The 72,089-nt window shown below is 42.3% G+C and overlaps 1 long non-coding RNA gene across 1 annotated transcript; it reads left to right on the top strand.

The window, feature by feature from the left end:
• The first annotated feature begins 40,091 nt into the window (after positions 1 to 40,091).
• LOC148684589 (uncharacterized) lies at positions 40,092 to 71,098 on the top strand. The gene is made up of 4 exons (XR_015951783.1): positions 40,092 to 40,418; positions 42,898 to 42,937; positions 43,597 to 43,827; positions 70,238 to 71,098. It is a non-coding gene; the product is annotated as an uncharacterized LOC148684589 (long non-coding RNA).
• The last annotated feature ends 991 nt before the right edge of the window (positions 71,099 to 72,089 follow it).

The raw sequence follows: 72,089 nt of genomic DNA, 5'->3' as shown, positions 1-72,089 counted from the left end.
GCCTTTCAGGGAGAGCAGGAAATACGGTCATTGCTTTTTTGCCATTGTGTTCTTAGCTTGGAATGTTCTGAACAGCTGCCTCCCGGAGTCAGTGCAAAAAAAGTGACCTATGATTCCCTTGCCCTCGAAACAATGGGCAGAGAAAACAGACCTTTGCCAAAATGTAGCAGATAACCCAGAAGGGAAAATGACAAGGAACTAACTGCCTTTGGCCAGGATGATTTCCCTCCCTGGCTTCATCAGAGAAGAGGTGGCTGACATTTTCCATTAGATTTGCCACAAAGTTTATGGGAAATGACATCAGAGAATCTGGGCACAGGTTTAGAGCATCCAGATGTGATTGATACCAATCACGGAAGTTTCAGATATATCCATGCACAATTATTACAATAGTCTCAGGAAAGCAGCATGCAGAGGGTGAATTAAATGTCATGTTCAAAAACAAGGGAAGGATTTTTCTCATTCCGATGAGTTGGTGCATTGTAGCATGGGAATGTTCCTTAGCAACAATGAGGAATATCTAACAACTGGGCTGATCTACTTAAGTTTTAAAGGCAGTGCCATGACTTTACATGACAAAGCAGTTTAATGACATTGCTAAAGATGCCAGAGAAGTTTGCCCAGCTCAAGCTTCACCCTAGGAACAAGCTTGGGAGGGGAGAGGATCAGTAGTGCTCACTTCAAAGGAGAGACACATATTACATGTACGTTTCTGGGCACAATTCAAAGTGTTGGTGCTGACCTTCAAAGCCCTATATGGCCTCAGCCCAGAATACCTGAAGGAGCGTCTCCACCCCCATTGTTTAGCCCGTACACTGAGGTCCAGCTCCGAGGGCCTTCTGCCGGTTCCCTCCCAGCGAGAAGTTAGGTTACAGGGAACCAGGCAGAGAGCCTTCTCAGTAGTGGCGCCCGCCCTGTGGAACGCCCTCCCATCAGATGTCAAAGAAATAAACAACTATCTGACTTTTAGAAGACATCTGAAGGCAGCCCTGTTTAGGGAAGCTTTTAATATTTGATGAATTATTGTATTTTAATATTTCACTGGAATCCGCCCGGAGTGGCTGGGGAAACCTAGCCAGATGGGCAGGGTATAAATAAATTATTATTATTATTATTATTGTTATTATTATTAACCTCAGACTTCTTCTCCAGCTCAGATCTAAGGTGGAATATATTGCTAGACTTACAAGTGAAAACTGGGACTGGGTGACCAGTCTCTCTTACCTCAACCGTCTCCCAGATTTCCTGCAACAGCTCTTCAAAACAGCCAGTCCCCTAGCAAATCAACATATATGTTTCCCACAGTAGGGGTTGCTTAACCTAGGGGGCTATTTGCCTAAGACTGCAACTGCCTACCATAGTGTTAGACACTAACAATACAGCTATTATTGAGTGTGGTAAATCTAGGAGGGTGGATTTGCTATAAATGGTTATAACATGTCAGATATTATGTGGATTTATTTCAAACTTTAATGGAGGGGGAATCTCATTGCAATTCAGTAAGAAATTGTGAGTGTGCACTCTGAGCATCTGTTGAGTGGAGAGTTTGCCCATTTGAGTGTGACACCCCTGTTCCAATTACAAAATTCTTGCAAATGTCTACTGTCTTCTTATACTTTCATTATTCTTTAATAATACAATGCTGCTCCTTTGAGCTGTTTGTACTGCACCATCTGCCTCACCCTGCAATTCTCTGGAAATTTGCAAATATGATTAATAAGGAATGAAATTAAAAAGAACAGCAGTATTTTATTTAGACAGATCCCATGAGACCACGGGAAACCTTGCAGCTCTTTGTCAACACATCTGCTTAATTATTTCATCATTCATTAATATGACTTCAATATATACAGACTACCCTGTCATCAATGATTATAACCAACCAGATGCATCAGCCATGAATTGGAAATATTCTGGGCTCTGCTAGGAGCAATGGGCTCAGATCTATAGCCACTTTAGATCTATAACCACCTTAACATTAAAAGTATTTTTTTTAATAAAGAATAGTGACAATTCCTGTCATATTTGACAGCCTTCATCTTCTTATAGTCATTAGAAGATCAATCAGCTATTTCTTCACACATGATAATGAAAACCCATTTGAAGCTAATTGCAAATGATATACTGTATACAACAACTTCCCTAGACATGCATCATAATGAAATGTGTTCTAGAAAACTTTAGAAGTATGCTGACCACAATTATTCTCATCTCAAAAAATGAACTTTGATTGTGTTTCTTTGTGTTGAAAACTGACCAAAAACAGCCTTAGTTTTATCTTAAAGCTAGCAAGCCAGTTAATAAAGAAAGATCTTTTTTGAGAGCACATTGTTCCTTTCTGATGTTAGCCTGACAATCTAATAAAGTATTATTTATTTGTTCACCATATTTATAAACTGGCATTCGTCGTAAGGAGCTCAGTACAACAAACAAACAAACAGTCATCAGAACACAAACAGTGTAGTTCCCTTTCCTGAATGGTTCAAACCCACATAATTTACATTTTGTCTTTGCACCACTGCATATAGCCCCTCACTGTATCCCTAGTGTCCTCCCATTCTCTGATATGGAAAAGACATTTCCCTTCCCTCTCTGCTTCTTTGTAGAACTAATCATTCATGCTGTTAGTCCAGGTTAGTTGGTACCTTTGCTTATGTGGCTATATCCAAATACTTTTCATGCAAAGTGGAGTCTCTGCCCTCTTGCTTTCCGCCCTGCCCCCTCCTTTTATCAGTATGCAAAGCATTGTCCACATGTAATCACGTGGCATAGCTCTGGGCCCAAGATCTTGGAAAGTGTCCCCCCCCCCCCGGGTGACACATGCAGACTTATGTGAATGGGTGCAAGTGTTGACCGAATATTTGGTTCCTGGCCCTTCCTTAGCTCTTTGATAATTTACTTTTAAGTCTCTAACTCCCCTTGTGACTTTATAAAGTCATGAACCCTCGCTGCTTTTTCTGGAGTTTAATTTTATAGATATCTATATCTGCCTTCCTTTCCCCATGCCCTCTCTGGCTCTTTCTCTGCACTTTTTAGTCTCCATTTCATGTTACTTCTCTCTCTGTTCCTGCACATCACTCAGCTAACAAAATGGCTATAGTTCACAACTTGATTCTCTCCTAAAAATCTTTTACTTTTAGCTTTGACAGAGGCCTGGGTTTCTGCCTCGGGTCCTGGTGAGAGTTTGCAGAGGCCTCACTCGCTCATTTCCATTTCCCTGCTGCAATACTCCTAAATGGGGCTCAGTTGTTGGTTTTCTTCTGTCACCTTTCTTCTTCTGTCAACACTTCTCTCCCCACACCACTTTGCTTCTCTTTTCTTTATGTCATGCCCTTTGCTTATTTTCACCAGTTTACCTCTGAATAGCAGTTGAAAGGTTGATCCTCCTAAATCTTCACCTGGCTTGCTCCCATCCTTTCTGTCTGACGCTGATCCTTGGGCTCACTTATTTTCTTGAAAGCTCTCATCCAGCATGTACAGTTAATGAATTCAGTATCCATGCTGATGTGGCCTCTGACCCACCTGCTATATCCTTTCTTCACTTTTCTTTTAGAGTTATTTGGTTCAGTTTGGTTATTGATTCCACACTATCTCTTTTTTTCTGGAATCCTTATCTTTTGTTCACACACTGCCTACAAAACATGGTTGTGAAATCATTGTATTTGAGGGCTTCTTCTGTTGTCTTCATGTGTGTGTGTGTGTGTGTGTGTGTGTGTTTTCAGATCTAGCTTGTGACAACAACAGCAACATAGTAAAAGGTAAAAGGTTAAGGTTAAGGACCCCTGGGTGGTTAAGCCCAATCAAAGGTGACTCTAGGATTGTGGCACTCATTTCGCCTTCAGGCCGAGGGAGCAGCCGTTTGTCCACAGACAGCTTTCCGGGTCATGTGGCCAGCATGACTAAACCGCTTCTGGCGCAATAGCAGGGGCGTAGGAAGATAGGGGCGGTAGGGGCGGGCCGCCCCGAGCGGCGGGCTCCAAAGGGTGCCATCGTGGGCACCCGCCCCACCCCCCAAAACGCTCCCCCGCCCCCAGAACCTGTGTTACACCCCTCCGGGAGGCGCACCCCACCCCCGGAACGTGCACCACGCCCCTCCAGGAGGCGTGCCGTGGCCCTGGGAGGCATGCCATGGCCCTGGAACGCAACCCCACCCCCAAGAAACACGCCCCCCACAGAATGGGCGCCAGCCCCCCGCCCCTGGTTCCAGAGCATGATGCTCCACCATTGCTCAATGGAACACTGTGACAGAAACCAGAGCTCACAGAAATGCCATTTACCATCCCGCCGCAGTGGTACCTATTTATCTACTTGCACTTTTTTGGCGTGATTTCGAACTGCTAGGTTGGCAGGAGCTGGGACAGAGCAATGGGAGCTCATCCCATCACAGTGATTCGAACCTTCTGATCGGCAAGCCCAAGAGGCTCAGTGGTTTAGACCACAGCGCTACCTGCGTCCCACAGCTATAACACACTACTGCAACAATAGCCAATTGCTATTTGGGCTTTCAATGTGGATGGAATGGAAGGATGCCTATTTGCAGATTCAGCCCATTTCATTGATTCACCAATCAGTGAAACTCCTTATAGAGTCAGTGTTTGTCACCTATGCTTTGATAGAGGACAATCTTAGCTGAGATTAAGGTTTCAATTTTATACAAATTTACCTGGGAGGAAGCCCATTTGTACACTGTGGGAATTACCTCCAAGTAAACATGCATCAGTTTGCCTAGCCCAGTTGCAGTGTGCATGCAAGAGCAATGTGGCAGCACATCACAGGGAGAAGACAGTGTTGTCCTGGGCCCCCATGACAGCGACTTCATACCTGCTCTCACTGTCTACAGAATGCAGGATGGCAGCCATTGCCTTTGCCTAGGTATATCATTTGAATGGGAAGGTTAGAATTGAAAAATATGTCACTTTGGCTCTTTCGCATTTGCAAGCTATCGTGACTCTGTTTGCTGAACTGCTGCATGTGCCAATCTTATAAAAGACATTTAATGCCTGTGGCTTTTTCTATGCAGATGTTCATACTTCTTTAAGGAGAGGCTTTTGTTCTCCTCTCTGTAAAAGATCAGCAATTACTCCACCCTAATTTTGCTTTTTATTAATCAGTATGTGTGTGTGTGTGTGTGTGTTCTTTTTGTCTTTTGCGTCAGTGTTTTGAAAGAATAAATATAGATATTTGAGTGTAAATTTTATGAATTGCTGTGACACAGAGAGCTGGCACACATGATCGCACTGTTTGTGGTGGCTGTTTCTTGGTTGTGCTTCAGTCAGCTGCCCTCTCTGGGTAAACAGGGCACTTGACTCATTTGTCTCATGCAGAAGATGAGATTGTACATGCCACAGCTCAGCCCACACAGAGGAGATTTGCTGTGGTATGCAAAATCTCAGGCTTCTGCTCATGACAAACAAGTTAGACACCCACTTGGCATGAACAGGCAGTTGCTACAGGTGCAGAATAGAATTGCCACCCGTTCGTGACTTTTATGGATTGTTTGTAGTTCAGGAACTGTGCCTTTAATAAGTAGAACAAGTGTTTCCCACAAACATTCGTTTTTTATTTTATTTTATTTTGTGCAATGAAAATGTAACTATCAAAATGCACTGTACAATTTGTACAGGGAGAAAGGTTGTTTTCTGCTGCTCCAGAGAAGCGGACACGGAGCAATGGATTCAAACTACAAGAAAGAAGATTCCACCTAAACATTAGGAAGAACTTCCTGACAGTAAGAGCTGTTCAGCAGTGGAATTTGCTACCAAGGAGTGTGGTGGAGTCTCCTTCTTTGGAGGCCTTTAAGCAGAAGCTTCACAGGCATATGTCAAGAATGCTTTGATGGTGTTTCCTGCTTGGCAGGGGGTTGGACTGGATGGCCCTTGTGGTCTCTTCCAACTCTATGATTATATGATTTTTACTCCACATTTGATTATCCACAGCTGATTATGTGCCCTGGCTCCATTGAAAGCAACTGTATTTGAGGTCGGGCAAGGCAATTTGGAAGTTATAATGGCTGTGTGGATCCCGAATGGCTCACCCAGATACAAAAGTCATCACTGGTGTGAACCCATTCTAGATGCCTTAGTAATTAATATCTCATTTACAGGGAGTGTCAGTGCTTTTTTTATTTAAAAAAATGTTTAGGGGTACTCTCATTTTCCTACTTATATTGTAATACTGCCCCTCGATGGGGCAAACTTAGATTCACAAAGTGTTTAGGGTTCTGCGTCCCCCTGCATCCCCCCCCCCCAAAAAGCACTGGAGAGTGTTTCTACTTATCTTTTGTTACCACTGGGAACAGGAAGTGACAGTAAGAGAAAAACCGACTAAAGGAGGGATTTCCTGATAGAGGTAAGATTTTTATTTTTATTTTACTGGGTATAGACACTTATCAAATGCCTTCATGAAACAAGGTTTTCTGGTTTGTTTTTTAATTTATGGTTTTGGCATGGGCCCCCTCTTTAAAAAGTTATTCATTATACAGTGGTACCTCGCAAGACGAATGCCCTGCAAGACGAATTTTTCACAAGACGAATGTGTCTTGTGATCTGATGGTGACTCGATTATTCGTTTTGCGAAAAATTCGTCTTGCGAATCGCGGTTTCCCATAGGAATGCATTGAAATTTAATTAATGCGTTCCTATGGGCAAAGAAAGAAATTTCAATGCATTCCTATGGGAAACCGCGATTCGCAAGACAAATTTTTCACAAAATGAATAATTGACTCACGGAACGAATTAAATTCGTCTCGTGAGGCACCACTGTAGATGAAGTTGCTGGATTTTCTTGCCTCACAAAATACACAGCTCTCCCATGATGCGCCCCCGCATGCGCCTGACCCAGGTGCCATCAAGAAATGTTCTGCTGCTGCTGAACATCCCTCCTTTTGTTGCAGTGTGGGGTTACTTGAGAAGGCTGGGTCCATTTTAATAGATCAGTATCTTGTTGCACAAGTGGTATATCAATAAGTGCCTGGGACTACTGCTATAAAAGGGCTCGGCTTACTCCTTGTAGAGCCACTTTGTGTTCCCCAGTGCCTTGAGGCCAGCCCCAACCTTGTTCCACCTTGCCTTGTCTCAAGCCTGAACTGACCACCCCACCCCTTTGGTGAGCCTTGTCCCACCACAGAGCAGGACAGAGTCATGTGAACTACTTTTCAAAGGAAATTTGTTACAGGAAACCTGACCAAAATGGTGTCATTCTTATCAACAGGAACCTTTAAAATCTTGTATCCATCATACGTTTCCCCTGTTAATCGACCTAGAGTGACCAATGCCATCCAGTCCAGCCTGTTTTGCAGCGGCTTGAAACCATTTGTGCTTACTCGCTTTCGCTTCCACTCCAGTAACTTTGTAGCTTTAGTGGAGTGAGTTTATCGCTTGTTTAAAAGGCTATGGCATGGAAACATAACCTCAGTAATGAGGGCTCTTATCCTGCGTCCTCTTTACAAGGAGGCCTTTTATAACCTGATAAAAATGCAGATGCCACCTGATGATATTTACCTAACGTCTCCCCTGGCTGGATAACGTTGGCCTAGGCCTTTGAATGGTCAGGAAAACAAGCATTCAGGTAAACACAAACGGGTGAGTGCTGTGGTTAAAGTCCCATTTTAAGTGACATTTAAGAATGTTTGCTTGAGGTAACTGAGGGGGAAATAATGTAATAGGATAGAAGGCATTTGATTTACTATTTACTCACCAGAGCTTTTAAGAAGCAATGCTATATATAATGTGATAGCAACCAGTGAGCAGGTGTAAGATTGCTTTCATTCAGTTTAACAGGTATCCAGAGCACTTACTGGACTTAATACATAGAGATCCCTTGTCTTTTTGCTATCATATGCAAAATTTGCCCTGTAAGTATTGAAATAATAATAATAATAATAATAATAATAATAATAATAATAATAATTTTATTATTTATACCCCGCTTATCTGGCTGCTTCCAACAAAATATTAAAAATGCATTAAAACATCAGACATTAAAAACTTCCCTAAACTGATGTTTAGATGGCATCTTACGCCGGTCAAACTTGCAAAAATCAACAAGTCTAATAATAAAAAATGCTGGAAGTGTAACATCAAAGAAGGAGATTATTACCACATGTGGTGGCTTTGTGAAAAGGTAAAAATCTATTGGGAGCAAATTTATAATGAATTAAAAAGATTGTTGCGATACACGTTCCCAAAAAGACCTGAGGAAATGTTATTAGGAATACTAAGTAGAAGTATAAAGAAAGGAGACCACAAACTTTTCATGTACGCCACCACGGCCGCAAGAGTTATTCTAGCGCAAAAGTGGAGAACAACGGAAGTGCCAACGATAGAAGACTGGAGAGAGAAGTTGATAGAATATTCAGAGCTAGCGAGGTTAACGGGGAGAATTAGAGATTAAAAACAACAAAAGTTCCAAAAAGAATGGGAAAAATTGTAATTTACAGGAAAGATTATTGTAAAATTTAAGTAAAGAAAAACCAAGGGAAAAAAATGGAAAAAGGGAAAACTAGTAGATGGCTATTACAAAATGCAACAAGAGTGTATGTAACCAGGACGTAAGCGTATAGTTAAGAAACTAAAAGGAAAAGGTTATCTGGTAAAACATATAATGGGACGAAATTAATCGGATGGAAATAAAACCGAAAGAGAGAGAGGAGGAAGTCGAGTTGGGGAAGGAGGGGTGAAGAGAAAAACATAGAGCAAGAAGAAAAATGCAATAACTTGAGATATAAACCCAGGTTGACAATATGTATAAAATGATAATTTTATGTGAGAAATGTAAATTGTAAATGGATACCTGTGGGATATTTTCTTTTTTTATTTTTGTGATTGGTACAGCTTTTTCTTTCTTTTTATGTGATCCGATATTGTATATAGTTGTAAAATCAATAAAAAATAATATGAAAAAAAAGTAAAAACTTCCCTAAACAGGGCTGTCTTCAGATGTCTCCTAAACATCAGATAGTTATTTATTTCTTTGACATCTGACGGGAGGGTGTTCCACAGGGCGGGTGCCACTACCGAAAAGGCCCTCTGCCTGGTTCCCTGTAACTTTGCTTCTCGCAGTGAGGGAACCGCCAGAAGGCCCTCGGCGCTGGGCCTGTGTCCGGAAGAACGATGGAGATGGAGACGCTCCTTTGGGTATCGCAAACCAGAACACTCCCGTGTTTGCAGCATTTGGGAGCCAATTTGTTCAACAACTAAGCCGTTCGACAACCAAAGTGACACTGTACACCACATATGCTTGATGGTATACAGTGGTGATTTCATTTGTTTATACATACATACATACATACATACATACATACATACATACATACATGCATACTGGCCCGGTTGCTTGTCTTAGAGAAATGTTATCTCTGGGCTCAGCCTCTTATCTCTGAAATGAATGCTTAACTTCTCTACAGAATCACAGAAGCAATGAATAATATTTTTTATACCATACGCGATGAGGAGATTTTTGTAGGCTACATAATCATCCATATAAAAACTTTTTAAAAATGCCTTCTTTACTTTATCATCATTTGCAGAGAAAGCTAAACGCTACGAGAAAAACAATTGTGTGTTTCTTCCCTTCCACCGACTAAATTAAAGTGCAATGTTTGTACCATAACTTTCTCCATACGAAAGATATACTGGCTGTTTTAGCGCAGCAATTACAGTTGTCGTCACCTGTGTCACAGGGGTCACAGAGATAACGGAGGACAAAACACAAACTTACTGACTTCTCCAGGCCCATATATTCATGCAAAGAAATAAAATGCATGGCTAGTATGTTAAATAAATCTGATGAGGCAATGTATGCATACTCCTTTTTATTTTCAAGTCTTCCTGGCATAAGTTCTTGAGCATATGAAGAGCATATGATCCATACTGGAAACATGTCACATTGGCTCAGTTTTTTTTTTATTTAAATGGAGCCCTCTTGCATTATGCCCTTCTTTACTCTCTTTTCCATCTTAATCAGTCCTCATATTTGTTAACAGAATCTTGCATTCTTTACTGGGAGCTCTTGCTGTTGTTAACTGGACTTTGGTTGGATCTAGGTAAAGGTAAAGGGGCCCCTGACCATCAGGTCCAGTCGTGTCCGACTCTGGGGTTGTGACGCTCATCTCGCTCTATAGGCCGAGGGAGCCAGCGTTTGTCCGCAGACAGCTTCCGGGTCATGTGGCCAGCATGACAAAGCTGCTTCTGGCGAACCAGAGCAGTGCACGGAAACGCCATTTACCTTCATGCCGGAGCAGTCCCTATTTATCACTTGCACTTTGATGTGCTTTCGAACTGCTAGGTGGGCAGGAGCTGGGACCGAGCAATGGGAGCTCACCCCATTGTAGGGATTCGAACCGCTGAACTTCTGATCAGCATCAAAAAAACGTTTCAGGAAAACACATTGCAACCCTCCTAATGGGAAATCAGGTTGTTGAAAGACTGAACTCTACAGCGCCATCTGGTGTCACAGTGTTATAATGCATTTAAAACACTTTTTTTACTAATGTACGGTAGCTGAATGCCCTGTTAAAAGACTTCCTTATGTTGCTCATCAGTGCCTTGTGTCTCTCAACAATCAGCAGCATGAAAAACTGCATATGCACAACACAAATTTATATATGGCCCCTACCACATAGCCACTGCCACCCAATGTCTGCTTGCAGGTAATAATCACTACTCACTCAAACACGAAGTTCTAGAAAAATAGAATTGTAGAGTTGGAAGGGACCCTGAGGGCCATCTAATTTAATCAGAGGCAATAGCAATTAAAGAAGTAATCCGACATGTGTTTTTTTCTGAATCTGATTAAGAAAATATTAATTTCAGCTCATGGGGAAACAAAAGCAATAACACAGGAACACATGCAGCTGTGTAAACCTCAAGCTAAAGTTTGTGTTCAAACATTGTTTAGTTTTTTTATAAAAAAAGATATGATCATGAATTAAAATGCAGCCTGACAGGTGTCTGATCACAGGATTGTGGTTCCCCGTAAATATGATCAAACATAACCACTATAGCAAAGCCAAGTCAGAGACCTGGAGATTCCAGGTCTGTGATACCTAGATCCATCAAAACAGAGCCTCTTTGTTTTCTCAGTGCCATGTTTGTTCCATGGTGGAAGCAGCTGAACAGATCAGATAGCCCACTTTGTCTGGACATCTAGATTTACTGTCCTTCTGAAGATTGAATGTTTGCTTGTATGTATATCTCATGTTCATCACACACACAAAAAATCCACTCTCAGTTTTAACAGTGTTTCACTTGATTTCAATAAGCCTTTGAAGCAGGAGTTGCCAACCAATGGTGCTTTTCAGATTTTCTTGGACTATTGCCATCATTCCTGACCATTGTGCATGCTACCTGGGGATGATGGGAGCTGGAGTCCAATAACACCAGGAGGGCCGGAGTTTCCTCACCACTTGGCTAAGTTGGGGGAAAGGAAGTTGGAAATTGCTTCTTTCTCTTTATGCAACAAAGTCCCTGGCAGCAGGGACAATGCCTATGTGTTGTCCTCTACTGCTGTAGATTTTAAGCAATAGTATGAGTGGGTTTGATGGGACGCGGGTGGCACTGTGGGTTAAACCATTGAGCCTAGGGCTTGCCGATCAGAAGGTCGGCAGTTCGAATCCCCACGACGGGGTGAGCTCCCGTTGCTCGGTCCCAGCTCCTGCCAACCTAGCAGTTCAAAAGCACGTCAAAGTGCAAGTAGATAAATAGGTACTGCTATGGCAGGAAGGTAAATGGCATTTCCGTGCTCTGCTCTGGTTCTCCAGAAGCAGCTTTGTCATGCTGGCCACATGATCTGGAAGCTGTACGCTGGCTCCCTCGGCCAATAAAGTGAGATGAACGCTGCAACCCCAGAGTCGTCCACGACTGGACCTAATGGTCAGGGGTCCTTTTACCTTTATGAGTGGGTTCATATGCATGTTTTTTTCTGAAAGAGTCAGAGTTCTCTAGCACAGATAGAGATCCTCTCCTTCCCAACTCCCAAGATTTTTGCTTTTGGTGTTTGTACAAAAGCACTGGAAGTTTCAAAAGCTGGGCAACTGGGAATCACCATGCTCCCCCTCTCCCCCAATTGTCTGAGCTATCAGAAACACAGGAATCAAAAGGGGAAGAATGTGGAGGGGGGATAATTATAGTGGGATGCACATATGACTTTCAATAAGAACTATAGCAGCTTTATCATGCACCTTTCAGTCTCTAGTGCTCAAACGCACACCCAAAAAGTTTGGAGCTCAGCCGCCTCTACTTGATAAAAGGCCTGTTCAGGAATGTGGAATATGTTGCTGCTGTTGTTGTTGTTTTATTGATACTCTGCCCATCTGGCTGGGTTTCCCCAGCTACTCTAGGTGGCTTCCAGCAGAATATTAAAACATAATAAAACATAATGTCTTCTAAAAGTGGTGTGGGTTTGTTGTTTTTTTAATCTTCTTGACATCTGATGGGAGGGTGCCACAGCAGAGAAGGCCCTTTGGACAGAGACCCCAATTTCTGGGCATCCCTGTCTCATCAACAACATAATCACAACCATCACCAAGTCAGCTTGGTTGCATGAGTCTGTAATAATCTCTCTCTCACACACACACAGCCTCCATTCCAGTATGTATTGGGAATACATACATTCCAGTATGCATTAACTCAGTGACAGATCATCTGCATTGCATACAGAAAGTTCCAGGTTTGATCCTCAGCATCTCCAGCCATGCGGGGCTGGGAGACATGCCTGCCTGAAGCCCTGGTCAGCGTTGACTATGTTCAATGGTTTGACATGTATACAGCAGCTTCCTCTGCCTTTAAGCTTTCACCAAAGCACTATGCAATTGCCTGCCTTCTTCCTTCTTCCTTCTGTTTTCCTTGGATGATGTGCAAGTGGCCCCTTTTGTGCTTGTGCTTTGTTTCTTTTTGCCATTCTTCACTATGACTAATATCCTTTATGGTACCTTTATAGCTTTCATGTTCGGACTATGCTTCCCCACTGCAGTGTATGTTGTCTGCAGCTGTGTCACGACTGACTGCTAGCAACGATACTCGAAGCTGCATAGGCAATGGGAGTGGAATTGGTCTCCCAGGCTGCTGCCACACTTTTACTCTGGTGAAAAGAGATATTGGCTAGAGCATGACTTAATTCTCTTTCATAAACTGATTCATTGAGGCAGAAATTTATATAATGGTTCATAGAAACAAAAGCTTTGCAGGTGAATAGCACTACTATTGGATAAGAGTGAATGACATCTTCATTCCAACCAAGGAGGAGTGAGACACCTGCCTTGGGCAGCAGAGCCAGAGGGCAGAAGGTTTGAAGGAAGATGCTATGCTATCCCCAGTAGCAAAGTAAGATTCAAATGACACTTCAGACACTTCTATATATGTTATTTGGGGTGGGGAACATCTTGTCTTTTACCTCAGGCAGCAAAATGTATTTGGCTTGCTCTGTTTCCACCTGCTCCAGATGTTCTTAAGGCAGGTTTCGAGTGATGGATATGCAGTTGTTCATGGACTCATCTGCACAGCAAATAAAACGTTTTAAATGTGTTGCAATGTGCAATATACAAATGTCACACTAGATGGTGGCAGTGAGCTATGCAAAATTCAATGTATTTTTTCAAAAAAAAATTAAAAGCATTTTCACAGCATTTTTTATACATGTGTAGATTCTGCCCATGTTGCCATGCAGGAAAAGTCTTCGCCTACCTAAATCCCCATATCTTTCTAAGTATCAAAGGCATAAAAGCCTTCGCTCATATCAAAAGGCTGGCCGCAACATTACAGCAACCAAACAGGTTTCTGGTTGCTCATTGAAATGGGTGATGTGCCTTCTTATCCAAGCAAAACGTTCTGTGTTCAAACAAAAAATAAAAAATTTCTTCCAGTAGCACCTTGGAGACCAACTAAGTTTGTCATAGGTATGAGCTTTCGTGTGCATGCACACGTCTTCAGATGCACACTTCTTCGTGTGCATGCACACAAAAGCTCATACCTATGACAAACTTAGTTGGTCTCTAAAGTGCTACTGGAAGGAATTTTTTTTTATTTTTTGTTTCGACTACGTCAGACCAACACGGCTACCTACCTGTAACTAGTTCTGTGTTCAGTTGGTTACAGAAAGATAGGCATTTTCCTCCCCACATGGATTGAATTTGGTAACAGACTGATCCACTTGTGCATGCCGACTTCCAATTATTAACCGCCTGCTTATGCTGTTTTTCATGACTTCCAATGTTTCATAACTGAATATTTTTTTCTGTCTCATTGCTTCTGTAAAGTTGATGGTGGGTGGCTGCATTTGGAAGGATGAGAAATGTAACAGTAACTCTAGGAACTAGTTTATTTTCCAGAAAAGGGATATGCTTCAAAAACATTTTGATATTCTGTTTTATGTTTCCACCACCACCATTTCTGGGTCATTGTGCATGGGAACTGGAAATGTTGGCTCTCTTCACCCACAAACTTTAATTAGTTACTAACCAAATTCATTGCATGCTTCTCGCACTGCCAGATACTTCCAGTGTGATGAAAAGTAGAGCCACTTTAGGTAGGGGATTCGTATCAATATGCCTTCTAATGAAGGTGATAGAGAAGCAAGAGAATATTAAATGCCTATTGCTCTTTGATATTTTGTAAGGAGGAAAGAAATTATTAGGGATCTCTTGGGTCCTTGAAAAAGCTTAAAACTCAGTGTCATCTTGAGGTTTGGAACAAATGCAGGATCACAATTTTAATAACAAAAAGTCAGAAAGCTAGTAGAAAACACTAGCTTTCTGCAGTTGCCGGCTAGCTGTTTCATAAGCTTGTGGAACTGCAGTGATGGTAGACCCCCTAAGGGACAAACTAAACCTATTTATTTGCTTTTGGATATTGGGGGGGGGCATTCATAAATGCATTCATAACACCACGGTGTTGCTAGTCTGAAATGAAATAGTTGGGGAATGGGGAAAAATAGAGGACATATGTATTTGCTCCCAATTATCTGATTGGTTTTACAATCATGATTTTGAGGGATGAATTGGCAGCCATTGCAAATGTAAGCTGGCCACATGGCTGGGAAAATTTAATAAATTTTATTAAATAAATTTAATAAAATTTAATAAATAAATGCCATCCCTAAACGAAGGGGTATTCCGTTAAAGGAACCCAGGGACTCAATGCTTTGGTCAACCCTGCGAGGGGTTGTTCCCGTGTCTGAGACCAGGAGGACGTCTGGGTGGTGGACATAGCATGTCCCAGCTTTCTGCCATTCCAGGTGTTCACCCTAGGTTGGCCTATGATGGAGTTCTGGGTCAGCGCTACCTGCCACGGTGCAGGGAGCTAGTCGAACCAGAGCCTATGCAACCACTCACTTGCTGTAATCAATAAAGTTCTGGCCTAAATTCTGCCAAAATCCAAACCAAAATTTGAGTCTTGTCTGAATTTATTTAAGGGGGAGGTTTAAAGGTCTTGACATGCAAAACTGGACTCCACAGAGTAGCTCTTATATTGTGATGGTCCTAATATAGCTGTGCTTTTGAAATTTGTTCTGTATCATTAATTTTAAATTGGGAAGATTCACCTGATGGGAACATTCTTTCCTATATCCCCAAATCAAGGATAATCTTATTTGATGTATTCTACCATAAAGGCAGAGTTTTATCATTTCTAAGGACTCTATTAACTGACAGAAGAAATATTACCTGCAGTCTAAACCTAAGCATGCTTACTCATGTGTCAGTTTCACTGAGTAATTCTGATTCCTGAGTAAATGTGTCAGGACTACATGCTTGTAGAGAGAATAAATTTATTTGAAAAGTGCTCTGTGGGTTTCATTTTTCGATAGCTTCAGTTTATGGTGATACAGTCTGTATTTCTGTTTAATTGGCCTCATTTCTCCAAACTTTCTTACGTCTTGCAGGCTTATCTCTGATATCATGCTATGCTTTTGCATGGAGAACAATCATGGGGAAAATATGTTAGGAAACTTCTGCAATCCTTAACAGTAGACGTGACTGTAAATGGACCAGGTGAAAGGGCCACAGAACCAATACTTTGATAGGCTTTTTCTCCCCTAACAAAGCTGTTCTGCATGAACACAGCTTCTGAGAAATGTTTGATGATCATAAAGAAACATCACTGAACAATGTAGTAATACAGTGTAGCTTAAAGGCCTGAAACCTTACACTTTTGAACTGTCAGGCAAGAGAGAAAGAAAGAGAGAAGTTCAAATACTCCTTCTAACAAAAACATGGATTATTTCCTGAAGATTTACCCCCTGCCAACAGAGTTAGAACTGTGTGATACCTTTTAGAATCTGAACATGAAGCTCAGTTACATTGAAATTGAGACATTTTAGGGCTATGGCATCTTAAAGGAACTTTAGTCTTCGTTTCCTATGTGGCTTGGCTATTTGTTGCACATTTATCCTGTCTTTCTCTGAGGAGTTCAAGGTAATGTGCATAATTATTTCATTTTTTTTAAGGGTGCATGAGTTGTTAGGGGAGGGGTATTTCCTCTGATGGGGGACATGTCATGCTCCTTTGGGGTAGTTTTTCCACATTTGGTCCCCACCCTGCACTCAGCTCTCTGCTGGGAAGTAGGGTACAGTATAAGCCTTCTACTTCGCCTGAACTCTTTATCAGACAACAATGAATATCAGGAGCACAAAAGAAGGCCAAGACTCTTAGGCAGCGATGTTTAAGGAGCATTGATTCAGTAGGCAAAAGTTTCATGAGTCTGCTACCGGTAATTAGATTCTGTTGTTGAGAATTACAGCATCTATTCATGTCTGCTTATGGACCACCTCCTATGAGCTCTTTGGCATCTCCTAAATTGTTGGAGGAATCGTTGCATCTTCTCAGAAAGCTAAACCTACAGCTGCTGTTTAAAAATGGTTATTGGGTGTTGTTTTGTTGTTTTAATAGATGCTCAGAATTTAGAGAGATCTGGAATGAGGAATTAGAATTAGAATCAACCTAAACCATGACAAATTGCTTTAGAATCTATACAGAATGTTTCTCTAGATTTCAGACTGATCCAGCAAAAAAGAAAGAAAGATATTTTGGATGTATCAGACTCCACTGTGCCTTTAGAGGAAGACACTCCCTAATACAGAAAAACGCTGGAGGTGTACATCTCAAAATGCATCCTAGAGATATATATGATGTGGTCCTTACACTTATACTTATACTTCAAGCCTGGAAGGATAAACACTCGCTGTCTGCTATACAATGGTCTAGGGACCATACCATGCTTGCTACATTTGAACATACTTTCCATAAATGTCAATCTTGTGTGGATACCTAATTGGACATCTGGAGGGCCCCTACAGTATTGGTTTATGTGTTTCATTTCAGGTGGAAGTACTAGTGTTTATTGTATTCTTAAAGTGAGCTGATAAGTCACTATGGGCTGTTTCTTTCCTTTTTTAAAAAAAAGTTCTTTGCTTGTTGTCTCCCGCCGCCTTTTTTTTGTTGAATTTGATATTTTTTTCAAAAAGAAACGAAAAATACATTGCAAAAATGAGCATATTAAGTGAAATTGTATATTAGGCTAAATATGCAGTAAGCTGGTTAATTTTCATCAGTATTTAAAAAAATCTCAAACCTATGTGCTAAACGGAACTTAAGAGTGGAAAAATGAGAAACTGAGAGAAACTAAAAATGGCAGGTCTGTCTCTACCCAAAACATTCTGGTTTTTTAAAATAAAATTTAAAATACTTTATTTATCGTTTTAAAAGGTTTACAAAATTTTAAAAGAAATTACATCGATCAAATCATAAGTACAACAAAAATCATTCAAAAAGAAAAATATTAGTTATACACACATATGGAAAAAAAGTATTCATTCACCTAATACCAAATTAAACCACAAAAACATATTAAAAGATTCACGGAAAAATGAAAGAAAAGAAGAGAAAAAAGAAAAAACAGAATAACAGAAAAAAACAGCAAAAAGAAAGGTTACTTCCTACTATTTACAACACCCTTCCCTTTATGTAATCATTTCCCATGCTATATCTCTCTACTCCTTTATCTATGTATTTTTATTGTTGTTATTTTTCTCTCCTCTCCCTTTATATCTCTATTTATAAGCATGCCACTGAATCATTTTCCAGATTCTCTTTTTCCAGATACTCCTGTACATATCTCCATTCTTCTATTATTATTTGCCTAGGCACATTCCTTATAATTGCTGTTAGTTTTGCCATCTTCAAGTATTCTACCAATTTCTCCTGCCACTCCTGAACTGTTGGCAACTTTTCTTCTTTCCAGTATGAAGCAATTAGTATCCTTGCTGCCGCACAAGCATAAAGTAAAATATTGGTTATATCTTTTGGTATACCTGTCGGGACCATGCTTAAAAGGAATAATTCGGGGTTCTACCCAAAACATTCTGTGTCAGGAACAGCCAACAGTTGTTGTTGGAATACAACTCTAATCGTCCCTGCCCCTTGCCCATGTGCTAACTAATCAGAGGCAGATTTATGGAAGCACAACTGATTTGCTCACACTGGGCATGGAGACTCAAGGACACTGCAGTTATGATGTAGAATGGAAGGCAAAAGGCAAGGGGTGCTAAACCTCATCGCCACTGAAATTTGAGATCCCAAATCTGCCACTGTTGTAGTGGGAGAGTCACCACATTGAGTACCCTTCCATCCTCTATCTTGAAGTGCCTGCATTTCTAAAACAGATAGTGATTGACATTCTACAAAGTGAAAATAAAAGTTCTTCCTTAATGGAGGGGAATCTGAGCTGTGTAGACCAAAATATGCTAAGATCGCAACCACATTTCAAGTTGCACCAAAGCTTTCATGAAAACTCATTTGGCTCTGCCACAAGGGCAACCAAGAATCATAGACTTGTAGAGTTGGAAGAGACCCCAAGGGTCAAGTTGGTATATGGAATATGGAATAAAACTAAACTAGAAATGTAAATAAATGCACAAAGACCATTCAGCTGTTTGGCTAAAGATGATTAAGCTGATGGGGATAAAGAAGGCCAGGTCCTAAATGGAATGCTTGGAATTTAAGCTCATGAATAAATCAGTGTTCCCTTGATACCAATTCAAGATAGCCAGCGGTTTAAGGCAGATAATATTCAAACACATGCTGGCATTTTCCTACGGTGCTTCCAAAGACAAATTGCTTGAGTTTAGTCACTGTGTTAAATGCCAGGTCTTGACAAAGGGACTTAAAAGGGGCAAAGACAAACGAGGCATTATAATAATCATTCTAATGCTTTTTGTTCAGGGTGTGTGTCATGTGACTGTCATTGTTTCTGCAGGTACAACAAGGTCCTAAGGAGGACTGGGCTATATCTGGTTTTCAACATCATAATATATCACCAGCTAAACATTGCAATATATTGATATATCCCAATGTCTGAAATAAGGATGGAACTATGTAGAGGTGAATAGTAGGGCTGGGTGATATCTGTTTTTCAACACTGTGATATATCACCAGCTAAACATTGTGGTATAACAATATATCACAATGTCAGAAAAAAGGATGGAGCTATGCAGAGGCATTGGCTGTCCTTCCCACATTGTGATTTTTGCATAGTGTGTGTGTGCGCGCACGCACACACACAATGATTTGTGATATATTGCCAGGCCAAAAATTATGAAACTCATATCATGATATGGACTTCAAACCAGTTTGGGATGATATATCACCCCACCCTACTCTTAAGCAAACTGGAATAGGATCCCCTTCAACACTCATACTGAAATGCAGTCATCTCCACTGCCCCCCCTTCATTACTTTTACCAGGATTATAGTGCATGAATAGGGCTTATATTTTGCGTCAAATTGTAGTTAAATATCACTTCATACTTAAGCAATAAAATGGTTAATTCATAGGATCACAGGAAACTATTTTATACCAAGTCAGACCTGTTGATCTTGCTCAATATTGGTGACACTGACTGGCAGCAATGTACTAACGTAGGATATCAGATAGGAGCTTATTTCAGCTTTGCCCATAACACCAGGTCTTGAACCTGATACTTTTGCACAGTGCCGAAGCTGCATGCTCCGCTACTGTGGGCGGAGAGCAGGCGGGGGCATGGCTGGTGCCCCGAGGTGTGTGGCGCGCATCCCGGGAGCATGGCATGCCGCCCACAGGGGTGTGGGGTATGCAATCCGGGGGCATGACATGCCGTCTGTAGGGGCGTGGCGCCCGGCGTGCGCAGGGGTGCGCAGCACGTGTCCAGGGGGCCTCCACGGTGGCACCCTACCGGAATAGTGGTGCCGGGGGTGGTCCGCTCCCTCCGCACTCCCATTCCTCCACCAGTGCTTTTGCATTCAAAGCATGTGCTCTACCACTGAGCTACAGCCCTTCACTGTGTGTGTATGTGTGTGTGGAAAAACCTTGAAAACTGAAAGGGCCGTGCAACTCTGGCTGTCAAGAAGATGGCTTCGTATAAAGTTGGGCACTGCCCAAACTCTGACCTCTGTTACTACTGAAAACCCTTGCATCTTTCACCTTTCTGCCCTACACATTTCACTTTTGGCCAAATCTAACCACAGCTTCAATTAGGTGTGACAACAGGCACAGATAGCCTGGAGTGTGTTGCAAAGCAACACACACACACACACTCCTTACAACCCCACACAAGAGATAAGTATGCTATTGAGACAAGCCTCTGACTCCAAACCCAGCGCATATGAAAAGAAAGGGGCTTATTATGAGTGATCATAAAAGTGCATAAAGGGTATTAATGGCAGCAACAGTTTCCTAATCTACAAGTGAATTTCCCTAGCAACCAATAAAGTGGTTGCTAAATATTGTGCTTCGTGTTTGTTTTTTCCTTAGGCAAATTATTCACAGAGCTATTTTGTGTGGTTATCAAGTAAGAGCAAGCAAAGAGGTAATCTAAATGTGGAAACAATAAGCGTCCACACCCCACAACCGCTGGCTGAGGCATACGTGAAGAACGGCTGCATTTCTATAAGGAGGCCTGGTATTTAACCCTGACAGCATAATCTTAAATAAGTTTCCATATGTCCAATGAAGTTTGCTCCCAAGAAAATGTCCAGAGGAAAGCCCCCAGCCTTAGTATTGGTTTTGACCAGGGGTCAGCAAACTTTTTCAGTCTTGGGCTGGTCCACTGTCCCTCAGACCTTGTGGGGGGCCAGACTATATTTTTTGGGGGGGGGAGAACGAATTCCTATGCCCCATAAATAACCCAGAGATGCATTTTAAATAAAAGGACACATTCTACTCATGTAAAAACATGCTGATTCCCGGACCGTCTGCGGGCCGGATTTAGAAGGCGATTGGGCCGCATCCGGCCCCCGGGCCTTAGTTTGGGAACCCCTGGTTTTGACACTTGTACTGTATAATATACAATAGGTAGGGATTCTCAGAAAATTTTTCATGTTAGATCCCCATTACATATTGAACTCATGGACCCAGTGCTGAAATGGATCCAGTTGTTTCTCGCCACCTGTGAAATGCTCCAGTGAAGCCCACCTGTAACCATCATTAGCTTCCTTTCACCTCCAGGTTAAAAACTTGTCTCTTTCCCCAGGCATTTGATAGATTATGATGCTTTTTGCTTTGTATTGCTTTTGCTTCTGTTTTGCTGGCTCTGTTTTATGCATTATGGTGTGGCTTTTATGTGCTATTCTTGTAATATATTGTGCTTTTTTATGTTATGGCTTATGCAAATTGCTTGGAGATTTCTTATGTGGCAAGTAGCTGGAAAATTAACATCGTCATCATCTCTAGCTGCAACCTGTGGGAATAGAAGCAGTCCTGAAACTGCTATGGAAGTTCACAAAGTGCAGTTCATTTGCTTATCTATTGGATTTCTTAAGGTCCCAGGGCAGCTTACAGCAATATAATTACGTATACAATTATAAAAACAAGTAAATTGTCTGAAGCTAAAATTGTGACGAGTATAGGGCTCCGTTGAGTTGTTTATGACTCAATTAGGAGCCACTAACTATCTGCCCAGCGCGCTTTCTCTAGCGCTTCTGCTCCATAGACCCGAGCTGGCAGTAAAACACACACAGCAGAGTTCTTCTTCTTCTCACACAGCGAAAGCTTGTATAGCCGTTGGATAAAAAGCCTCTTAAGAACACACAGAGTCCAAGGTGTTCTAATAACTACTTAAGTTTATTCTAGAGAGAAAAATAACAAACAACCTGGTGAGAGCGCAGACATCTTGCGACCGTCTCCCAGGCAGAAACGAAACCAAGTGATACATACAGAAACACTTCTGGTACATTCTGTAACATGATATTCCTCAGTGGTCAGGTGCTACAGTACACAGTTAACTCTTTGGTTACTTGTTACTCCTCACACCCCCTCTCAGCTGAACACTGGGGATAGCGGGTATCCAAACTTACCCCAAAACCAACCCTTCACAGAATTCCCCATGCCGTTGGAAACTCAAGGGTTTTGTGAACCCATCTGCTAGGTTCTCTTGGCTTGGACAATACCTCAACTTCACCAAGCCTACCTGTATGCTCTGACATACGTTTCGGAAGCGGATGTCTAAGTGTTTGGTTCTGGCCTTGAACTGTCCAGACTCCGCCAGTCGCAGAGATGGTTGATTGTCGCCCCAAACAGTGATGGGCTGGCTACAATCACCCCAGATTTCCTGGACCAAACATCTGTAGTACTCCAATTCAGTGCATGTCGCAGACAACGCACAGAATTCGGCTTCCGTGGAAGACATTGCTATTAGGCTTTGCCTGCGCGACCGCCAACCAATCAGGGCATTTCCAAACTTGACTACCAAACCAGTCACTGACTTCCTGTCCTCCTGATTGGCCCAATCAGCATCTGCAAAACAAGTGAGTTGTGGCTCACCTTGCGCTGACATCTCCAAACAATACTCTTTGGTCTCCTGCAAATACCTAAGCACTCTCTTAATGCCATTCCAAGCATGCACGCTAGGTTTCGATGCTTCTCTACTGAGCAAATTGACTGCAAAAGCAATATCTGGTCTGCTCCATTGTGACAAATACAACAGACTCCCTAGCGCTGACTGAAACACTTCAGGACTCTCAAACGCTACTTTGTCCTTCACTTGTGACTCTTTCACAAAGTTTGTCTCCATGGGTGTTCTGACCCCTTTACAATCAGACATTCTGAACTTCTCAAGCAAATGTTCAATCTTGCCTTTCTGACTGAGCAAAAAACTTCCATCCTCAGTTCTCTCTATCTGCACACCTAGATAAACATTCACTGCACCTAGATTCTTGAGTTTGAACCTCTTGCCTAGCTCTTTTGCAAACTTCTGCACTTGCATCTGGCTCTTTGCTAAGCAGATCAAGTCATCAACATAGACAAGCAACACTTCTTGCTGTTCTCCTTCACCTCTGAGATACAGACAACTGTCAGCTAGACTCTTCCTGAAACCTAGGCTCTTCAAAACAGAATCAAGACATGAATTCCAATTTTTAGCGGATTGCTTCAGACCGTAGATCGACTTGTGCAGCTTCCACACCTGACCTGGCACGTCACTCTTAAACCCTGGAGGAGGCAACATGTACAACTCCTCCTGGAGGTCAGAGTTCAAATAAGCGGTGTCCACATCAAAGTGGTTGACCACTAGGCCTCTCTGCGCTGCAGTCGCTAAAAGCATCCTGAAAGATTCCGCTCTCGAAGTCGGACTAAAGACATCTGTGTAGTGGATTCCTTTCTTCTGAGTAAAACCTCTAGCCACTAATCTAGCCTTGTACTGAGGCTCTCCAGTCACTGTGGGTTTCAGCCTGTAGACCCACCTACAACTGACTGCTTTCTTGCCTTCTGGCAGCTGTGTTAGGCTATACACACCAAGAGATTGCATGGATTTCAACTCTTTCTCCATTGCAACTTTCCACTTACTAGCTTCCTCCACTGACAACTGTTGCACCTCTTCAAAGCTTTCAGGCTCACACACTGCTAGGTTCGCCCATACACTGACAGCTGAAAACCTTTCAGGTGGTTTACCTTTCGTGGTGCGTTTTGAACGCCTTGGTCCCACATCTTCCCCCTCTAAATCCGAACTGCTTGTCTCTGACTGTGCCTCTCTCGGACTAGCAGCACTGTCAAGAGACCTACTACGCTTTGCAGCCCCCTCTGGGCTTGCTTTGGGTGAAGTGGGTGACCTACCACGTTTGCTGTACTTCCCAGGCTTGACCTGGGGTGAAGTCGGTGCGCTTCTGACTACTTGCTTCACTTCCCTAGGAGCTACACCACTTGGACCAGCTGCCTGACCTGGATCTGGTCCTGCAGCACCTGGAACTCCAGCATCAGCTACCTGAGTTTCCTCTTCCTGGTCAAAACCTGAAGACCAGTCAAGAAGAACTTCAGGGTTAGCATGAATGCGTCTCCAGCCCTCTTGTTCACAGAACGTAGCACTCCTGCTAATGTGAACGTGGGCTTGGTCCCCCTCTGCTGGTACAAACCTCCAAGCCTTTGAGTTTGGTTCGTAACCACAGAAGATCATTTTCCTGGATCTTGATCCTCCCTTTCTGCGCTTCTGCTTTGGAATTAGAACCCAAGCCTCACACCCAAAAGTTCTGAAATAGTGCACCTTCGGAACTTTGCCATACAACATGTAGTAGGGTGTGTTGTCCACAACTGAATTAAAAGCGCGGTTTGAACAATAATTCACAAATTTATAGCATTCCCCCCAAAACTTCTGGGGTAGTCCTGCATCAAACAACGTTGCCTCCACCAGTTCAGACAGCGTTCTAAATTTCCTTTCAGCTAAACCATTCTCCTGTGGACTAAAAGGAGCGGTTTTCCTGTGCCTAATTCCCTTGCTGCGGAAAAACCCTTGTAGTTCTGCACTCAAAAACTCTCCCGCCCTGTCACTCTGGAAACACTGGACAGTGATGGAGAACTGTAGTTCTACTTCGGCTACCCACTCTTTTATCACTCTGGCAGCCTCCCCCTTCTCTTTCAGTGTTATGACCCAGGAAAAATGGCTGAAATCATCCAGAAGACACAAAACATATTTTGAACCACCTAAACTTGACGTTGACATAGGCCCAGAAATATCCATGTGCACTAACTGAAATGGTTTTGTGCTCTTCCTCTCAGACCTAGGATAAGAGCATCTCTTCGTCTTCGCTTTCGCACATGCGCAGCATTGCAGGTGTTTTTGACATGGCTTGAACCTGCAACCTTTGACTAAATCAGGGGCTTTTTTCACATAAGGAAAAGACATGTGACAATATCTTCTGTGCCAAGCATGAATACAATCCTTATGGATAGCGCCCTCTGTGCCCTTTGGGGTATTGGCACTTTTAGCCTGAGCATCACCAGTGTTACTTCCACCTGCTTGCCCCCTCCCATCTAGGACAAACAGACCATCAGACCCAACAGTAACGCTTACCAGCTCAGCCCCATCTCTGGCAATTTTGCAAACACCATTAGCAAAACTTATTTCAAAACCCTCACGCAATAAGCAAGACACACTTAAAAGACCATTTTCCATGCCTGGTACAACATAAACATCAAGGTTAGTGTCTAAGCATTGCATATAAAAAACACCCTTGCTTTTAATTGTTCCAGAAGAACCATCAGCAAGATGCAGGCTTTTTTCATCTTCAAGTGGCCTGCAGTTCAGGATCTGTCCTGAAGGCGGTACAAGATGATGGCTGCTGCCTGAGTCGATAATAAAAGTGAAACTGTCCTGTCCTCTGTTTCGAACCGTTGCTAAGGCAGCAGAAAGACGGCTGACAGGCTTATCTGGAGTTTTCCCACGTCCTCTGCCTTGGCGCTGCTGGCTGGTCCCACGACCACGTCCGCTGAGTTGCCTGGCACCTGGCTGAGTGACCTTGGCTGCTTCCGGAGCTGGGCAAAATCTCGCTACGTGCCCCGGCTCCTGGCACCGAAAACAAAGCCTTGTTGCGCACGCACTCACAGTGGATTCCTCAGTGCTTTTTCCTGCACCCCCACTGGCTTCTCTGCGCCCATGGCCCCCCTTCTCAGCCGATTCTTTCTGGCGTCTCAGTTCCTCATCCGCCAAACTGTCCCAGGCTTGCTTAGCATTTTCAGCATTTTGCACATAGGGCAGTTGCGTAGCATCACAGCTAATGGCAATGGCACATAGAGCCTTATTGTCTTTTCTGGTTTCTGCTGCAAACCTCTGTGCTTCAGCTGCTGAATTATCAGCGACAGGGGTTGGAGGATTTAACACACAAGTCCACAAATCCTTTCCCAGCAACCACATTCTGGCCCTTTCTCTCCACTCTGCATAGTTGTCGCCATTCAACCTCTGGAACGGCACGACAAATGACTCCTGTAGCTGCTCCGCCATCTTGTCCACCCCCGGGCTCCGTGTCCGTGTACTCACTCAGAATAGCTGACGTTGCTCCTCCGGGTAGACTGCGGATCCCAGCCTTCTGGTACAGGGTCTTTCTGCTAGCGAGTGCATCTGTTGATTGCCGACTGCAAGACAACAGGTTTCTCCCAGCTAGCTCTTTACACCGGCTTTCTCCAAGGCTTTTACAGCTGCAATCACCTTTTATTGCTTTGGTGATTGATTAGGTTCTATGACCCATAACCTGTCACCCAGAACTTGTGACAGGTGAGTCCATGACCTGTTATCTCCCATAACCTGTGACGAGTATAGGGCTCCGTTGAGTTGTTTATGACTCAATTAGGAGCCACTAACTATCTGCCCAGCGCGCTTTCTCTAGCGCTTCTGCTCCATAGACCCGAGCTGGCAGTAAAACACACACAGCAGAGTTCTTCTTCTTCTCACACAGCGAAAGCTTGTATAGCCGTTGGATAAAAAGCCTCTTAAGAACACACAGAGTCCAAGGTGTTCTAATAACTACGTACTTAAGTTTATTCTAGAGAGAAAAATAACAAACAACCTGGTGAGAGCGCAGACATCTTGCGACCGTCTCCCAGGCAGAAACGAAACCAAGTGATACATACAGAAACACTTCTGGTACATTCTGTAACATGATATTCCTCAGTGGTCAGGTGCTACAGTACACAGTTAACTCTTTGGTTACTTGTTACTCCTCACAAAAATAGTATCACTTAAACAACAGTGCTCACCCTCCCCTCAGCCCCCCCCAAATAAAATACCTTAACTGTCAAACGGGTGTGTCTTTAGCGTATGACTGAAACGGTGTAATGAAGATGCTAAATGCACCTCTGTGAAGAGGGAGTCCAATAATTTAGGCACAGGGTTTCCCCAACTTGGGTTTCCAGCTTTTGGGCGACTACAATTTCCACCATCTGTGGAGATCTAAGTGTGGGGGACCCTGATTTAGGGGCTTCTCCTGGGCCACTATTACCTGCATTTCTGAGGGTGCTAGAACTACCAAGAGATCTCCTTCTCTGCCAGTCATAAAACCCAAGAGGTTCTGAGAAAATTGAGAGGGTCTTTCTCACAGAATCATAGAAACAAAGAATGGTAGAATTGGAAGGGACAGCAAGGATCACCTAGAATCTTTTGCTCAATGTTGAGACCACATTTGAAGCCTGAGTTATTTAGAATTTAAACATCAATGCTTTCTTCTGTGTTCTCCCACCACATGCATGTACATCATGAATCACTAGCCTCTAACTATGGCTCCCTGCTCAATATCATACCCTCTAATATTTCTCAGATGAAAATAGGGGCATCCCGTTCCATAATGATCATTTTACTATTTATACCCCGCACATCTTACTGGGTTGTCCCAGCACTCTGGGAAGCCTCCAATATATACAAAATCATAATAAAACGATAAACTTTGTTGTTGTTGTTTTAAAAAAATCCCTATATAGGATTGCCTTCAGATAGCTTGGGGGGTCGGATAACTCCATACCCTCCAAAATATCTCCAATGAAAATAGCGACATCCTAAGGAAAAGTGGGACATTCCAGGATCAAATCAGAAACTGGAATGGCTTCTCTAAAACAGAGACATCCCTGGAAAATAGGGACACTTGGAGGGTCTGCAATATGGCTCTATTGAAAAGTGACATGAGATATGAATGTTCTTTCTGTGGTGTTTTATGTGAGATGGCTCTCTAATAAATCATAACATTGGAAGGTGCCTTACCAAGTCAGATCATTAGGCCATCTAGTTCAGTATTATCTCTATTGACTGTCACCCACTCTCTAGGATTTCCGATAGGAGTCTTTCTCGGCCATACCTGGAGAGGCCGGATATTGAATCTGGGGCCTTTTTTCATGTAAAGCAGAGGCTGCCATCCTTTTTAGAGACTATGGGCACATTTGCTAACTGGGGGGGGGGGGCTGCCATATGCACCACAAGCAAGCATGCATACACACAGCCCAACCCACCCCGGCCCTCTGACATGAGTTGTGGATGATTTCAAGATTTGGAAGTTAAAACGGATCAGGATTTGGATTGAGACTTCAACAGAATGAGACAGCCTCTGATGCGCTTTGAGCAGAATCAGACTCTTTCAATTCATTGAATTAAATTCCAAACCAAATTTGCATATAAATTAGCACCTGCAAATCCGTGTCCTCTTTTGATTTCTTTTTTGAAGCATGCATGTTTTTGGAGATGTATTAAGTGCCTCTATTATATGAGACAGTAGTGCAGCAAGACTTTTATATCTGGACTGGATTTTGGTAGCAGGGTTTAAACCACTGCTCAGAGAGAAGGTTTGCCTTGGAACTGATTGAGTTTCTCTGCATGTTTAATTGAATTCTAGTTACATATCTAGGCTGTTCAGATTAAATTGGCCAAATGTGCCCCAAATCCCATTCCCATTTTATAGGGCTGAAAGATGGTGACACACCTAGGGCAGGGAAACTCATCTCTGGCTGAGTTAGTATTCTACAACAGTCAGTGAGATATATATTTAAAGTGCCTGTCACAAACTCTTCTTATTCACTATACAACTAACAGCTTTCAGATAGCTGGCTTGAAAGCCTAATGGGGATTAAATCTGTATTATTCTCCTCTGGGTGTCTATGCATTGTGTTAAGAGCAGGAAATGATTTCCATTTGATGCAAATTATTTCTGAATTTCAGTTCTTTGAATAGTAACTTAAAAGAGCCAGAGAAACTATTGCAAAAAGCAGATATCTAACATTTTTCAAGCTTAATGAGCTCAGAAACCATTCTGTTCCTTCAAATGTATTACATGAATAGTTACACCTGATAGAATGAAAGCTGCTAGATTTACAGTTCTCATGGCGATGCTTTTACCTTGTTATTTTAAAGTAGTGAACATTTATAAAAGATGCATTTTCTTTCCCCATTACAGTTCTCAGCAGACATTGTAACATTATCCTCAAGAACATCCGTGCTATTTCGCGTGGCAGGGGCTGCTCTATTTATAAACCTTCTGTCTTCATGTTCACTGGCAAGTCTACCTACTAATCTAGTCAGTCAAAAGTGCCTTGTTTGTTGTGACAAATACCCTAGGCATGTCAAGCTGTGTGATCTTGCTACAACTTGCAAGTTATGTAAGAAGAATCCATATATGAAGGGACATTAAAAAAAAAAGGTACACCAGGTGTTACAGTATATAGCTGTACCACAATCCAAGACAGATTTATGTACACTTAAAATCAATGGGATTAGATCTGTATTGAGATTCTGGCTGCTGGCCAGCGTATTGAAAGAGGATAAGTATTTGAAAGAGGATAAGTATTTGAATTGGAGTCGTTCAAAAGGCAGGATCCCCTATTCAAATCAATCAATCACATTTCCACCCAGGATTGGATATGTGATGAGGCTCACTCTGTGCACCACTGACCAAGCAAAGGCCAGGACACGCCAAAAGTTGTTGAGCTTGTTTTAGGAAGACCCCAAAAATGTTGAGCCACGATTTTCCAATTGACTTCCTAAGATCCAGGACAAAGCACCACCTTTCAGAAGTCCCCCCCCCCCAGACGTCAATTCCGGATGTATGGCAGCCCTACAAAGGGGATACAACCAGTAACAGGTTGGTTTACAAGTAGTTGGGTGAGCCATCTTGCTTGCCTCTTTATCTTCAGAAGCTGAAATCATTTCCCCCAGGCTTTAGAAAACAACGCCCTTAATCCATCACATACAAGGTTTCACATACAGTCTGAATTACAAAAAGATAGTTTCAAAATCTGTAAGCAAAATCTCATGAAAAAGGATTGGTTAGAAATTGTATCCAGAAACAAATAAAATAGAATAAACCAAGTATAAATATAAGACTATATCTGCAAATTAATATCTTGGAATTAGATATTACCCAGATTCGGGCCGGTTCCTCTGGCGCCGATCGCGCGGTGGGCCAGAGGGCGGGGGAACATGCTTCCATATGCATGCACACTTGCTTTTTCTGGCGTGGCGCATGGGCGTAGGCAGGGGGCAGGAGGGGGCAGCTGCCCCCCCTAGAAGCAAAAAATTAATGTATTTTACAGACCATAACCAGCACTTTTCCCCTCCAAAAACTGAAGTGGAAAGGGCTTTGCTTTAGCAAGAGCAGCTAAGTCTCCGCTTGCTGGGGGGGGGACACACAGCTGTAACAAAAACACATCAAATAAATAAAGCAAAGTGGCTACCAGTAGTTAAGCAGTTAAGACAATGGAGCAGATATCCCCAGGCAAGATTCAATAGCTGACCATTTCACCCTATTGTTCTTAAGTGGGAGTTGTTAATGAGCATTCAGGAGCATTAAGAGTTCTATTGGCGATTTAATGAGGGTGCAGACTCAGAGGATTCAATTTGACTAAGGTGGCTCTGCAAGGCTAAAAGGAAGTGAATAAGAAAGGGGGGGCTGTAGCTTTGACAGACACAGTGATGTTTATAAAAAGCAGTGGTGTTCCAGTCTGCCCCTCCTCCTGCATCTGTATACTGTAAATCAGGGGTGGCCATCTCCCAAGAGACTCTGATCTACTCACAGAGTTTAAAACTGGGGGTGATCTACCCCCTTTGGGGGGGTTCAGGTCAAAGCTGTTGAGTTTTTTTAAGGAAGGGAAGCCCTGTTTTGGGGGTTTAGGTCAAACTTGTTGAGCTTCTTTTAGGAGGGAGGGAGGCCCATTTTTTGTTTAGGACTTCAGGTCAGAGTTCAACTATTTTTAGGGAGGAGGAAAATTTTGGGTGAGCTTTTTTTAGGGGTGCCAGTGACCTACCAGTGATCTACCACAGACATCCAGTGATCTACTGGTAGATCACAATCTACCTGTTGGACGTGCCTGCTGTAAATCAAGCAGAGAGAAAGCTGCTTACAAGGCTCCTGTACATGCAGAGTTCCAGCATCACAGCGTCATCCAGAGACACCCACAAATATGAGTAATCCCTCTCTCTATTTCTTCCTTCCTTCCCTCCCTCTTCCATCCTTAATAAAATACTGGGGGGGGGCAGATAAGCCCCACATAGAAAGCCCATCAACATGGGGGGATGACTCTTTCAAATACGGTATTTACCAGTAATTGTGGGGGGGGGGGGAGAGGCACCTAGGTCTCTAGGAGTTGGCTGCTATGCCTAGGAGTAGGACAATTCAAGAAAGCAGAATGATGCATATGCTATGGTAATATATCAATAGAATCATAGAATTGTAGTCGGAAGGGACCACAAGGGTCATCTAGTCCAACCCCCTGCAATGCAGGAATTTTTTCCTAAGGTGGGGCTTGAACCATGGTTGAAATATTATGCTGATATGCAGCAACGCCTCGGAGCCGTCGTGGCTGCGGCCGTGCCTTGCCTCGCCCTCGCCCGCCCTGCCACCTCCTCTCGCCTGCCTGACCCTCTCGTCCTATCCAGCCAAGCAGGGTAGCCGCCAACGCTGCCAGCCCCAGAAGCGCAATGTGGCCGCTGCCGCCGCTGCCATAATATCATCAGGCCCGCTGGCCCTGTAGCCCCGCCCACATCCCCACTTTGTGGCCCCTCCCCTCCCGTGCCTTGGCCCCGCCCCTGAACGACCATGGCTTTCCCCCCCCTAGTTTTGATCCTGGCTACGCCCCTGGCGTGGCGTGCTGCCGGAAATGGCTTCTGCGCATGCACAGAAGTCATTTTTGGTCCACTTTCGGGTCGGCGCAGCACCAGAAATAGCTTGTGTGCATGCGTATGGGAGCACGTTCCCCCGCCCTCTGGCCCACACGTGCACACAAGCTATTTCTGGTGCTGCGCTGACCCGGAGAGGGGGAACCACACCGCGGTGCACCAGTAAGGGCGGGCGGCGGCAGGGGTTGTCGGGGGCCGCACAATTGGCTCGCGCGGGCTGCATCCAGCCCCTGGGCCATAGTTTGGGGACCCCTGAATTAGACCAAACAGGCAAATTTTGAAGATATTTTCAGGTCTTCTAGTACAACCAGGGCAAGTAAGGTAAGTCAAAAAGAATTCAAATGAATCAGACCTGATTAAGCACCTACTATTTTTTTTCTTTCTTGCGCCAGATTTTCTTGCAGTGCAGGATTCCAAGTTTATACCATTATTCATCCAGTATAAAACAGAACTATAATTCCAGTGCTGGGGTACTTCTGTTTTGGCTGCTGCAAAAAGGAGCGGGATCAAAAGCTTATTTGATATACAATTTAACTCCTCTGGGGAGATAGAAAGTAAGGACTTGGTGAAATTATTTGGCATACAAATGAATAGACTTCATGTATTGGGGGGGGGGGCAGGGGTAGGTTTATCAAAAAAGTGTGTACTAAGAAGCAAGACTACCACATATGGTAAAAGGTGCCTACCCCCTGACCATCCAACATGCATTAGGAAGATCAGCAGTCATTCTAGTAAGTTTGACAAGGGTAAAATGCCAGCTATTTCATCATGGATTAGAGGCAACTCTAATTGGAGACTTTTGCCACAATACTTGTCAAGGTTCATGTTTTATTGTCAAACCAATATCAGCTTCCCATACTGCTTTCAAAACCACATTATAACCCATTACCCAAGATAGGAGGCCTCTATAAATAATAGAAAACACCTCTTCTGAGCATGCATAAAACCACAATTTCTGTTGCGATCAAGTAAAATGCAATTTCAGCTGAAAGTCACCCCTAAACAGCTTTTCTCCTAATGGGAAAAAAAATGCACAGGTATCCACAGTGTTTCTCATGCAAGTAGGAAAGCAGCCTGGGTTAAAGTGATGGAAGGGAAAGGGATAAGCAGACCTTCCCCTACTTTAGGTTCACTATTAAGCAGGTTCTCCTTCATGGAGAGGGACACCCTCCCTCTCTGTTGGGTGGGATTGACTAGATGACCAGGGCTGCAATTGGTGGGTTCTTGCTGTGGGGTAGATTTGGATGTTGCAATTTGGGGACGGCCCACTGGTCTTATATTCCTTGCCTGCAGCCTGGGCTTTCTCTTTCTCTTTGCTGCCAGCTTCGGATTACCCACCCACCGTCCTCTTTATTTAGGCTGTTGCGTTTGACCTTTCTGTGCTTGTCATGGGGTCGTCTGCTGTTGAGACAGGGGCCTGGTAGGAATTTTTCCATTTGGCTGATTGGCTGGTGCCACTTGGTTTTCGCCTACTGCATAGCAATTCGTCAGAACTTGTAAGGTTGCGGTTAGGCATTGGTTCATAAATTGGTTGCTGGAGGGATCACGATTGGTTGTGCCGGTCCCTCCAATGCTGTTGGTTGTGGAGGGGCCAAAATTGGTTGTTGGTTGTGCTGGCCCCTCCAATGCTGCTGCGGCAAGGGTGAATTCCATTAAAGGAATCCAGGGGCTCGACATGCTTTAGTCCGTACCCCGACAAGGGGCTAGGGCCACGCAAGAGCCCCTGGGAGCATTTGGCAGAGAAGCGAAGGGCCAGCCTTCCGGCTCCATTCTCTCCCCAAAATGCTTTCCCCGCACTGACTTCAGGAAGCGGGAATTCAGTTAGTACTGTCTTAGAGACAGATATATGCATGTGTATGTATGGAACCAATGCCTAAGCAACCACTCACATTTTTTTGTATTTAAATAAAGTTGTGGCCAAAATTATGCCAAAAACCTTTAACTTAATTTATGTGTGAAGTGTGATTTATTGGGGGGGGGTGTCCTGGGGACCTCGATACACAACTAACACTGTTCTTCCTGCTGTTACTATTTTTGTTTGTTTGGCATTCCTCTGTAGGGAGCAATTCCTCTTGTTATTGTTTTGGTATGGTATGGGGGAACTGTTTTTGGTTTGGCATATGTTAATAGTTTGTGACTCGTTTTGTTTGCATAATTCATCTGGAACTATTGTTCTTGTGTAGTATGCCCACTTTCCAATTATGGCACAATACTGTCAGAATTGCCTAGACTGATCTGTAGGAAGGGCGGAGGGAGCTGACAGATGAATTACTTTGCTTTTCGGCACAGGATTGGATTAGTCTTTTTTTCAGATCTGTGACTCTACTAGTTTATATATCCTTTAGGACCAACAATGGGGTAAGCTGACTCTGTTTGCTACCAAACTTTTGTACATCACAAGAACTAAGGACTGGTATTCTAGGAATCATAAAAAGGCATTTAAAACATTATGTTATAAATAATAAAAATTGGATTTTCAGCATGCATTACTATCTTAATTGCACAGTTGTACCCTACACCTAATAAGAAGCAGCAGGAGGAATTCCATAATACTCACAAGGTAATACTGCAAGTCACTTTTATACCATATGGAAAACAAAAGCAAATATAGTTTGCATTCATAATGAGATAAATGTCTATCTAGGGTGCATTTCAAGACATACCATTAAAGACTATTTTCCCTCAGAGCTCAGAATCATGCATATTTCACCATTTCTTAAGAATTTTTGTATCTCATATTAGCCACCTTCAGAAGTTGTTCCTCCAAACATTAAAGAAAGTGTGGGGTGTGCTTGTGGCAGCAGTGGCTGCCGCCCACGGCTTCGTTGTACCTGGGCCCACAATGCCTTGCTTTCAAATAGCACAGGCAAAGAAAGGGTCTTGTGACATTGTTTTGACATCAGGTGACTGACAGGTCTGCAGCCCCATCCTCATGTCGAACTTTGTCTGTGGGGTGGGGCCTACTGGCCAGATCCAGATTTGAGGTAGGGATAGCGAAGGAAATCATAAGTGGTTGATTGAGTTAGGTGAAACATTTAATTTTTTCCACATCTTAGAGCAGGCACCCCCAAACTGCAGCCCTCCAGATGTTTTGTCCTACAACTCCCATGATCCCTAGCTAACAGGACCAGTGGTCGGGGAAGATGGGAATTGTAGTCCAAAACATCTGGAGGGCCGAAGTTTGGGGATGCCTGTCTTAGAGGATAAAATAAGTTTGAAGAGTTGTGGGTTCAGATGATTATCTTTTGCCCAGTGCAATAAATAAATGAGCAGTTGATTTGTTACTCATGTATTGAACTGGATTCAGAACTTTGGTGGTATTTTATTTTCCCAGCCATATGTTTCGTCACTGAGAAAATGCAATTCTAACCTCAGCTAGCGTTCCTCTTCTGAGAGTTGTATTCCTTCCGTGACTTTTGATTATTGTCACTGCTCTTCTCTTTTGTTTTGACCATGCTTGAGGTTTGATCATTAATTAGAATGCAATAAGATTGGAAGAGAACTTCCTGCATGACCCTTCTGCGTGTAGCTTGGGTTCTTGATTCTTGTGGAGTTATTTTCAGCCACAACCATTTCTAGCATACCCAGGACGCATTGTGTCAGTTACGGTACCTTGAAGGAAGGGCCTAATCAGTGTGAGATCCTAGCTTGGAACATGGCCTTTGGTCCCTTTCTGACTCCATGAGGTTATAACCCAGTTGAAGTTTTGGGGGTGTCAAAGAATGCCAAAGATATTTCCACAATTGAATCCAATTTCCCAGTTACCGTAATCATAGTAAAGGCTATGTCTGCCTAAAAGGTACACACTCACATAAGGACATAAGAAGAGTCAGGCCAAAAGCTCATTTATCCCAGCATCCTCTTCTTACAGTGGCCAACCTGCTAGTTATGGGAAGCTTGCAAGCAAGACCTGAGTGCAACAACACTTGTGATTCACAGCAACTGTTATTCAGAGATTTGGTGCCTCTGGCAATGGAGGAAGAGCCTGGCCATCATAGCTACTAGGCAGTGATAGGCGCATCCTGTATGAATTTATTTAACCCACCTAAGTCGGTGGCCATCACTCCTTCACCTCACTCACCAGTCAATGTTACCTGTCAGTCATGAAACATATTATCTGTTTCTAGGTGTAGCTGAAATGCGGCTACAAAAGCCATAAACAGAACAAATGTGGGGAAACATTTGCTTTTATTAATACAGCCATGATTATTTTGTTTGTGAACCTAAAGGGCAAATACATTTCCTCAAAGTAATTTATCTCCGGTGAGGCATCAATAGGTATCCATATGCATGAGACCCCCATTGAGAAAAGGGCATTTATGAAAGCAAATGTTTATGCAGCAATGCTTTCCACCGGCATGCACCTGAAATCAGGAGGAAAACTGGCTCACGTTTAATATTTCTCATTATCCCATTGACAAATTTATCCCAAAGCCTTACTAATAGCATTCTCCCTCTCCCTCTCTCTCTCTCTCTCTCTCTCTCTCTCTCTCTCTCTCTCTCTCTCTCTCTCCATATATATATTCATACAATGACATAGCTTCTAAAGAGCTGTCATGTCCTCCCTAGGAAGCTGAATATTATAACGAAGAAGACAGGGAAATAATTCTGTTTGTATGAAGAACTTCAATTAAACTGCTGCAGTTATTACATTGAATTTAATCTCTCAAAGAGGAAAAGAAAATGGTTTGACATTCACCAGAGGAGAAATTAAGCAATATAGCCAAAGACATTCCTCAGAAAGGAGACACTTTCAAAAGCTTTCTAGATCCCACTTTGTGGTGCTTTTAGTTTTCCCTCCACACTGTAACTCAGTCCATACATCTGTGGATGCAATATGTTCGCTTTTGAGAATGTGCACGCGGGACACTGGAAGACTCATCTGGGGCAGTGATTTACCTGAACTAGTATGTTTACACAGAAACGGTTGTATGCAGCCATTGAAATGGCGTGGGGGGTTTTTAGAACCCGAAAGCAGCATATATTTAATTCATTCTTAATTTTCTTATTTACTAGATCAGTCAGCCAGCAAGTAATTAATGTTTTCTGGGTAATATACAGGATATAATAAAACCATAGAATACAAACACTCAATATGAAACAGAGAGAAAACACAGTGAGAGCATATAATCACAGCCTTAAAAATATTCCAGGAATAAAACAGGGTCGAGTAGAAGTAAATTTATAAATCAATTCCAAAAAGTTGGCATTGTTATAATGAGGCTTTTATTGGATTATTGTAATTGAAAACTAATTTAAAAAATGCAAAAATTTGGGATTTGAACTCTGGTCCAACACTCTAACCACTGTGCCACACTGGTGTATAAAGCCTCTGACAGCATGATATCAGGGTCACAGTGGGAAGTTCTATGAGCACATCTTTGAGCTATAATTTCCCCAATCATTCATGCTCCAAAAGGGCTTATTCCCCAAACATGGAATAGTACAGTGGGGCCTTGCAAGACGAATTTGATTCGTTCCGTGAGTCAATTCGTTTTGCTAAAAATTCATCTTGTGAATCGTGGTTTCCCATAGGAATGCATTGAAATGTCTCTTTTTTTGCCCATAGGAACGCATTAATTAAATTTCAATGCATTCCTATGGGAAACCGCGAATTTTTCGCAAAACGAATTCGTCTTGCGAGTCATCATCAGATCGCAAGACGCATTCGTCTTGTGAAAAATTCATCTTGCAGGGCATTCGTCTTGCGAGGTACCACTGTATTCAGGTGTGTTTAGAGACATGCCATGAGCCATGCCATGAGTAAGCATACAAACGTAATCCTTGGACTGCAACCTCTGCTAAAGAGGAACAGGAATTGACTTAGTGTGCTTAGGAAGGTTCACATCACTATATGAAAATGAAAACTCAAGCTAATTGAAACTGCTAAAGTTAATTCTATGCACCGTCCATAGCCAGAAATGTAAGAAGGGGAACAGATTTACCAGAGACACTAAAGCTCTTTTAATTTTTCAATAACATTATAGGTTTATCTGGAGTAAAACTTAATTTAGTCTTCAGTAATGGTATATTTTTGCGTCAGGGGGTTGAAATTAGATGAGTTGACTACATCTGTTCTGTAAAGCTACAGTAAACAAATATTGGTCTGGACATTAGCATGAATGTACCTCCCTTAACTGAAACAAATGGCTTCTTCCATTCTCATTGGATTAGTTCAGCTGCAAGAGCTCACTGTGTTAATACAGTGGTACCTCAGGCTAAGTACTGTACTTAATTGGTTCTGGAAGTCCGTACTTAACCTGAAGCGTACTTAACCTGAAGCAAACTTTCCCATTGAAAGTAATGGAAAGTGGATTAACTTAAATTGAAAGTACTCAACCTGAAGTGTACATAACCCGAGGTATGACTGTAATAGGGATTGAATCTGTTAATTTCAGTTTTTCTCAGTTTCATAATATTAGAATACTACTTGTGAAATGCAAAACGCTCATGATAATATTATCCATGCTTTACTTGTCAGGTCAGCTGAAAATAGAATTCCTTAACCATGAATGTCCAAGCCTTAGCTCATCTGAGGTAAAGAGGTTGCTATTCTGTTATTGGGAACAGCGGGTGGCGCTGTGGTCTAAACCACTGAGCCTCTTGGGCTTGCCAATCAGAAGGTCGGCAGTTTGAATCCCTGAGACGGGGTGAGCTCCCATTGCTCAGTCCCAGCTCCTGCCAGCCTAGCAGTTCGAAATCATGCCCAAAAGTACAAGTAGATAAATAGGTACCGCTCCGAGCGGTGCTCTGGTTTCAGTGTTCCATTGTGCCAGAAGCAGCTTAGTCATGTTAGCAACATGACCCCGAAAAACTGTCTGCGGACAAACGCTGGCTCCCTTGGCCTGTAAAGCGAGATAAGCGCCGCAACCCCAGAGTCGTCTGTGACTAGACTTAACTGTCAGGGGTCCTAGTTACAGGTAGGTAGCCGTGTTGGTCTGAGTCGAAGCAAAATAAAAAAATTCCTTCAGTAGCACCTTAAAGACCAACTAAGTTTATATTTTGGTATGAGCTTTCGTGTGCATGCTCTGAAGAAGTGCGCATGCACACGAAAGCTCATACCAAAATATAAACTTAGTTGGTCTTTAAGGTGCTACTGAAGGAATTTTTTTATTTTGTCAGGGGTCCTTTACCTTTACCTTTTCATTCTGTTATTCTATTCTTCCTTACCAGTGTCTGACTGACTTGCTTTCTGTCTTTTTAAAATAGAAATTGAAAGTTACTTTGAAAGTTAATCCAGGATATAGTCCATTGCGTGAGAAAATTTGTCATTAAAATCAAGGGACTGGGGAGGTGTGCTTTATATTGCAGTTTTAGGTATGCAACTAAGATGTATGTGGTGAAGCACTAAACCAGGTCAGAGGGGTAAGGCAGTGGTGTGTGTGCCATCATCCAAAAAATTCCATCTCCCTCACCAGGAGCCCAATCTGCATGGTGTCTGGGTTTGATCAATTGTTTATGGTGTTGGGCCAGAGAGACAGAACAAGGATATTGCTAGTGTACCATCTATGCCACAGCTCACCAACCTCCTTGACTGAGTTTATCCCCAGAATTCCCTGCTCCTGCTCACTCTTGCTGCCAGCTCACCAGCCCTTTTTCAGTCATCCAAGGAGCAAAGTTGCACCTTCTGAGCAGTGGTGTACAGGACAAGTGAATAGGCAGTTGTGACAGTGATATAGAGGTTGCCACACCCCAGGGGACCTCAACAAGGCAATCTAAAATCTTCTGTTGGCCATTGCATGTATTCTTTTGCTATTCTCCTGTCTCCTACTGCTGCCTGAAATTTAAATGATTGTTCTCATGGCGTCTTCAGGATGGCGTTCAATGTTCACCACAGCCAATGCTGAGAGGTGGGAAATGTGTTTTGTCCAAGTTTTTAATGGCAACAATTATGACTAACAGTGTCAGACTCATCCTAATTTGTGAATGGGCACGGTTCTCGCAGACAGATGGACATTGGGCTAATGAATGCCACCACTCTCACTGAGAAGGGCTAAATGTCTTTCTGTGGTATTATCAGAGAAAGCCCATTTTTAACTCACCACTCAAATGGATCAGATGTGGCGCGTTTTGCAGCCGATTATTTTCGGTGCGTGATTTGCGAGTAGCAAAAACATCGCACTGCTCACTTTTTGAGTTCGCACAGGAGGAAACTGGGATGGCAAAGGGGAAAGATGTGGTGGACATGGATAGGGGTAAAAATCATGGTACAACAGTCATAAAAATGGCAAGCAATAAAAATGCATTCGCATAGTTCAGAGAGTGAACGGCAGGACTTCTGTTTGAACCTAGGAAGAAAATGTTTAGTGGAGGGCTTTTCCATTGGGGTGAATGGGGCTTTGCCCTACCAAGCTCAGTCTGCCCTCATCCAGTCTACACCTGCCTGCCATCTTAATAACAACCAGCCAGAGAGTGGCTCTGCCTGCCCTTGGTTCTTCTGACTCCATTTCTGACTGGTTTCCCAGGTGTCTGCTTTACAACTCTCGACAGGCCCCAGACACCACTTTGGTTTCTACAGAAAATCTGAATGTATTTTGAATAAGGTATGTTGGTTTTTTGAAGTGATATACACACAGAGTGTAATTTTTAAGTCTCACATCTGGTGCCTTTGGGTAGAGGGTTCTATTTATAAGCATTGCAAATAGTTTTCTATACAGGTCAAAACATAGGCTGAAAATAAAAAGGAAGGAAGACTATGTATGATTTACCTGGTTGTTGTTTTTTCCATAAACGCCAACTGTTTCTCATCAGGCACATGCTATGCATATGCTCCCCGTTGCATTTTACTGAGGCACAAGAGGGTGAGCGTCCTAAATATAAAGCACAGAACTTCTGTGATTACAGTCAGCTGTGGCACTGATTCGATTTCTGGAAGGGTGTTGGGTTGTTTCTGGAGTGAGCTGCATACCTGGCTCCCCCCTTGTGACATGCTCTCCCCAGGGAAGCTCACCTGGAAACCTTCATTACATATCTTTACGTGTCAGGTGAAAACATTCCTCTTCTCCCAGGCCTTTGGCTAATTAAACAATCTGTGGCCTCTACTATGGTGTGCATTTTTGTATTGTAAACTTCCTTTTGATCCTCAGATGAAAGGCAGTACAGTATAGAAATTTAATTAATATTTATAACACCCCAAGTTTCCCCATCACAGAGCTACGATTCCCATCACCCTAAGAACCTGCAGACCCCAGGATTATTTGAGAGCAAAGGACTGTACTTCAGGTGTATGGTGTGTATACAACCTGGGGCTATACAGTGCAAAGATCCCTACTTCCACCCAGTTGCCAGGCATCTATGCTGTGTGGCTCCATCCAATACTCTGTCTCTGTCATTAGTCAAAGGTGAACTCCAGTAAGGCACCCATTTACTTTCATTTCCCATAGTCACTCCTCAGTAGTGGCACTTCATGTCTATGACTTTGCTCCCTTGCGTCTACCTGTAGTTTGTAAATTCACATTGGCTTAGATCTATGGAAGAGCCAATCTCTTCCTTCCCACTGCACTCCCCCATATTTCCTGAAAAGGCACTTGTGATGGTTGAGAAGCCAATTGAGATTTGGGGCAGGGAAACTGGTAGAAGGACCCTGAATACAAGTCCCATTCAACATGTCTTTGTCCAGTTTCAGCCAATTTCACATACCACATCAGTTTTGCATTTTTGTTTTGGGTGGGGAAACCACCAAAAAGCATATTTCTGCCGATGGTTCTCAGCATCTGAGCCATTATAAATAGTTTTGAAACTGGAGCGAACAGTTCAGCCAATTACCTAAAAACCCCTGCTTCATAATTCATAGGTTATTCATAGCATATTAAACCAAGTATTAAACAAGGCCAGTTTCTGAATAATGATACATCTGCACAATTTAACACAGGTCATTTGATATTATTTTCAGCTACATTCATAAATATATCCATATGCTTCTGTAAAATCAGTGGCAGGAAGAATTTCAGATTTTTTTTTAAAAAAAATTGTAAACATGGAATAATTGCTAGACTTGTGAATTCTTGTCATAAATGTAGTATATATAAATTGTATAAATATTTTAGTGTCAAAGTGGTTTTGGAAGCAAGGAAGAACTGCAAATCTAAGTTAGGACATCTGGTCCTGTGGGATGTGTTAAAAGACAGATGAAACAAAATTCTGAATTAATTAGTAGAACATTTTTGCTTCTTCAACTTGAGTCTCTTGACTAAATTAGAAGCAATCATTCTGGAGGGAAAGAGATAATTCTCATTTGATATTTCTTCATCATATTTTCTTCCTTTCTGTGGAAGAAATTAAAGCACTAGATACAAAATCCATTAACCTACTATATAAAGAGTTTGCCCTTAAGATATATATGGATTCTTATGTATGGGGCACACTCAATAGACGCAACCAAACTTCTAACATTTTGAAAGATGGCCCTAGGGCTGAATTTGCCAAAACTAATAAGGAAATGAAAAGATGTAATTAACTAAGAATGACTAAATTCTACCAGGTCTTTTGAACACACTGGTCATCAAAAGATAAGTGAAATGGTTTGTGGTATATAAGATGTAAATGTCCTTCAAGAAGAACAGGACATTTGCCTCAGCACCACCAATGATGACAAAAAAAACAAGACTGTGGTCCAAGTCTCCCTTATCCCAGCCTTTGAGAGGAAGGGTTGGACTGAGTGCAGCTGGCTGCATGCTCACTTTAATCAACCTCCTGTCGGCTGCAAGATGGCTGGCTGGGCAGAAGGTATCTCTGCCAGTGGAAAGCTCCGAAATGGAATGGAAACTCTCACTGCTGGTGCTTCCTCCACTGCCACCATGAGTGGCTGGGCTGAAGATGTGGCAGTGGATGTGCAGAAACTCAATCAAGGAAGCTGTGTGCTTTGACTTGTTCTATAGTTTAAACTGGTACCCAAAACCCTTCAGGATGCTGCTAGCATTAGCATCACCTATTACTTCTAAAGGGTTAATGGAAAAGCTATTTCACATTGAGGGAATCAATGCGATGCCAAACTTGCTAATTTAATTTTTCTCACCCATCCAGGGAGAAGGCAACACTGCAAAGAGTGCGTAATCACCTGAATGTAAGTGTTAATCCTATTAGCCTACTTCAAATGAAAGTAGCGTAATAAGCTACTATAATGTCAGTGATATATTTTTTTATAAAAAAATCTTTCTGCATTAGCATAAATGTATTTAGCAGATGTCTCCAGACAGTACAGCACATTTGAAAAAGATAGCATCATTCTCCTCTTTTTAAATTTAATCTTCTCCCCAAATGTGGCCAGCATATTCTTTTTAGCATAGGCTAACCTACCCCTCAAAAAGTATGAAGTGAAAATTGTTGCCCACTTAGAAGAAAATACTGCATTCTGGACAAGAAGGGTATTTCGCTCAGAAATAATATTTGATTTATTTTCTGCCCCCCTCTTCCCACTATAACCTCCTTGAATTCAAGATCTATTGACTTAGTAGTTTAGAACTAGGAGATACAGTACTGTTGATTATATGGAGCTGTTAGAGTATAGCAAATTTATTAATGGCGAACTATCATTTCATTAACAATTATATATAGAACAAATTTCAGATACTTAATCCTACTCTCTGCCATGAAACTGCTGCAGGAGAGAGACCGTAAGCAACATAATGGCAGGGGAGTTTCTAGCACCAAAGTGAAACTGTCAAGCTCTTTTGTTACTTTTTGCTGTTGGGTGTCACTAATGTAATCATGTTATATTTATAGTTGTTGTAGCCCCGTCCCAAGTCTCATTGCTGAGCAACAGACTGCAGAGCTGGGTGGAATGTGAGGCCAAACAGACAGGAAACAAGAGTCTCTGAGATATGCTTGCCTCAAAGACCGAATCCACATGCGAAGTCAAGTCCATTCCAAGGATCGGACCAACAGCAATCCGCATAGTCAGGCAATCCAAGGGTCACAGGAACCAAGTGGACACAAAGCCAAGGATCCAAACAGGTAGCAGGAAGCAGCACAGTAAGACCAGGAACCACAAATGTTGTTTCCAGCTTCTAATTACTGCCAAAAGCCCTGTTTAAGAAGGCTGACCAGCTGCAGGTGGAGTTACTCCACCTTCTCTAGCTTCAGGGGAAACTAACTCCTGGCCCAGGACACCAGCACTGAAATTATGCTTTTTGTATGCTATAATAATAATAATAATAATAATAATAATAATAATAATAATAATAATAAATTTGTACCCCGCCCATCTGGCTGGGTTTCCCCAGCCACTCTGGGCGGCTTCCAACAAAGATTAAAAATACATTAAAATGTCACACATTAAATACTTCCCAAAATAGGGCTGCCTTCAGGTGTCTTCTAAATGTCAGGTAGTTGTTTATCTCTTTGACACCTGATGTTCCACAGGGTGGGCGCCACTACCGAGAAGGCCCTCTCCCTGGTTTCCTGTAGTTTTGCTTCTCTCAGTGAGGGAACCGCCAGAAGACCCTCGGCGCTGGACCTCAGTGTCTGGGCAGAATGATGGCGGCGGAGACGCTTCTTCGGGTATACTGGGCCAAGGCCGTTTAGGGCTTTAAAGCTCAACACCAACATTTTGAATTGTGCTCAGAACATAGCTGCCAAGTTTTCCCTTTTCTCACGAGGAGGCCTATTCAGCATAAGGGAATTTCCCTTAAAAAAAGGGATAACTTGGCAGCTATGGCTCAGAAACGTACTGGAGCATGCACCACTCTGGCAAGACAGTCTGCGGGCAGGTAGGGTCTCATCCTGCGTACCAGATGGAGCTGGTAGACAGCTGCCCTGGATACAGAATTGACCTGTGCATCCATGGACAGCTGTGAGTCCAAAATGACTCCCAGGCTGTGCACCTGATCCTTCAGGGGCACAGTTACCCCATCCAGGACCAGAGAGTCCTCCACACCAGCCTTGCCCCCTGTCCCCCTGGAAAAGTACAGTACATGTGATGTCATGTCATGTTGTGAGTTCCTCTGTCCTCTCTGGTACTGTCCCAAAACTTGTCTTCCAATTTCTAGGAAGCTTTATTGGCAAGTTACACTGAATCCAGCAGGTGGAGAAAGGATAAGAAAATAATATGAGCCACTTCTGATTCTGTTAAGTCTTGGGATTTTCAGACCTCAACTGTGACAGGGAGATTTGCAAGTTTGGCACCTTATGTTGCAACAGGAGTGTGAAAAGAAGGACAAGTCACTCACCCTTGTCAGCTGTGTCATGTATAAACTGCCCATTAGAAGAACCGTGAGAAGAAAATATAGCCCCCTCAGTCATTAGCCATTGACACTTCTTTGAGTGAGACAGCTGCCTGTTTGAGCACATTCTAATCAATTTTCCTTCCAGCACTAGAATATTTTTAGCTTTGCAAAAAATAAGGGAAAGGAAATGAAAATTGGCCAAGGAAGGAATTAAGGGAGACCTTTCCGTAAGAACGCAAGAAGAGCCTGCTGGATCAGGCCAATGGCCCATCTAATCCAACATTCCTGTTCTCACAGTAGCCAGCCAGATGCCTGTGGGAAATTCACAAGCAGGATTCAACAACCAGATCACTCTCACTTCCTGTGGTTTATAGCAATTGGTATTATGAAGGAACACTAGCTTACCCTAGAGCATGCATATGCATATACAACTAAGAGAAGCTTCAGGTAATCTGGAAAAAAAATGAGTTATGGATAAAAAAATTGACTTAGTCCTTACAGTGCCATCAGAGTATCTAACATACCCACAATTTCTCAGGGACCCATAGATGGCCATTCATGTCATCCAAATATATACACTAGTCTCAGAACTTAAGTTACCTGTTGAAAATGTAATGTGCCATTTCCTGGCATCAAGACTTCCCGGCACTCCCTAAACCATATTCAGGAACATGGATATTTCCTCAGAGCACATCATGCTGAGTGAAGCCTTTTGATATCTTTCCTGGCTTTCATCCATACACTAGCCGGAGGGAAAACATTCCTTGATGTTCCATGGAACTGCACTGTTGTGGTTACAGGCACTAATTTTTTCTAGTGATGACTTGTTGACTTCTATAGCAACAAAGCACCTTCCTAGGACTTGGGGAAGGCAGAAATGGGAGGCTGCAGTCTAACCAATGTCCGTGTTTGTTTATTTAAGCATTTCCAGTCTCTGGTGCACATGGTACCCAAAGCAGCATTCAAAGGAAAACAGGAATATATAAAGAGACAAAACGGAATGGGGAGAAGTGAGTGGAAGGAAACATTCTCTAAGTTAAATGAGCTGCAGGGCTTTACAGGACAGTATTGGTGGAAGGGAGCCATGATGATGGCAGCAGTAAGTTGTATCTGACTTGTCCCTGTGAAGAGAATGAAGCATTCTGCACTGATTGCAGATGCTGAGCTCTCTTGAAAGACAGCATCGTATTGCACATTGCAACAGTCTCAATGGAAGGTTCTATAGTAGTCTTCCCTATCCAACACAACTCCCATCATCCTTGACCATTAGCTATGTTGGCTATGGGAGCTGGACTCAGGAATGTTCTAAATAGCTGACTGAGCCCAATCCCTATCTCAGATGAACAGATGAAACTGGTTTACCAGCTGAGATAGTAAAGGGCGCTCCATATTGTATTCAGTATAATTTAATTATGAAGGCTGTTGGGATTTTCATCGAGACCTAAGATTTTATATGTAGTAGTCATCTAGTATGAAATGATATCTTCATATAGTTTAATTAGGAAATCAGGTCTCTGTGGTGTAAGTAACAGTAGAGACACCAAGACAGTCAATGCCTGTAGAAAAAAATTTTTTATCTGCTTTCAAATAAGAGAAAGTCACAGTAAATAAGTAGGTTGCTTTGCTGCTTCTCAGAATTCCCTGCTTGATTTGAAAAACTCCCCAGTGAATACTTGTCCCATTATGTTTGCAAGAAATTAAGTTATATGCATACATTTGTAAAGGTTGCCTGTAAGAACTACCACTGCGGGGGTGTAGGGGGGGTGGCAGAAAGTCTATAAAATGCACACTGAACATATAGACTGCAAATAATTGGCTACAAATAGACTGCAAATAATAATGTACACAACTGCAGTGCAATGGGCACTACTTCATTTTGTCTCACTTACATCACTGTCAAACTTCTGAAAAATTCAGTTTAGGAAAGAACTAGACAGAGCGGACTACTTTCAAAGAGTTAGCTCCATCTAGCGGTATTATGGAATTTTTTTAGTTATGCTTTCTGTTTATTGATAGGGTTAGGAAATATTCTCTGGGAAACCTTAAAAGAAGAAGAGAGGACTAGTTGATTTTTATAGAAATGGTAAAAAGTCTAGCACAATGCTCCAGTTCAAAGCTTTGTCATTAGCAAATTATATAAACTGCATCTCCTGTACCTTCTGTAAGCTTCTGAAGCAATGAGACCAATAGATGTGTTTTGGCTAATTTTAAGACTTCCTTTGCAAAAATTCGTTTTCCGACTGGGGAAGATAATCTGTCAGGGATTCTTTAGATGTTATTCCAGAATTGTAGGAGGTTGGACTAGATAAGCCTTGGGGTACTTTCCAACACTGCGATTCTATCATTATAATGCCAGCTTGATAAATATAATTGTGGGATTTTTTTTTTAAAAAAAAATGCCACAACAACATTAAAACAGGGGTGGGGAAGTTTTTGAGCCTGGGGGCCACATTCAGCCTTCTGAGGAAGGTCACTTGTCATTGGTGGGTGTGGCCAGAGACACAAAGTGGGCGGAGCAATATACACAGCTCTTACCTTTGTACAGTAAGCTACGTTCCAGCTATGCAAAAGTCAAAGGTTTCTTTATGCATGTGTCCTCATCTTCTATCCAGGCAAGCAAGAGGCGTCATGACTGTTCAAGAGAAAGACATTATGTTGGGAACAGCATCCAGGCAAAAGCACTTGAGGAGGGTGTGAAGCAACACCAAGAAGTGTTACAGCCTGGGAAGAGTCTGGAGGGGTAGATGGAGAAGCCTGGAAGGCTGCAAATGGCCCCAGCCCTTCAAAATCACTACAGCAGCTTCCCATTTTGATTGGAGCAGCAGTGATGATGGAAGGCTTTCTGGCCCTTTCCTCCAGGGTTGGTTAACCAATGTAAATTGCCCTCTGATGCTACTATTCGATCTGTTACAGGTTGTCAGGCTTTGGAGAATCGGATCCCTCCCCTGGTGGCAGTAATAAGCAGATCAAACAAAAGGATGTTCTTACCAGATACGTTTTTTTAATAATCACAGCGAGGGACAAAGGAATACTTATCTCTCTAAAAAATGGTGTTGCTCCCAGTAAAGGTTCAGCCCCTACGTCCCCATTAATCTACATCACTCCTATGCCGGGTAATCTGAGCTTGTTGCCATTGCACTTTCTGTTTCCATCGCACTGAGAGCCAGTGTGGTGTAGTGGTTAAGAGTGGTAGACCCGTAATCTGGGGAAACGGGTTCGCGTCTCCGCTCCTCCACATGCAGCTGCTGGGTGACCTTGGGCTAGTCACACTTCTTTGAAGTCTCTCAGCCCCACTCACCTCACAGAGTGTTTGTTGTGGGGGAGGAAGGGAAAGGAGAATGTTAGCCGCTTTGAGACTCCTTCGGGTAGTGATAAAGCGCGATATCAAATCCAAACTCCTCCTATCCTTCTTCTTCTTCCTCCTCTTCTTCTTCTTCTTCCTCTTCTTCTGTTCTATCACTTTCCAAGCCCTTCTAGTCTTCGGCGAAGGGAAGTCAGGAATGCTGTCCAAGGAGACAGAATCTGCCAGCTGTCTCTCTCCTGATGTTTCCTCTTCTAGCTGTTCCTCACCCAGTATTTCCCAGCTTTCCCCCTCTGGGCTATGCCCCTCGGCAAACAACTGTTCTAAATCAATACTGTCCTCCTGCCACCATTCCCCACCATTCCTCCTCAATCCACTCCCTGACATAGTTATAAATACATGCATGATACCAGTGCCTTTATTTCACTGCAGGTCTATTCAAAGCAGGGGTGTGTGTGATTCAAATCAGGCTTAAACACCCCACTTTCTAGTGTTTCAGTCCAATTATGTCACATCTGTGCTAGTCAGTATTTCTCAGGAGATGTATTCCACTGAGAGTCATCAAGTGATAAGAGAACATGCAGTAGACATCTGACCCCTCATTTACTCAGACCAAGCAAATAACTGTTAATGAAGTCTGTTTGCAAAATGTGTCTTCAGCAATGTCAATTTTAAAGATTACTCTTTTCTAGCCAATTACTGCTTTATTGTTCAGTATTGCTTTTCCCCTAAAATAATTAGCAATAGAGTGAATCAGTTTATCCCATACTAGCTTTGTAATGGATGAACACTATGCCATTATTTATTGGAATATTACAAGTCCGAGTAATTGTTTCTCATTCTGTTGCATATAAAGTTTATAAGGTAGAGTAAACATTAGCTAATGGGTTGTGTTCAAGAGGCAATCGTATAGAAGGGAATAGGAAAGGAAATATCTAATAAAGATGATTCGCTTAAAACCCAATCTAATTAATGTCCCCATTAATTATCTGAAAGGGCGAATAAATGGAATATCAATTAGACGTGCAAAAGATGCTAGATTAGAGGTGGCGAAAGAACAATTAAGTGCAAAATGCCACGAGTGACAAACAAAAGAACAGAAAGAAGCATAATTAATGCTTGCAATTAAGTCAACATAAAATTATCTTAGATTTAATGGAGAACAATTTTGGTGAAGAGCAATATTGCAAGATTAGGAACATCACATTAGGATCACATTAGCAAGAACAAATTCAAAAATAAGGAACTGCATGTAGAGCACATATTTTGTAAGAAGATGGCATGCTACAGGCAGCAGGTTGTCCAGTGATAGTCCAATGGAAGTGGGGGTTAACTTTACTGGGGGGGACAGACACCACATAGAATTATCCCTTTGCTGTCTTTCCTTCTGGGATGCCAATAGGGGACAAGGACTGCACTCCCCATGAAAGTGGCAGATAGGTGGTGGAAAGGACCTGAATGAGAGGTAAGGTAAAGGTAAAGGGACCCCTGACCATTAGGTCCAGTCGTGACCGACTCTGGGGTTGCGTGCTCATCTCGCATTATTGGCCGAGGGAGTCGGCGTACAGCTTCCAGGTCATGTGGCCAGCATGACAAAGCCGCTTCTGGCAAACCAGAGCAGCACATGGAAACGCCATTTACCTTCCCGCTGTAGCGGTTCCTATTTATCTACTTGCATTTTGACGTGCTTTCGAACTGCTAGGTTGGCAGGAGCTGGGACCAAGCAACAGGAGCTCACCCCATCACAGGGATTCGAACCGCTGACCTTCTGATCAGCAAGCCCTAGGCTCAGTGGTTTAACCACAGCGCCACCTGGGTCCCTGAATGAGAGGTAGGGAAGTGGAGATCTCCCAGGTGAGGGACAAATAAAGGAAATCTCCCAGGTAAAAGCTGGGAGGTCCTGTCATTTTATGTGAAGATAGGGATTAACAGCTAGTTCAGAGAAAAGTATATGCATTTGTTACACTGTTTCTGATCCTTAGATATGCTGCTGCTGAACTCCCTCTCCTCTTTTTTTTTTGCAGGAGGTTGTTATGAGATATATATTATAATATATAATTGCATCTGTGATAAATAGGTAGTAATAATTTATGTTATGAGGCTATATTTTACAGGGGTTGTAGAGTTTCTTTTCTAGGATGATACTGGGTCTTGCTAGTGCCTAGGTGGGAGCCAATTTGAAACCTTGTACATATAGGAAGGTAGAAAATATCAGGCCTGAGAGAGTAATGTTGTCCTCCAGATCTCTCTATCTGGCCCTCAGAACTGTACCCAAGTGATACCCACTATTGGCTTGCTGAAATGACTCTCTGAACTCTGCTAATGCAGACACTAGGCTATTGTTTAAAAAAACAACAACTTTTTTTACATGTGCAAGGTTGTCCAGAAGAAAATGTGGCCCTTGAACTAAAAATGCTTCCTCACCACTGCTATATATAAGCGGCCTTGTGTCCCCTCATAAAAGAAAGGTCAGATGTATAGGAGGCAGATTAAACACTAAAGTCCATTAGGCATGATAAACAGGGGGCGCTAACAGACTGTTCTCTTGTATCATTGTTAAATGACCTATTTTTGGGGATGCTTAGCATTCAAGACAGTTTGCCATACTATAGGCATTCCTCCCCCCCCCCCCCCGACCAGAGTTGTGAACAGAGAAGAATATGGTGAACCTGTTGCACCCAGCCTAGAACATGGGGTTTGAATCTTCATTCTCAGCTTACTGTGTTGTGGGATAAGCTACCCTTAACTTGTAAGTTGCCAGCTATTTATTTCAGACTCCAAAAAATCCTTTTTTACTAATAAGTGCAGAAACTTACCTCAGCACAGTACTTTTTAATGAGCTCCAACAGAACAAAGGCATTTCAAGGTCCTGTAGACTGTTGAAATATAGTTTAGCAGCCAGTGTGTCTTTTCCTTCAGAGTTCAAGCATAAACACTTAGCTGGGCCGTAACTGGTGGCAGAAACTAAGTAAATAAACAAGAAGCTCTATGAATATTTTTAAAATGAACATGCATGAATGTAAAATCTTTGGGAATGTGATTTTACCAATTAATGAATCAGAGTGATTTCATGGCACATATGAACTGCCTGCACAATAATTTCCAAGTGAGACATTAAGGATCTCACTCCATAGAATGAACCCTTTTTGTTGTTGTTTCTTTGTTTCTAATAAACAAAGTTGCCAAATCTGAAGAAAAAAATTGGGGGGGGGGAGAATTTCACATCTTTCATAATATATATATGGCAGATGGTTCAGTTACAGACAGAGGAAGCCCTGCAAAGGCTCACCTAAGCTGGAAATGATGTGCAAAGCATCAGTTCCTTTGAGGGATCATGGGACTTGTAGCCGGAAATTTACAATCCCCATGATCCCCTGGCAGGAGCTGCAGTCTGGAGAGTGCTGGGTTGGCAAAGGGTGCATGTATTCCCCTTCAATCAGTGTGAGGTACTTTTTGTGAATGAAATGTGCAAACAACCCTAGTACAGAATGGAATCCTAATGAACTGAAAGGCTATGCTTTATTGAGCAGACTGCTCCTGGTTACAGTTCAAAGTTTCTTTTCAAATGGCAGTTGCCAAGATGAAAGGCTCATAATTAACTCTATTTCACCTCCCCCCCCCCAAAAAAAACCCAAACCTCAGTTAGTTTCTTTCATAGGTTTATAATTTAATTAATGGCTAAGACAACAACTTACTTGATGCATGACTTGCCTCCATAAGCAAGTTTAGATTATTAACTTCTTCTTTTTCCCCCAGAGGGACCACCCTGTTGGTGAAAGGGCGATTCACTACACGATATCCTTCTGTCCAAACCTGCTCCTCGATGTCATGTGTTCTGTGATCCAGCCGTGCGGTTTTCCTTATAGCAACAGCTGCCTCACCCCCCCCCAGCCCATTGATTCAGTCTCTTTCTCTAATTGTAGCTCCTTGCAACCATGCTCCCTCCAGTCAAGTTTACTTAGCGCAGCATGAGCTCAGAGTTCTAATATTTGCGGATCAGGGGTAATTTTATGCAACATGCTCTTTTTAAAAATATTGTCAAGTACCTGCCTATATTTCTGCATCCCCCCCCCACCTTATGAGGCAGGGATGCTTTTTTAGAAGGAGACCAGTGGGATCTACAACGAAATGCCCCTGTGTTAAGCGCACCTGTTCAGGAGTCCATCCACCCTGTCATACCCTTTTCCAGGACATTCCATTCCATTATCCCTCTTGCCATTTTTTGCCCTCCCTGCAACATGCAGTAAGCATTCCATGACTACTGAGCATGCTCAGCCCTTATCAGGCTATTAAGTTGGGGCCTGGAGTCCTTTAGTGGTGTTTTTTTCTCCTTAAGAGGGTGTGTGTGTGTGTGTGTGTAATACCTCCAGTGTCATATGGGGTGGGGAAATGGAATGCCCAATCTTTCAGAAGGAGGGTTATATATATTCCTCCTTCTGAAAGATTTGGTATCCCCCCCAAAAAAATGACTCTGGAGTTATTACTTAAATTGAATGCAGATTCCCCACCCCCAAGCCGATTATAGGACTTTAGCTTCTTTTGAATATATTTAAATTTCAGCAAAAAGCATCATCCTAGTCAACTTATGTAGAAGAAAGTAGGTTTTTTAAAAGAGAAAAAAATACTAGCATTTTTCTTTCTTACTCAGGATGGGTACTGTGAAGAAAATGCTGAATTTGGTGCATGTGATTCCACCCACCCACCCCCCTTTCACAGAGAAGAGAAATAATCACTTCTTCATTTCTTGTTGTTGGGGAAAAATCTCATTCTTATGTGACAGGTAAAGGTGAAAAGCTCAGTGCCTTTTTCATGCAAAAATCTGCATTATGAACACTGGTGCTACATTGTCTGTAATGTGAACAGTACATAATGAGCCATCACTAATAACTTCACTGGAGACAGAGACTGCTAAGGAATGGCAGACTTGATGAAAACCACTCACTTTAATTGCCACAGTGGCTCAGGGACATGGAATAAATTGAGTATTCTTTATATAACCCAGTATCTCCTTTATTTAGGGGCATATTCTAAACAGATTGTAACCCATTAATATTAGTTAACAAGGATGTTCATGGGTTATCAAATGAACATCTTTATTTCTCCAGTAACTACGGTACCTGCCTATAAATTAAATTCGTATTCTTAATTGAAAAAATATTTCGTTCTCAAACTTATCAAATAAAGAGAGGACTCCTTCATTTACATGCTGTATCTTGTATTGAGGCTATTTTCTTGGATCCCTCTTTCCTACAGCCACAGAATTAGAAACCAAATTGTTTCCAGAAATTGCTGGTGAATGGAAACTCATTGGCGTGTAATAAATAAATCACTATCATTATTCCAGTTGGTTACCTGAGGGCAAAAGATCTAAGGGCTAAAAGTTGATAACAGAATTATGCTTCTATTTAGGAGAGAGAGAAAAGTCTGGATCTGTCTTCTCAGGGGGAAAAAACATGGTGCGGTACAATTTTGCTACTATTCTTTAAGAATGTCGCATCTATTGGAGTAGCTCGCTAATAGCCTAAGATTGCAATCCTGTATTCATTGAACTTAGTGGGGCACTGAGCAGACATGCATAGGGGATTGTTTATATATAGCAGGGGTGGCCAACTCCCATGAGACTGTGATCTACTCACAGAGTTAAAAACTGGCAGTGATCTACCCCCTTTTGGGGGGTTCAGGTCAAGGTTGCTGAACTTTTTCTATGAAGGGGGGTTAGGGAGAAGGAAAGCCACATTTTGGGGGGATGCAGGGCAAAAATGTTGAGCTTTTCTTTTAGGCGAGCTAAAGTTGTTGAGCTGCTTTGGGGGGAGCCAGTGATCTACCACAGACGTCCAGTGATCTACCGGTAGATCACAATCTACCTGTTGGATGTGCCTGATATATAGGAATACCAGGAAGTCAGCCTCAGTGAACTCAAGGTGGGTTACTTCAGATAAAGGATTGCTGGGGGTGGTAGCACACAGTCCTACCTCTGTGCATTGGAAATTGTGTGTGGTTTCACTGCCACCTTTTAGTTCCACCCTTGCTCTGATGCTCTTCAGAGCAGCTTGCTCTCCGGCAATTAATAGGTGGTTGTGCTTATACCCATGCTAGCGAAAGCTTCAGCAGCTAATTTGTGAGTACTGAATTTCTGTTAAAAAGAGCAGACAAGGCCAGGTCTTTTATTCTATTCAGTAGCCACCCTACAGGGGACCCAGGTGGCACTGTGGGTTAAACCACTGAGCCTAGGGCTTGCTGATCAGAAGGTCGGAGGTTCGAATCCCTGCAACGGGGTGAGCTCCCGTTGCTTGGTCCCAGCTCCTGCCAACCTAGCAGTTCGAAAGCACGTCAAAATGCAAGTAGATAAATAGGAACCGCTACAGCGGGAAGGTAAACGGCGTTTCCGTGTGCTGCTCTGGTTTGCCAAAAGCAGCCACATGACCTGGAACCTATACGCCGGCTCCCTCGGCCAATAATGCGAGATGAGCACGCAACCCCAGAGTCGGTCACGACTGGACCTAATGGTCAGGATCCCTTTACCTTTTAGCCACCCTACAGCAAACACTGTTGATTGATTGTTGACTTTACCGAGTCAATATATCCTGTATCTTCAACTCTTGGAGTTCTTAGGGAGACCAACAATGAAGTAAAATCAAATACAATATACTGTAAATGTATTTTTAAAAATGTAAGCAATTATCAAATAAATGGAAGCAGCTCAAAAGTTGCAAAGCCTGAGTGATCAGAAAGGGTCACTAAAAAAATCATGGCAATATTATAGAAATGTGCACCCATTTTATTTAATTCCTCATTTCTTTCTACCCCTTTTGGAGCTGGGAATATCTTCAACTGTTTAGAAAACAGTTTAGGAAAGAGAGGAGTAGGGGGGACAAAATAGACGAGCATAAAATTGGGCACAGTGTGGCTACAGGTCCCGTCCCCCCTCATAATATTAAAAGCTGGGACCATCCAATGAAGCTGAATATTGGAAGGTTCAAGACAGACAAAAGAAAATACCTTGTCACACAGCACATAGTTAAACTATGGAATTCTTTCCCACAAAATATAGTGATGGCCACCAACTCGAATGGCTTTAGAAAGAGGGTTGGACAAATTCATGGAGTCTAAGGCTACCAATGGCTCCTGGCCACAATGGCTATGTTCTCCCTCAACTGCTGGAGAAGTGTGCATCTGGGAGCTAATTTCTTAGAATCACTTGAGGATTCACTCAGGTCCTTCTTACAGGCTTTCCATAGGCATCTGGTTGGCCACTGTGAGAACAGGATGCTGAACTAGACGGGCCACTGGCCTGATCTAGCAGGGCTCTTATGTTTTGGATGGGATGGCATGAAGAGCCTTGAGAGACCCACACTCAAAGCTACAGGGAACCATACAGACCCACCCTGTGGAACGCCCTCCCATCAGATGTCAAAGAGATAAACAACTACCTGACATTTAGAAGACACCTGAAGGCAGCCCTGTTTAGGGAAAAAATTAAAGTGTGACATTTTAATGTATTTTTAATCTTTGTTGGAAGCCGCCCAGAGTGGCTGGGGAAACCCAGCTAGATGGGTGGGGTACAAATAAATTATTATTATTATTATTATTATTAGGCAAAATTGCAAGCAATCACAAATGGATGTGGAAATGTAGAGACCTGAACTTAAGACAGGAAATAAAAGAAACTGAGATAAACTATAATTGGCAGATTCCACCATCCCTATTCATCACACAGTTATCAACATCTTTAGCAGCTGTACGCATTTAGCATTTGTTAAACCAGCTAGCAAACTATCAGGTTACTGCACAATATACTGAAGCTGTTGTGTTTATTTAAAACAACAACAACTCTCTATTAAAAATGTAGTGATAAACTTATTGTAGCCAAGTGCATACTGAAATGAAAAAGAAAAGAAAAACCCACAAGTGAATGGAAGCTTCTGACATTACTTGCTTTCAGAATGTGCATGCCTGGCTCTTAAGCGTTCAAGCACCACATAAGAAAGATAATGGTTTTTGGTCATTTTGCCAAAACAAAAAACAAAAACCAATCTCCACTGGCAGATAAATGCAGGAATGCTGTAAAACACACACGATATATTTTAATTAGTCTAGAATATTTATATTCTTATTTTAATTAGTCTGCAATGTTTACATTTTCCCTGTGTGATAGATCTTCCATAAGATTTCTCCCACTCTGTGTTAAAATGATTTAATGGCATGTCAACATCATTATTTTTAAAAGCTGGATAAGAGACAGTATTATTGCATACACTAGTTGGGCTGAAGTAGTTGAGTTTAAGAGTATTTTCTGCACTGGGGCTGAATTGGCTTAAATCCACAGAGTCAACTTTGACTGGTTTGTGGACCAGGCTGTTAGCAAGCAAAATGCATTTTGGTTTCGCTGAAAGCTTGGAGCACCTTTATCATTTCATTACTCCCTTCAGCTCTACAACATGAAGGAACAAAAATCTCCTTTGATTTTGGCAAGATTTAAGGCCACCTCCTGGTTCCCAACCAAAGTACATCTGTGTATTATTAAGACTGTGCCCAGTAATTTAGTTCTGGCACTGCTTATGTAGGTATGTTTGAATCTCAAAGCATATACAGTGGCTGGAGATTACGTTGGAGACAAAGTTTCTTTCCAAATCCTTATTTGTATATATTAGTCATTTTTTCCTTTATAGGTTAGGAAACTACAATAGCGTCTCATATTTATGTGTTTGTAGTTTCTATTGGAATCACTTATTTATGACTGGCCAACTGTTTGAAATAATCAAACATGCTGGAGTGAAAGTGTTTCCTCAAATATATTTCCAGCACTTCCTTTTTTATTAAACCTTCTGCAGATCTTTCTACAATTTTTTAGCATTCCTCATGAAAGGAATATCCGTATTTCCAAATTTAATGTAATATATTCTTTCCGTAATTTAAGATCAATAACACACACACATTGTGTGTATGATTTGTGTTCATGGTGTTATCATGGTGGTTCATAGCTGCCAAGTTTTCCCTTTTCTCGCGAGGAAGCCTATTCAGCATAAGGGAAAATCCCTTAAAAAGGGGGATAACTTGGCAGCTATGTGGTGGTTATATATACAACCATGCTTCCAGTATCATATGCACCTGCAAAGGTTTCGAGATGGCCATACATCTACACTTGAAATACCTGCATGTCCTGTAGTTTCTTGCTAAAATCCTACAACTTTTCACCCTACAAATGTTCCAGTGAAATGCTGTCTGGGTGGTGCAATATAACTCCAACACTAATGTACTATTAATGCATCAATGGCATGGTGCAGAATACAATACCCTCGGTCTCATGTTCGCCCTTCCTTCCTTCTTTCCTTCCTTCCTTCCTTCCTTCCTTCCTTTCCTTCCTTCCTTCCTTCCTATTCTAAGATTGTTAAGAGAGAAAATGTGTGGGAGTGATGAACTTAAGAGAGAAGCAGAAAGTGAGGAGGTGATTCTGCTGCTCCCCACTATCTGCATGCAACCCTAAGAATTCACCCCACCCCTGTTGTAGTTCAGTAGAGCCAGTATTGGTGTAGTGGTTAAGAGCAGTGGACTCATAATCTGGTGAACTGGGTTCGCATCCCTGCTCCTTCACATGCAGCTGTTGGATGACTCTGAAGTCTCCCAGCCTCACTCACTTCACAGAGTATTTGTTGTGGAGGAGGAAGGGAAAGGAGACTGTTAACCACTTTGAGACTCCTTAGGGTAGTGATAAAGCGGGATATCAAATCCAAACTCTTCTTCTTCTTCTCCATTATGGGAGGGTTTGGCCTCTTTCAGCCTATCCTCTCCTTGTCCTGTAGTCTTTCTCTAAGTCAGTGTTTCCCAACCTTGTGCCTCCAGATGTTTTGAGACTACAATTCCCATCATCCCTAGCTAGCAAGACCAGTGGTCAGGAATGGTGAGAATTGTAGTCCGAAAACAGCTGGAGGCACAAGGTTGGGAAACACTGCTCTAAGTCAAATTTGATTGTAAGCTTATTGTGGAAGGGATCTGTCTTTTTTCTTATGTGACTATACAAAGCATCATATATATTGCTAGCAGAATATAAGCAGCTATTATCAATTGGTAGTTTGGCCACTGGCCAATATTTCAGAACCAAATGCAGGCAAGGTGTTCTACCACCAGTTGCTTGGAATCACAAGTGGGGAAAACCCTGTTGCGCTCAGGTTCTGCTTGTGGGCTTCCCATAGGTATCTCATTGGCCACTGTGTGAACAGGATACTGGACTAGACAGGCCAGGGCTCTTCTTATTATCATCTGATGGGTCACACAAGGTTGCCATATGTCTTCTTTTTCCAGGACACATCCTCTTTTTCATGGGCATGTAAAAGGAGAGTCATCATAGTGATCCATAGTTAAAAGTAGAAGTTGGCAAATGTGTCCTCTTTCCTGCTCTTCAAAATATGGCAACCCTAGAAGAGTGGAGAATCAAAATCTCAGTTACAATGAGAAGATTGGAACAATCTATTATGAGAAGATTGGAATAATCTGTGATATAAAAAAACAACAACAGATGAATCCTGAAAATTAATCATCATTGAGCTGGTTCAAACATGCATGCCTATCACTTACTAACTGAAGTGTTGCATTTTTTAAAAAAATAATTATTTTAGACAGTCTTTATTAGACCCATTCCCTTGTGCTTCCAGCAATGCCCCCCTTCCCTTCAGCATAGTCTCTGCCATTTTAAATCCTCCATAGAAATTCTTCTCAATTAAACATTTTGTATTTTTTGTTTCTGTTTTTTAAATGAGCCTTCCAGCTGCAGGACATACAACAAAGAGATAAATAAGCAGGGAAATCCAACTCAGGGGGGTGGGGAGGTGAAATGAAAGAAAAACGGAGTGGGGAGACAGAAAAAAGAGGAAAAGAGAAAACAGATGATCCTCAATAAAACCTCATTTCTATTCTGCCAAGATTTGCACAAAGCTTCCATATATTTCCTTATCCTTTACCTCCCTAGGACAGTCCTCTCTTTTATGGTCCAAATCTGGCTTAAAGAGACAGAGCCATATGAAGGGAAAGTGCCCATCAACAGTTAACAACAGTTAACAGACACACAGGTTACCTGGTCATAGTGTTCCCTATTATGGTGAGATGTGTTACATTTCTATTTAAATTATAGTATTCATTTCTAAATCTGCAGCTTTGAATTGGCTCGTGCAAATGAAATGGCAATCTGCATCCTCTTTTTGCGATGCATGTCTCCCTTTTTGGCAATGCATATGTGGCCATCCAGCCTTAATTTGTAGCAGTGAGGCAGTCAACCTGTCATGGAAACTTAGCTGCAGTCATTCACTCTCTTCCTTAGAACTCAGTTGCACTGGAGTATGTTCTAGCAGGTCGCCCTGTTTCAACAATGTGCTCCAGGTGCATGAATTCTGATGAGGACTCAAAGCTCATTTGGTAAAATGTTGCAGCATCAAGGGCTTTTGCCAAGTCCCTTTTCAGGATAATCCTACCCTTGGTTTTCATTTTTCTTCCTAGTTGACACTTATGGAGTGGAGATAATATTGTTATGTGCAGTGCTTTTTTCTGGGGGGGATGCAGGGGTACACATACCCTTAAACATTTTGTGAATCTTTGTACTTTTGTCCATTTACTGTATTTATTTTTCCTGATTTGAACTATAAAATGGTGATTTTCTTGAGTCAAAATGAGAGTACCCCTAAACATTTTTTTGAAAAAAGCACTGCCATAGCTGCCAAGTTATCCCTTTTTTAAAGGGATTTTCCCTTATGCTGAATAGGCTTCCTCGCGAGAAAAGGGAAAACTTGGCAGCTATGAGCGCTGCTTATGTGTATCTTTTCTCGTTTTATATAAAAGAGAGAGAGAGAGAGAATAAAGAAACGACTTAAATCATAACCCTTTTACTTCCTTTTAAGTGGCAAGTCAGAAGCACAGAAGACTAGCATGATTAGTGGTTACACAGTATGCAGACCACCCACCCCAAGTTGCCTGGACCATAGATTTCTAGTCCAAGCCTATGCATTCCTATTCAGAAGTAAGCATCACTGAATTCAGTGGGACTTACTCCAAGGCATATATAGGACTGCAACCTTAGTGACTAATTTGGAAATGCGATGAGTCTAGAGGCAGAGAATCGTCTTATACGGAAATATGTGGTGGAGCCCTAAAGACCCAGCTTGCCTATGCAGAGAATGTCGAAAACCAGGAAGGGGCAAATTCATTTTCAACAGCAAAATGTAGGTTAGGTTGGGGGGGGGGGGATACTAAATGTAGAAAAATGTGAAAGAGCTTAAACATGGGAATCACCTTTCCCGCAGAAGGATAAGCATAGAGCAGTGGAAAGCTAGCTGTCCACCCTAACATACTGGTACATCTTCATGAACAAGCTAGAGTCTGCATGAGACAACCAATCTCAATTCTCTTGGACTGTCAGGAGAAACCAAGACCAGAGTCCCCCTTACCTAAATACCACCTGTTGTTGCTCTTCAACCATGGGATGTCGTCATTCACCACAACCTTTGAGAGGTTCAGCTTGCTTCCCCACTCTTTTTTTGAAGTTTTCCTTTTTTAAATTTTATTCTGGGTTTTGTTGAACTGACCCAATCTAACCAAAAAGATGATGATAAATGATTCCTCTTAGAAATACACTAGCTGCTGTCTCACCTCAGAGAATACCTGATTACTTCTGAAGAAAAGAAGAAACATGGTGCAGATAAATGATTGTATTGCTGTTTTACCTGCTCTCTCGTTTTCTTGTATTGGGAATATTGTGTTTTCAACTGTAGGTTATGTTGTGAATGAATGAATGAATGAATGAATGAATGAATGAATGAATGGGGAGCCCTGGAGAGGATGCCATTCTAGCCCTCTTCCCATGCATATGGGTGGATCTCCTTGGCAGTTATGGTTCTAATGGGCAGCTTTACTTTCCAAAAACACAATGCTCCAGAAATTGATTGTTCCAGCTCAATACTGTATGGGTGAAAATTATAGCTTCTTGCTGAGCTGCCCTCTGGTGGCCATTTTTGCATGTGGCCCAAGACATGCTCTCTTTATTCACAATGTATCAGAACTCCAGGCATATTGCATTTGAGAGAAATACTGTAGCGAAGCAGGTAACCACACTGAGGGGATCAGAACAAGGGAGCATTTGCCTGACCCTGACCATGTCTTGCAGTGACATTAGACCTGACTTTCATTATAGAGTCATTGGAAGGGATGATGAATATAGAAAGCTCTTTTAAAACTTTAGCACAGAGGTAGCTGGCATGGTTCGCGCCATATGTTGTTGGTTTTTTTTCAGCCGGAACTTGCCGGAACTCTCAGGTGGGTGCCATTGCCATTCTAAGAGAATAAGGGAGGTGTTCCTGGTGACTTCTAGCACCTCTTTTTCTAGAAAAATAGCACTGTTGGATTACATCGTTCATCATCCCTGGTCATTTGCTATATTGGCTGAAGCTGACAGGAGTTCTTGTCCAATAACATCTGGAGGGCCGCATGTTGGTGCCCCTACTCAAGTGCTAGAAGTTGTTGTTGTTGTTGTTGTTGTTGTTGTTGTTGTTGTTGTTGTTGTTGTTGTCCCAGTGGAGAGAAGCACATAAACATTGTCACCTCACCAGAGTGAGGGACATAATTTCAGGCTGGATGTAAGTGGACTGCAAGGCTCAGGATAAGTGCATCTGATCCCCACAGAATTCAGACATGCCTCCTTCATTCTATGGTTTATGGTTTCTTTTCTTTAAAAAAATAGTTTAATGCATTGGACAAGTTTTCATGTATCACTCAGCTTTCTGCCAAGTGTGGTCCTGGGTTTATCCTGTTTGTTGCTCCCTCCATTTTTAGAGACCATTAAGTCATTTGGGAGAGCTACCTTTGGCAAGGCAAGGAGCTGAGGTCTTATCCAAGCAGCCAACAATCATAGCTGGCTCACCACTTACCTATTAATGCTCCCTGTTTCATCATCCTGATAGGCAGTGAAGGAGCTGTACTCAGAATGGAGTTGCCATAGCAAAAGCCCAAACAGCAATGTCTCCACAGGACACATTATTACCAAACGCTCAATGAACACTCCATCAGATATGACATGGGGAACATTTATGAATGGCCCTGTAGGGAAAAAAAGGGTTGCATTTAAAATAAAAGTGACCACTTCAAGGCTAGAGGAAAGCCAACCCTTCTATCTTCAGATCTTGCATACTGATCACCTTTCATTTCTGGCCTATTTATTTATTTGTCGTGGGCAAACCTTTCTGATGTGGAGGGTCCAGTCTTTCTCTGGCGCGTTGCCATAACCAAGTTGGAGCCATAAAGCTTCAGCCATATGCGTTGCTCCTTGGCCTGTTATTCTTTTATTTTATTTTTGCGGAGGAACAAGAGTGAATTCAGTTTTAACAACAGAACCCTTACATTAACTTTCAGCTACTTTTGTTGATCTTTTCCCCTCTTGTTTATCTCTTGCTCTCTTTCTTTTACAATGCCATTCCACAATGCAGCCTCTGTTATGGTTGGGTGGAAACTATGAGAGACCTGGTGAATGCGCTGATGCCAAGGAAGTAGTTTCCTTGACAACCGAAATGAAGCAACAAATAACAAGAATGCAGCTCTCAATTTGGTTCACTGATCTGTCTAACTCTTGGTGCCTACTGAGAGCTCAGAAATGACTTTGCAATGTGTCCCTACAAGGATAAGTTGGCCAGTGCTTCCCATCAGAAAGGAACAGTGAGGGGCTACTGAGGCCCAGACATAATATTTCTTATTTTACAAGGAAGTGCAGTGGTACCTTCGTTCTCAAACTCAATCTGTTCTGGAAGTCCGTTCGACTTCCAAAACGTTTGAAAACCAAGGCATGGCTTCTGATTGGCCCTGGAAACAATGGCAACAGCCGAAATGGACATTCGGCTTCCGAAAAACATTCACAAACCAGAACACTTGCTTCTGGGTTTGCGGCGTTCAGGAGCCAATTTTTTCATCAACTAAGCCATTCAGGGACCAAGGTACCACTGTATGTTGTGAATGGGAAGAAATATGTTGTCGTACATGGTGCATCCATGTATTCAAACCGACTGTGTGAGATGGAAAGGCAATCACCATGGCATAAATATGGAGCAAGTGTGTGAGTGGCAAAATGTGAAGGTTTGTTTCAGAAGAAAATTGATCCGTCATCTATATCACATATATAGTACAAGATCACCATTATATATCATCATACAATCACATATATAGTGATGAAGTGTGAGGAGGGGCCAGTCTGATGGGTCCTCTCTGGTGTGTTGGTAGTGGGAAGGTGAGCCACTTGGAAGGTACTGTTCAACTTGGCAGAGGATAACAGGAGGGCAAGTGATGTACTGAGTGTGGTACCCAGCCACCAAGAAAGGGAAGGGAAAAGGTTCTTGTGAGTGAGTGAGTGTGAAATGAAGGAGGAGGAGGAGGAAAGCGGAGAGACCCAGGTAGTAAACAGGAGGAAACAAGGGAAAGTAACAAGAGATGAGAACAAGACGCTGACAAAAGCAGGGAAAAGGGGAGGGGGGGACATTATCACTTGTGATGAATTAAGAGAGGAGAAATTACATCTGAATAAAAGGGGAGGGCAAGCATTACTAAAGAACAAGAAAAAAGAGAGAGGAGGTCTGTAAAGTCTGGGGCAGCCTACACCAGCTATTCATTCAACTGTGTCTTCTTTTGGTCATTTTATGTGCAATTCCCCACTAGATGGTGCTCTTCTCACACATGCAAAATAATAAATAAGGAATGGAAATTAGACTGGAGGGGAATCAATGAAGCTAACATGTTATAATTTACATATTGGAGCTTAGCCAGATACAAGGAAGCATTAAACCATTTAAAGATGCTTAGTTTTGCAGAATTTATCCTAATCAGAAACCTTTTTCTTTTTAAAAAATCCAGGACCTCAGTTTATGCATTATAGCAGGAAATAGTGGTCAGGATTTGTATAAGATTGGCCATGGATTGGCCAGTATATAACCAGTTGGATAGTAGATGGGGCTGATTCATAAGCTTTTTCGATAACACCAGAATTGAAGGAACCATTCTCTTTCCCCTCCCCCCCCCGAGCTTTTTGCTATTGGAGACTGTGTTAATCTTTGGGGTGTAGCAGAACTTGCAGTGTTTAGTCCCAAAGCTTCCAATTGCTCTCATTAAATGTACTTTTCCACCGTTAAGTATACAAAGCTGTCATTTCCCCATTAGCCAAGGTAAGATAGGGATCTGAACAACATGAGCCAAAAACAACTTGACTTTCTTTGAGTACCAGAGTCAACAGAATTTGAAAAATGACTCCATTCTATACAGATGGGATTTTGTGGGGAGGAGATTGTGTTCGGGGCATCACAGATGTGGTGCAGTCTACAGAACTGCAAGAGGACCAGAGGGGACTCAGACTTATTAGGCATCAAAAGGGCCTCTTTAAATGTTACATTCCAGTACTCATGTTTTGAAATTTTCAGTTGCTGATTAAATTAGTTTCCATCTATAAGTGTGTGAGAGAGTGAACTCAGAGTATATAAATGACACCATGTCAGTCCAATGAACTATCCAAAGAATGTTTGTATGTGCATGCAAATATATCTATATTCAAATAAATAAAATGTGTGTGGCATTGTGCGTGTATATAACATGCCTACTAGGGCTGCATTCTACATGAGTCCTACTCAGGGTGTGGGACCCAATGAAATTAAGAAACATTACTAAATTAATTTCAATGGGTCTATTCTGAGTAAAATTTAGTTGAATACAACACATAATAATTGTGTTGTGATTTTATGTTTATCACTGCTCACTATTACTGAGTTGGCTTTATATTTGTTAGGTAAAGTAGTGCAGCACTCATTGTGGCATCTGTGTGATTTAGGGGGGATGCAAGTCTTGAACAAGGTCCTGGGAGACCAGGGTTCAAACATTCATTCAGACAGTCACTGCCTTGAGCCTAACCAACCTCACAGGATTGTTGTGAGAATGAAATCGTGTATGCCACCTTGAGCTCCTTGGAGAAAAGGTAGGAGATAAGTGAAAATATTGGTGAGTTGTCATTTTGCAAGGAACTGCAAACCAGGAATGTGCCTGGCAAGATTGCAAAAAGCAACACTTTTTATTTGTCTGCTGTGGGCTGTATAAAATTATGAATCAATCTGTGTTCGGCACTCTCTCTCTGTGTGTGTTTCTTTCTCTGAATCACTGAGAATACAATTGTTGTTCACATTGATAGAGAGGACTTTGAGTAGCCTGTGAGTGAAGTCTTCTGCTGCCCTCCAGTGGTACCATTCCTAATATATTATTGCTCACCTGTTTTGATAATGAAAGAGAGTAGATCACACCATATATCAGCAATTGTCTGAATTTCAAAATGTCTGCAATCAAGATCAAGGGTATGTATACTGTGGAAAGATTTGCAAGCCCCACGCTGACTTCCATTTAAACCAAGCCCATTTCAAGTCCTAAATTCTGTCTAATTTGTGTCTGCCAGCTTGCGCATTGATCTGCTCAGTCACTCTTTTGCAGAAGTGGGGAATGGATGCTGCTGAACTACAACTCCCATCATCCTTGATAATTGGATGTGCTGGTTGGGACTGATAGGAGGTAGAATCCAACAACATCTGAATGGCCGCTGGTTCCTCACTCCTGCTCTAGTTCATCCCGATTTATTTTTGTCTTAAAGTCAACATAGGACTTATTCAAGTGCAAACTGTCATTTGTGCAGAGGAACAAGATAGTTCCTTTGCTGAGCACCTGTACATGACATTGATTTAAGAGGCTTTGCAGCAAGCCTACCCAACCTTTCAGCATTGCCTATTGAGCATCAACGGTTCAAAATATGTTGTTGGCTACCTGCAATAGATAACGTCACCTTGGAGGCAGTGGCGTAGCAAGGGGGGCGATGGGGGCGGTTCGCCCCGAGTGCCACCCTGGGGGTGGGTGACACTCGGCACACACACCCCACTGGGGAACATTCTTTTTTATTTTCTGTTGCATGAGATTTTTCAACTGTTTTTATATGTTCTTTCAATGCTGATTTCATATCTGAAGTCGGTTTTGTTCTGTAAGCTCTAGGTTTTTTGCAATTCATGTTTTTCACTTTTCGCCAGAGCCAAAGCCGCGTGGGGGGTGACAAAAAAAAAATATCCGCACCGGGTACCACCTGGGCTTGCTATGCCTCTGTTTTGAGGGTATGCACCAAAGACCCCAGAGCTTTGCCTAGTGCTGTAATGCAGCCCCTCCTTTGCTATTATAGTGGTGCATTTCCTAAGACATATCACTGTGATATAATCTTTCATTAGGATTAAATGTTAGAAAGTCACAAGTAGTCTTTTGAGGTCTTTGAGAATTCACTGTCAGGCTGGATATGAGATAAACGGTGGGCAGCAAGTTAGAAAGGGTTGCGCGAACCCAGTTGGTGCAAGACACTTGGTGCAAGACAGATTGCAAGATGCACCCAGGGCTACCATGATGAAAATACATTTTTTAAACTCTAATACCCGGTAGCACAGTTCTATCTCTAGCCTTCATTGAAACACCCAAGTCTCTTGTAAAGTGAGGCCTCCAAATGCAGCAAAGTCTGGTAGTATTGCTAGATCAGGCCAAAGATTATCTCTATGTGGTACACTAGTAGCAAAGTCAATGGCCAAATTGAGAAGTGCAGCCTTGTGGCTAGAGTGCATTGTAACCTCCCCCCAGTTAAGTCCCTTCTAGTCCTAAAAGACAGGCATTCTTCTTCATGCCACCACAAGCAATAACATCGGTAGCAGGATGGGATCAGCACAGGTATGAGGTCAGCATGCTTGCGGATCATCCTCTGCCAATATCCCTGCTGGTTGGGGCTGGAAGGAGTTGCAGTCCAAAACATCTGGAAAGCCCCGGGTTTGCAGAGGCTGGCTAAATGCTGACTGGAAGTGCTGACATAGTGTGAGGCAAGAGGTTAGTCAGCACAAGAGACAAGACCACCTAAATCTCCTGTAGGCTGTAGCTGCTTTCCTAGAAAATACATTCAGCTTACAAATATGGAGAAATTGTAAGATTTAAGAGACGAGGGGCCAGGGTCAAGTTGAAGACCTTTGGCGCAAGGATTAGATTTCTCCGAGCATTTTGTCTGTGCAGCTATGCAGATGTTAAAGCAAAGCAGCTGAGGCCAGTTCTCTGTCAGTCCTCATGAATGGACCTTGGGGGATAAGATTATGTTACCTTCATAATGTGAACCTTACAAAGTTCATTCACCTCAAGTACGAATGGCAGCCAATTATAGGGTTATAATTGCTGCAGAGGGGATTTGGAATTAGCCTTGGATGAACTGGCTCAAATGATGTATAAAATGTATATGGGAGCATGTGGCTCTGAGCAGGGGCTAAATGGAGATGTATTAAGCCTCTGAATATACATAGTTTTAACCGAACTGCTAATTGAATGGAGATAAAATTGCCTGGAAATTCAGCCAGTTATTAGAGCTGTGAGGAGTGTTTTTGGGATTATTATTTTTTAGAAGTAGCAGGAATCTGCTCATATTTTGACCAGGGAGACCAGAGCTAGCTATGAAACTGCTAAGATAACTCTGATGAAGTGACTATAATTTAGCCTCAGCTTTCCAGATGAAAAGTTAGAGTCATAATCTTTAAACTGCTAGATTGCTGTAAGGATTGGGGAGACGGAATTGTAAAGCATCTTGCCCACTGAAAGATCTGAAAGGTGTGTTCCAGTTTTTAAAAAGCAACCAAAATGAACCGTTTCCTCTTCTTTGTAAAATTATTTGATGGTATACCTGTATCTGACATCACTCGTTTCCTCACTCTCCCAAATACCACAATATTTTGATGTTTCACGTCCCTGTGCACTTCTGTGCTTCCTGATGCCTGCTTTTCTGGAGATATGTCTTGTGCAGATATATTTATTTGCAGATATATTTTATTAGAGAGCTGCTGAAAGGGGCTGTATATCTAGGCTGCGTCTATCATCCACAGCTGCTTTGTAAGACACTACTGAGTCAAAGACAAATAACCAAGTCAGATTAATGGACTGAATGACAAGAATAATGTTGTGAATAGTATAGCATCATGCAGTGTGTGAATTGGCCCTAAACAACGCATGTAGATTTTTCAATCTTTTGGGGGGGAAAATATACCCTATTCAGATATCTGGAGTTGTAGCAATAAGTGGGAAGCACAGGTATCAAAGATGGCGAAATAGTTTCACTATTAGGACAGCTATTAGCTTTGATAATCAAATGTAATGTGTTGACAGAGCAGTCTGTCCTATAGATATGTTTCATTTTACTGACAGGTGGTGGTGGTGGTGATGGCACCAATAAATAACTATATTATTATTTTCTTTCATTTAAGAATCACTTCCCATGATGCACCCTGAAGCAATTTACAGTATAAGAATATATATTTTAAAACTTACAGAATTGCATATATATATATATATATATATATATATATATATATATATATATATATATACACATACACACACACACACACACACACAAAATTTAGTTGCATATGCATAAAATCACTTCAAACCAAAAAACAGATATTAACAGGGATACAAATTTCAGAAGGCTTGTTGAAATAATAGTAAAAAAATGTAAAGGTAAAGAACCCCTGACAGTTAAGTCCAGTCGTGAATGACCTTGGGGTTGCGGTGCTCATCTTGCTGGCTGAGAGAGCCAATGTTTGTTGTTTGTCCGCAGACTGTTTTTCCAGGTCATTTGGCCAGCATAACTAAGGCACTTCTGGCGAACCAGAGCAGCACATGGAAACGCCGTTTACCTTCCTGCTGTAGCAGTACCTATTTATCTACTTGCACTTTGTGCTTTCAAACTGCTAGGTTGGCAGGAGCTGAGACCGAACAACGGGAGCTCACCCCATTGCGGGGATTCGAACCGCCGACCTTCTGTTCGGCAAGCCCTAGGCTCAGTGGTTTAGACCACAGCGCCACCCACATGGTCTAATAGTAACGATATATCAATTCTAACTAAAGAGATAAAGCACTTAATGCCAAATACAAGTTTCTAAGAGGTCCACATTGTATAAAAATCAATTACACAAGTATGTAAATCTATAAATACCCATAGAATACAAATGAAGACAGCACACATTAAAACAATCCAATTGAAACAATGCAGGAATTAAAGCAAGAGTCTCAAGTCAAAAGCAAGGAAATTCCTTGAGAATAGGTGCTGTTATCCACATCTAGTTATGTGCACCTAAAGGGCTTCTGCTTTTGTCATATAGCAAAAGTAACCCCTTTGTGTTCTATGGCAAACAACAGCATGTAATATGACATGGATTTCTGCTGTTCAGACAAATTTAGTGACAAACCCCTTGTACTTTGTAACATTGTACTTGGCTACCTGCAATAGGTAAAATATATTACTTCATACCACCCCAATCTCTGAGTGGTGTGAGATGCCAAGGGTTCCCTGTTTTTACCCAGGGTTTGGTTTTATTGGAATGAGTCACAGTGATGTCTTTATCATATATGGTTAACTTACAAATATATACAACTTGAGCCTACAATGGTGGGGCTCAGAGCAGTAACAGACCAGAAGGTCTTACTTCTCCCATAGTCAAAGCCTTGGAGTCCAGCAGGACTCAAGCCAGGCTCTCCAGTTGCTGCTGCTTCCAGCTTTCATACACACACAGCTGCATCTAGTGTCTTTCTCACTACCACCCAGGCAAGGGAGACGGCCCACCCATCTGGCTTCTGGAACAGAGCAGCTTCCTTTGTTATACTAATGACCATGCTTAGGAGGTAACTAAGACCCTTGCCATTAGAATGTTAACCTTGCTGGACCCAGGACCCTGGACCTAGGCATCATACAGGCTAACCCCCAAACTCACAATATTATGCATTGGAAATCTCTGTGTTGAGCTGGTGTGAGACATACACGAGTTTTTGATTCAGTATTTCTCTTTCTCAGCTTCCTTACCAGCTTCCCCCTTCCGTGTTCCAGTGGTGGAACATCTGCCTTTACATCCAGAAGTTTCCAGTTTCAATCCCCAGCATCTCCTGGTAGGAAACTCTGAAGACCTGCTACCGGTCCGTGGAGAACGTATTGAGCTAACTAGACCGAAAGTCTGATAAGGCGGCTTCCGACAATCCTTTTCCTCATGTCAGTTATTTCCATTGTAGATCTGCAGGCAGGCATTGTTGTTGATCTTTGTTAGCAGTAGAGGACAACATGGCTGTGCTGCTCACCCAGACTCCCTCCAGATGAGTTGCAGCTGCATAACGGGGATAGAGAGGAGAAGGGAAGTAGGCAGCAATGAAGACAGAGGTCAGGTGAGTGGTGCGGCCCTGCCATGCCTTCTGCTACTGTTTGGTGGCAGAGGCTGCCTGCTGATTCAGAAGTTGCAAAAGCCACTGGAAAAGTTTCTATGTGGCAGCACGGGTGCATAATATTAGAAAGACTCGCCAATATCAGCTTGCTGGTGTGGATATTCTTCTCCAATAAGGGGGTTCCAGGTTGCAAATGAGTTTTGAAAAATATGCACCTTTTTGAAAGAATCTTCCTTAAAGTAAAATAACACACACAGGATTTTATTAATGGTTGGGTTGCGTTTTAGTGGCCTAATGACACATTTCCATTAGATGGCCTGGCCTTTCTTAAAGTGCAGTATTTAGATCTTAAATCACTACAGACATTCACATAAGTTTTACATTTTTTTATTTCCAGCATCTAAATCAAATGAAAAGGCTACACTGGCCAGGCTGTAAATTTTCTCACAGAAACAAATGTCTCCCTTTCATTTTTGATCTTGTATGAACATTATTCTTTCTCTCTCTCTCTCTCTCTCTCTCTCTCTCTCTCTCTCTCTCTCTCTCTCTGTGTGTGTGTGTGTGTGTGTGTGTGTACATCCCAGGCTAAAAGATAAAAAATGCCTTCAACATCTTTCAGAACGATAATGTGTTCCACTGGATTTCTGACTCAATTTTTGCATTCATTAGGATCCATCAGGGGGCAGATTATCATTTATTAATTATTCCCTGTTGTTTTCCTTAACTGAATTAAAGCATCCCTGTTTCTCTTGCAAAAAGTCATGATCATTACTTTATGCTGACACCTAGTGGGGGAGGAGGGAGAGACAATGGCGTGTAAATATTTCACCATTATAAATCTGAAATGTAACATACTAAAGGTATGCAATGGTTTCATTACAAAACATGAAGCTGCCTTGTGTCGAGTTTCATTACTAACCCCAAATGTAAGACATTTTTGAATGGCTTGCAAAAAGTTCACTAATCCTCAAAATAACCTGGGGTCAAACTTCAAATAAGGTACAGTGGTACCTTGAGTTAAGAACTTAATTCGTTCTGGAGGTCCATTCTTAACCTGAACTGTTCTTAACCTGAGGCCTCTTGCTGCCGCCACACCACCGCCACACAATTTCTGTTCTCATCCTGAAGCAAAGTTCTTAACCCGAGGTACTATTTCTGGGTTAGGGGAGTCTGTAATCTGAAGCGTCTGTAAACTGAAGCATCTGTAAGCCGAGGTACCACTGTACTTCCTGTCCCAAACCATTCAGAAATCAAGGTTGTGTCTGAAACGTCGTTACCTTAGCAGTGACCTAAGGGGGAAACTGGTATTATTTTTATTGTTTATTAAATTTGTATACTGCCCTATACCCATAGATCTCAGGTCAGCTCACAACACAAAATGACAATATAAAAAAACACAAAATACATAACAAAATAAAAGCAAAGACAACTCAAAAATCTCCTCTTCCATGACACATTTCAAAAGGGCATTAGATGTTGATCGGCCAAAAGCC

The sequence above is a fragment of the Zootoca vivipara genome, chromosome 9, assembly GCF_965207765.1.
Source record: "Zootoca vivipara chromosome 9, rZooViv2.hap1.1, whole genome shotgun sequence".
In the NCBI taxonomy this organism is placed as follows: domain Eukaryota; kingdom Metazoa; phylum Chordata; class Lepidosauria; order Squamata; family Lacertidae; genus Zootoca; species Zootoca vivipara.
Note: the sequence above shows the minus strand (reverse complement) of the source record. Positions and strands in the feature narration are given on the sequence as shown.